General features: G+C 31.2%; 5 protein-coding genes across 18 annotated transcripts; 1 reads left to right on the forward strand and 4 right to left on the reverse strand.

The window, feature by feature from the left end:
- Positions 1–4,264: 4,264 nt before the first annotated feature.
- LOC132714394 (uncharacterized) lies at positions 4,265–7,923 on the reverse strand. The gene is made up of 3 exons (XM_060697272.1): positions 7,784–7,923; positions 5,657–5,742; positions 4,265–5,166 (listed from the first exon to the last, which is right to left on the reverse strand). The coding sequence occupies exons 1-3, from the start codon at positions 7,898–7,900 to the stop codon at positions 4,995–4,997; spliced, it is 375 nt and encodes a 124-aa protein (XP_060553255.1). The 5' UTR covers positions 7,901–7,923; the 3' UTR covers positions 4,265–4,994.
- A 267-nt stretch (positions 7,924–8,190) lies between these two features.
- Positions 8,191–39,797, forward strand: LOC132714393 (outer dynein arm-docking complex subunit 4-like). Of its 13 annotated transcripts, XM_060697258.1 has the most exons (18): positions 8,191–8,331; positions 15,307–15,453; positions 15,984–16,137; positions 16,599–16,663; positions 18,591–18,605; positions 22,758–22,796; positions 24,263–24,428; positions 24,598–24,825; positions 25,324–25,531; positions 26,030–26,116; positions 26,743–26,939; positions 27,436–27,594; positions 28,511–28,543; positions 30,469–30,573; positions 33,663–33,713; positions 36,147–36,257; positions 38,823–38,933; positions 39,738–39,797. In XM_060697258.1, the coding sequence occupies exons 1-18, from the start codon at positions 8,203–8,205 to the stop codon at positions 39,755–39,757; spliced, it is 2,025 nt and encodes a 674-aa protein (XP_060553241.1). In that variant the 5' UTR covers positions 8,191–8,202; the 3' UTR covers positions 39,758–39,797. The 13 variants fall into 13 exon arrangements, with proteins under 13 accessions (XP_060553241.1, XP_060553242.1, XP_060553246.1 ...); XM_060697259.1 differs by lacking the exons at positions 18,591–18,605; positions 22,758–22,796 and adding an exon at positions 17,675–17,710; XM_060697263.1 differs by lacking the exon at positions 36,147–36,257.
- Positions 39,798–42,013: 2,216 nt separating this feature from the next.
- Positions 42,014–44,193, reverse strand: LOC132714395 (uncharacterized). Its single transcript, XM_060697273.1, has 2 exons — positions 44,095–44,193; positions 42,014–42,750 (listed from the first exon to the last, which is right to left on the reverse strand). Exon 2 carries the CDS (start codon positions 42,721–42,723, stop codon positions 42,076–42,078), a length of 648 nt encoding a protein of 215 aa, XP_060553256.1. The 5' UTR covers positions 42,724–42,750; positions 44,095–44,193; the 3' UTR covers positions 42,014–42,075.
- An 11,912-nt stretch (positions 44,194–56,105) lies between these two features.
- On the reverse strand, positions 56,106–64,593 carry LOC132714396 (uncharacterized). Of its 2 annotated transcripts, none has more exons than XM_060697276.1 (7): positions 64,436–64,593; positions 63,546–63,707; positions 62,860–62,951; positions 61,854–61,959; positions 59,617–59,763; positions 58,543–58,635; positions 56,106–57,400 (listed from the first exon to the last, which is right to left on the reverse strand). In XM_060697276.1, the coding sequence occupies exons 2-7, from the start codon at positions 63,661–63,663 to the stop codon at positions 57,144–57,146; spliced, it is 813 nt and encodes a 270-aa protein (XP_060553259.1). In that variant the 5' UTR covers positions 63,664–63,707; positions 64,436–64,593; the 3' UTR covers positions 56,106–57,143. The 2 variants fall into 2 exon arrangements, with proteins under 2 accessions (XP_060553259.1, XP_060553257.1); XM_060697274.1 differs by having other exon boundaries at positions 58,543–58,653.
- Positions 64,594–68,191: 3,598 nt separating this feature from the next.
- Positions 68,192–71,469, reverse strand: LOC132714400 (uncharacterized). Its single transcript, XM_060697281.1, has 3 exons — positions 71,322–71,469; positions 69,219–70,166; positions 68,192–68,689 (listed from the first exon to the last, which is right to left on the reverse strand). Exons 1-3 carry the CDS (start codon positions 71,395–71,397, stop codon positions 68,403–68,405), a joined length of 1,311 nt encoding a protein of 436 aa, XP_060553264.1. The 5' UTR covers positions 71,398–71,469; the 3' UTR covers positions 68,192–68,402.
- Between the last annotated feature and the right edge of the window lie 620 nt (positions 71,470–72,089).

Here is a 72,089-nt window from a genome sequence, read left to right on the forward strand (position 1 = left end):
AAAAAAGAAGAAAAAAAATACAGATATAAAAATATGTTAATGAACACTGTAAAATATATAGTTTTTGTCTAAATTTTACTAAACTCTTACCAGGGCTTTCATTCAGTGTACATTTTTGTTTTAATTTTGTAAATTAGTTTGTTTTACATTCATTTTAGATGTTTTCCTCTCCCACCATTGAATGCAATAAAAATTAGACCCCAAATAACTAGAAAAAATAGGATCTCTCTAAGTAGACATGGTCTCGGAATAAAAGATAAATATTTTTCTCATAAGACATCTTAATTTTTGTCTTCTTTTTTTTTATATGCCCCATGCATTAAATAGATAGAGTTGTATATTATATTTGTCCTATATGTCCTTATTGTTTGTCCAACTGTCTTTCACTCTGCAGATATTTTCTATGAATAGATTAGTATATACAGAATTAATTTTAGTTTTGTTTTGTGTAGGAAGCTATAAGCTTATAGACACACTCTCGAATCCATTCCTGGAACCAACCAGTACTGTGCAATGAGAGTAAATTTTTTTGCTAAAAGAAACAACGGCTTGACTTTTGACAAAGGCTAGATCTTGAGATTACTAGTGCAAATGTTAATTACAAAATGGGAAAATGCCACAAAACAACAATTTTTTGTAAGGCCACATTTTAACATGGAAAAACTTGATTTTGGGTAATTCAAAGGGTTTTCATCATTTTTGGTTAACACCACTCTGTGGATAGATTAGGGGCATAATATTTTTGTCCTATATGTGTGTATAAGTTAAAAACAATTAATTCACCAATATGAAATAAATTTTTGAGGATCAACTGATATTTACAGATTTCACTCATCAACATTTTTACAGATATGGGAAAGGGGCATTTTTTTTCTGTTATATAAACCCCTCTTATGTTTCTTTTTCTCTTCTGTATGTAAAGTTATTTTTATGCTAGATGTGCTGTGTTATTATTGTTGTTTGTTTCATTTGTGTAGAAAAAAAGTGTATATAATTTTTACATGTGTATAAATTGTTTAATTCATATTTATAAAATTCCATTTAAAATGGAAACTCACAGGCTGAACCAGTGCTGCATATGTTATTTTTTTGTGCAAAATTAAAAAGAAATATGATATATTTATTATTATAAGCTGGAAGAATTGGTTTAAAACCCAACCATTTAACAAGCATTTAAATAATATGAAATTTGATAAAAAAAATCTAGGAAATTTCATTGGATAGATTTTGGATAAAAAATCCCAAGATTAGATATAAGGTTTTTTGTTTTTTAAACTTTCAAACTCATTCAAGTATCATAGTAACCTAAAAAAATTATTTTTTTTGTGATTTTGAAAACATATTTTTTAAGGAAGAAAGATAATTTTTTATGCTATGCATTACAGAATGCCTTTAAAACCCGTTTCATAGACATCTGACCAGCTAAGCTCATTATCTCCAGATATGTATTAGTTGTGTACTAGTGTTATCAGGTTAATAAGTCCTTAGTGCTGTTCTTATATTGTAATATTTGTACAGTTTCTTTGATTTGCAAAGAACGCCTTTGATATAGGAATACTTATATTAAATGTTCATATTTTCACTAGGGTGTTAAGATATTCCCAGTACTTCTCACGCAGGTACCATACCCATGACAGTATCATGGTAATCTGAACATGTGCTTATTTGCATACCTTCAAAAATTAATGCCTTTATTTAATTACCGAATTTGATATTCTTTTAAGGAAAGATGCACCAGTAAAATTAGTCAGTGAACATTCAAATATTAAGTACCACATTCCCTACGTAATTGTACTGTAGATGGTACTAATTGCAGATATATTGATTTAGGACAGTGTTGCATAAAATCCTTAAATTTATTTTTTTAAAAACAAGAACAAACAAGAGAAATGAGAGAAAAAAAATTTCACTGCTATTTTTGTGTTGTTCAGAATTTATGTCAATATTTATTATACTGCCATTTATTTGCCAAAATCTACCATATATGTCTCGTTTGTATTTATCTGGAACCTTATAAATTAATACTGCACCATTGTCTTGTTGACTTTTCATTGAATAATTGTGACATTTATACATGGCTGCTGTCAATTTATAAAGTAAATTCATGTTTTTCTTCCAAAAAAGGAAGTTTGCTGTACAGTAAATTCTTTATAAAGAGTCTTGCCAGCTTATATGACTATATAAACGTTTATTTCAATATAACCAAAGTCACTACAACCATTTATATAGGACAATATAACCTGTCAGAAATACCTATAAGTAATTTTATAAATTTATACTGCATGTATGTAACCTAGGTTTACGTTGAAAAAGTGTGATGTCAATGGTTTTTCTAAAAACTCTTTATAAATATTGATAATAAATAACCAGGACTACATGTGGATATATAACCTGGATATCACAGAAAAAAAATGTTTTCAGTCATAAATTGTCTCCAGTATGTGTTTCTTTTGTTTATTTTTTTAACTCTGTAATTATTATAAATAAATTTTTACAATTTTATAAACATTTTTTATTCACAAGCACATAATATATAATCAATTTTAGTGAGATATAACTGAATATTTCACTTGGTCAAATATGATATTTAAACTACACATTTTTATACTTGAAATGTTAACACATATTCTTTTTTTGATAAATTCAAGAAATTTCTTTACTGTATGAAATACCCTTGTTTTTCTTCTTATCTTTTTCGAAAGGGTATTTTTATAGGTTAAAAAGAGTTTTCTGAATGAATGATAACAGAATGGGAAATTATTTCTATTACTGCTTATTTGGTGTGTAAAATGAATATTGGCAAATTTTAATTGGTATGTCGTTAAAGTCATATGATGCATGAAAGGTGGTACCAAGCATAGAAGTACACTGTGGCGAATAGTGGTACCATGTTTAAAAAGTGACACCAAGTTTATCAAAGTGGTACCATATATGAAAGGTCTTTTTTAGTGGTGTCCGGTTTCAAATGTGGAAACATGTGGTATCAGGTTTTAATTGTGAAACCATAAGGTATCAGGTTTAAACATGAATCTGCACAAGAAAAAGTGATTAAAAGTATAAAAGTTGTACCATATATAAAAAACTTAAGTAGTACACAAGTGAAATACTGTATTAAAAATTCATGAAAAATCATACCAAGAGCAAAATTTGAATAAATTTACATGCATAGTGTCTCAGAAGATTTAACAGATCTGCTCAGTCAGGCATAATGTTATTTCATGCTCAATGTCAGATAATCTATTTTACACGCGCAACTTCTGTATTTAAATATATGATAGCATTTTCATTACACTTAATTCATTATTCATAATTATATTATATTGCACTATTTAAGAAAAGGCTGGAAATGATGTGAAATTATATTAAATACATTTAAAAGAATTAATTGTTTTGCTTGATTAAATTTTTTTTAAACTTTTGATATGCCAACTTTTCAAAAAATTTCCAAAATAAAGCAAAAAAGGTGCTTGTATTGGTTGTTTTTTGTTCTATATTGTAGGCCTCATCATTTTTTTGTGTGTTCATATTTTGTTTGTATTTGTAAATTGTTTTGGCCTGGAATAGACTAGTTTGTTTGCTTAGACTGCAAGACTTGTGTAAACTGCAATTCTTTTTAATGCAGAAACGCTAGCCTTGCAACAAAGTAGACATAAAGTGCAAAACATGTTATGTTATAATAGTAGCTTTTTTGTTATTTTTTGCGCAGAAATGTTACGTCAGTTTTAACCTAGACCAGTTATATGGTTGTTGGTGGCAGACAGTTTGTTGGTAGTGTATTTTTTTCTCTACAGAAAACCATCTTGTTATGCAAAAAGGACCTTGTACACTGCTTTTTAGGTATATTTTGTACTTTATAACATTTGTATAACCAAGAATTATGGTTGTCAAGAAATAGAATATTTTGTATTCTAAGAATTGTTGTTGTTTTTATACTCCCCCCCCCCCCCATCATAAAATTTAATGCTCATTCTCATAATAGTGAACATTTACATGAAAATCTCACAATTCATGATGACAAAATGATCACTAATTACATTTTTATATCTGACCTCAGACCTCTGCATGTGACCTTGACCTTGGTCAAAATGACCTATTACACTAATCCTCAAAATGTTGTAATATAAAATCCCTCTATGTATGTACGAGTTTGAGCTGTGAACTTATAAAATAGAATTCAAATTCAATATTGTACTCAACCATGTATAGTAATTATAACCTCATATCATATGATAATGTAATAAAGTTAAGAAAGAACATATCAAATTATTTTCAAATATTTATTTTGAAGTAAATCATTTAATAACAAATGCTGAAATTTAGATATAATAGAAATAAATTAATAAATGGCATGATACAATGAATCATAACCAAAACTATGATGAAAACTGAAAACTCATACGATAATACTGATGATCTTATCATGTATGATCAAACATATGAAAATCTTTATTTTACAAGCAAAAAAACCCACTTCTGTCACTCTTACTTTCCAACTTTGTTCAACTGTGATGAAGAATAATATAGTTTTTACATTCATTTAACAACTACATGTATTTTAATGAAAACCTGTGAATACAGTTTCCTTTTCATTTTTCCATTCTGTGCAACTTTAGTGGCAATAAAAATTTTAGTTTTGGGCAGATCATATCTGCAAAAAAAATTATAATAACATGTACTGGTTTTTACAAGCAAGGTCAACAGAACTATTCTTGCCTATTGACATAAAGTAAAACACATTATAATGAGTGAATTCAATTTAAACAAATTTAAACTCTGTATGATGAAAAATGATAATCTTATGATGGAGTGAAGGAAAATTCACTCTGTTTTGTCAATGCATTTTGTGTTTCTTTTCAATAAATTTAAAGACTGCAAAGAATTTCCTCCACAGTATTTTGTCAATAAATTAACTCTATGAGTACTGAATGTCAGCTCTAAACAATATCACAGTAATCATCAGTGCCGAATTTTTCCAACTTTTCCTGAAGTCTACATCATCTGGCAGCATTTGGGTTCTGATACTGGGCAAGTTTAATCAGTTGCTGTTCGTGTGGCTCTAGAACCTCAGAGGCATGCTCTTCTTGCCATGAATTCACCATATCTATACCAAACTCCGAGTGTAAGGCATCCAGTTTCTTGTTGGACTTGATCACTTCCGCATTCATTCTGTAATATAAATGTATATGTGTTACTTTATGAACATTATAATAATGTGCAATGTAAATAAATTTCCCAAGTTTTAACGTTTTGTTAACTTTGCCGATTGGTTTAACATCACACCAACACAGTAAAGGTCATATGGCGATATTCCTAGCTTTACCCTCAGTGCATTATTTCAGATACAAACTGGCACTGAGTAGAACCATAAGCTAGCTAGAAAAACGTGGGTGGTTCTACTCGGGTGCCTGTTTGTTCTTGTGATATCCAGCTACACTGTAGCTTACTGAACGTTGGTAAGGAATTAACCCTAAACCAGTAGGTGGCAACTAATTCTGCCCCTTGCTACCAGTGCAGACCAAGATCTGTGTTTGCTTTTCAGTACATACTTTGAAATTTACCCTAAAATGATGAATGGTTGACTGTCATTAAAAGATTGACAAGTCCAGTCAAAATGTAAAGTGAGAGTGGTACAGGTGAAAAATATAATATTTCCTACCTTCTACTCTCCTTTAAAGCTCGGGCAAAAAAATCCTGAGTCCTTTCCTCACTCAATTCTTCAGATGATTGCATTTTACCCTCATCCTGAAATTGGGTAAATGAATTAAGTTCAATCAGGTTTAATAACATTAGAATGTGAAAAAAAAATGATATATGTATACCTCTGATTTTTTTTCATAAACACTTTAATTTTGTTAAACTAGAAATGTGTCCATAGGACAGGTACATGTACATTGTATGCCCTCACATTCCACTGTTTTGTCAGTCTACTGACATACAGCAGAACAGTATGAAAGAGGGACAAAGGAAATTCTACATTACTCCCCCTAGGTTGAGGCATAAAAATGACATCTAATTATTCCAATTTTGACGTCTTGATTTTTCACAATATTAAGATTTTCTAATCTAAATTTTATATCCTTTTTATTTTATATCCTAATTTACCATGTGCAAAGGTTCACATGCTGACCAACAATCCTGTAAAGTTTGTTGATTCTAGCTCAAGCACTTTAAGAGACATTGTACACATGACACAACAGCTTTTATAAAGTCCAGGGCAATTTCTCTACAAATTCTGAACAAATATACAAGCAAACCCCCAGGTGCACAACTACACAAACGTTTCTGTAAAGTTTCATCACTCTGGTCAGTTTTTTTTAATATGCATGCCTGAAGTTGAAAATTGCAAATTTTTCTTGATCAAGGGCAATAACTCTAAAGATAATGAATAAATCTATAGCAAACTCCTAGGTGCACAACTTCTTATGCTGATCAACATTTCTGTAAAGTTCTATGACTCCAGGTCAAATACTTTTTGGGGCTATGCCGGACACAAGTTGAAAATTACGAATGTTTACTTAGTCAAGGGCAATAACACTACAAATACTGAATAATTTCACAAGTTATCCCCCAGGTGCACAACTACACATGCTGACCAACATTTCTGTAGTTTTTCCAGTAATCGGGTTTCACAATAACTTTTTTTCCAAAATATTTATCCCGAAAATTGATTTTTAGTGAGTTTTTTTTTTATCTCAAACTGGTGGATTCAATTTTGTTATCACATAAAACAAGGAATGACCATATTTCTAAACAAAGAATAGTGTGTAGAAGTGTTGAGTGAATTATTCAACCAAAAGTGTGTAAATGATTAGTAGCGAGCTCGACGAGCTGGCCCGAAGGGCCTGCTCGCAAAGCGAGCTTTACGGTAACGCGAGTACCTGCTAAGTCATGGTTTTGAAAACTTTCGTCCAAAGTACCGAATTGGACACATCGCAACCTTTCGAATTTAAAGATAACAATAAAAACTGAGAAATTCTGACTGATACGGATGTGTAGACTGGTCACCCGCGCACGTTTATGGGAACCATAATTGGACAGGGAACCAGAATAACGGAAGCTGTGTATAAAAAATGAAAATCGAAGGCGCCATTTTGTTTGAAATCTGATAAATAAAAACAATTTTTTGTCGAATTTTGTTGTGAAAACTATCTAGAATGAAAGAAAATGGTCTAACTAAGAAAATGAATCCGAACACCAATATCTTTTATTCAGTCGTTAACGCTGTACAGACGTTTAAAGTATTGTTTACGTGACGTCACAATGTAGCGCCAAACAGCACGTGCAAAACAAACAAATCAAGTGCGCTATTTTAATGTCGCAAACGCTTTAAGTTTTACATTTATTTCACTTAAAATAATCTTTATTTCGCTTGAAAAATTATAGAGTGAAATAAAACAAACAAAGTTTTATCAACGTTTTCAAAACTCGTTATTCATTTCACGACAGGGACGGGGTCATATTTACATTTAACACAGTACGTGTGACGTCACACGCACTCCGTCCCGTCACTGCATTTGAGATTGTTTCATACTATTTCACGTAAAAAGTACACCGAGCTCGCTTTGAGGCTTTGCCTTTTTCATATTAAAAAATTGTGTAGCCAACGTTGATTTTAATACATATAGTGTTTAAGAGTTATGTATTATATATTCTGACAAAAACATTCATATTATACAATTGTTACGATAATTTTTAGTAGATCTACGAATAGAACAAATACAGAACTATTCTGTCAGTAAAAGCCAACTCCTTGAAAGTCATTTTAATTCTACATCATTTAAACCTTTTGTCTTTGGTAGTGACCAGTTACGAAATCTTCTAAGGTATTTGGTGTCTCAGTTTCGGGAACATCACCTCTATTTTCCCCATCGGCTGATTCGTTGGTATTTTTGTCGGCCATTTGTAAACAAATTTGAAACGAGGCAAATGAGAACGGCCGTACATTCGCATCTTAAAATTTTACAGGTCTTACTAGATTTTTAAAGTTTCAAATTTCATTTAACTATAAATGAAGGCGAATTTGTTAAAAACTAATTTATTTGTCGAACTGTTGTGTAAAATTTAAAACCTATTATAGAAAAAAGATGTTGCCCGGCTAGCAACGCGCACCTGTCAAAACAGTTTCGACACCTAGCGGTAGTTTAACTTAGAAACGAAACTGTAATTGCCAATTAACTAGGAAGAAAACATCCACTGTAAACAATGCCGCACAGAGGAGACGATGGGTCAGAAAATCAAGAAGGGCAAGTTTCCTTCGAAATTCATCGTGATGAAGCAGCTTATTTTATGCAATCCCAACTATACGAAAGAGCGATAGAAAGTTTCACAAAGGTAAAATTGTGGGAGGGGTATGGTTTCAAATTTCCCCTAAGACAAGAGTGAATCTGTGCTGCATTTTGAATTCTGATCTAAAAATGATCGAATACACAGAGTTGCATGCTACGTTTCTGTTTGTTGACTGTGATCTTAAATTTGCATTCATGTAATCCTTGTGACTTTAAGCCAAATAAAACTTTTAAATCATATAATCAGGATAATCCTTATAAGCTTAATTAGAATTAGTGTAAGGATAATACACTAGTCTGTCAGTTACTATAATAAAAACAATTATTAAAGAGTCATAATCTTTTTTGTGGTACTAACTGAAATTCAAACTATTGGTAATTAATTGCTACTGTTTTAAAATAGTTGTGATTATATATATATGTGCTAATTGTTCCTGAATGTATAAATAAAAATGGGTACCACTAAAATACGCAACGGAGATTTTTTGGCGCAACGGACGCAACGGGCGCAACGGAGATATTTTTTTAGAAAAACCAGCACAACGCCTTTTTTTAAAGTCAATGTGCTATTTAAGCATCTAAAAAGATTGTTTATAACTAATTAGTAAGTAAGTTTTAAAATATTTCATAAATTGTATATGTTTAATTGCACTGAAGGGTCATACGCCTGGCGATTGGAAATTTCATGGCGCAACGGAGATATTTTTCAGAAAAACCGACACAACCCCTTTTTTTAAGTCAATATGCTGTATTTGTGCATCTAAAATGATTGTTTAGCACTATAAAGTAAGTATGATTTCAAATGTTTCATAAATTGTATACACTGAAGGATTATAATATGCCTGGCGAAATGGAAATTTCATGGCGCAACGGAGATAATTTGGGAAAATCGGCGCAACGTTTGTACTATTGCACTATTATATGAAATTAATTAACACCAATGTTATTTGAATAAATTAATTTAAAAAAAAATTAAAAACCTTAATCGTATATCAAATAATCAAAGAGCTGCAATGTTGATGTTGTACATAAAGGATTGTGTGTTGGCGAAATGGACATTTTGTCTGCGCAACGGAGATTTTTTTTTTGGCGCAACGGAATTTAAAAAGAAAACAATGTTTGTCCGAGTTAAGTAGTAATATGAAGAAGTAAATCATTGAAGATATTAACTGAATTACTGAAGTGGTGTTATAAATGTCTGTTTTATTCATTTAAAAATAGAATGAAATACGTTTTTATCGTTATGGCTGACACTGGAAGACAAGTATAGATTTTACTATCTGTTTCATTTTTTCCCCGTTCAATTCGTTATTTTTACGAAAAGTACTGTAATAGCTTTTCTATACATAATTTTTAATTGAATGTGCATTAGTTAACTAAATAAAGGAATATATATGCTGATATTACATTATCAATGTTCAGTATTTTTTTATTATAAACATTCATTGTATTTTTTTATATACCTTTCATAAACTCCGTTGCGCCGATGGATTATTGCGAAACGGAGATTTTATTTTCAAAACTGTGTACTGTTTTTTATGTCTAAAACATAAAATAATCATATAAGTTGGTATTGTTGATATTTTATACATATTTTTTACATATACTGTATAAGTTTGATTTTATTAGGTAGAATACTGAATATATCAGATTCTAAATGGACGGCGAAATGGACATACTTTCGGCGCAATGGAAAATGAAGATTTGCATAACGGGTAGTTCTTATGTAAACATAACTTAAGAATTTGAGAAAATAAGTAACAGTCTTTAAAAAAGGATTTACTTTCCTTTATTTTAGAAAATGTTGAAAATAGGATATTGTAAAAGATATTTAAATTACGGCGAAATGAACACATTTCGGCACAACGGGGATTATCATAACAGTTTTATCATATTATAATATTTTATTAATTTATTATCTTTCATTAATCATTGTGTACCTTTTCAATAATTGTTTGTTGCGTATAAATTGTATATTTCATCAAAAGCAATCAAAATATTTCATAATTGTTATATTGACAAACGGTAATCAATAACGCGAGAATTGTAAGCAATTAGCAACGTATCGTGCACGAGTATGGCACGGTGTTTAATAATTTTAACACTTGTAAAAGAAAACTTGACCGTTATCAGTGGCGGATTCAGGCTCCAAAATGTTTTATTACGTCTCACATTTCATATACACAATTTTTCTCATAGTTTGAGTGAAATATGGCATAATAAGCTTCAAAAGCAATATTTTCGACAATAATAAGTTATAAAAAATATGTAATACCTTAAAGACAATACATGTTCCTCTTAATCACATAATCTAAATGGTGTGAAAACGCTTGTCCAATAAACATCAACCACGTGTCATTGTTAATTTAATTATCGGTACTTAACACCCGTGATAAACATTCTGCCAATCATCAAAATGCTGTTGTTTCGCTAAATAAACAGTAGCTGCATATGATTAACAGGGTTTTCTGATTGGGAAGAAATTGTTATAAGTAACGTTCAAGTTAATTATCTTATGTTTTAAAATGGAAAGTCTAAGCAAATTCTACGGGCATGTCGTTTTACTATTTTAATAATTACGTCAAACAATAAATATGTTGTATAGTTACTATTTTTAATTTTAAAAATGCATAAAATATTACAATCATTCGAATATCAGCCATGACGGAAAAAATTATATTTCTTTGTGCATCAATAAAGCCATTAATGAACGTTTTGTTGAAATTTGGTAATTTATTGTTAAGATTACATTAGAAAGTCAACAGCGTATGCTTTACGTACTTTTCGTATTCTTCAAGTAAAATTCTGAAAATTATGTATAGAAAAGCTAGTACGGTACTTTTCGTAAAAATAACGAATTGAACGGGAAAAAATGAAACAGATTGTAAAATCCATACATGTCTTTCAGTGTCAGCCATAACGATAAAACCGTATTTAATTCCATTTCTAAATTAATAAAACAGACATTTATAACACCACTTCAGTAATTCATTTAATATCTTTAATGATTTACTTCTTCATATAACTACTTAATTCGGACTAACATTGATTCCGTTGAGCAAAAATAAAAATCTCCGTTGCGCAGACAAAATGTCCATTTCGGCGGCACACAATCCTTCACAACATCAACATTGCAGCTCTTTGATTATTTGATATACGATTAAGGTTTTTAAATCTTTTTTTTTTTAATTTATTTATTCAAATAACATTGGTGTTAATTAATTTCATATAATAGTACAATAGTACTAGTAAGAAATATCACACTGTCCTTTCATCTTTGTTAGACAAACATGCACCTGAGAAAACAAAAACAATTGTTCTCAGACCCCAATGCCCGTGGTTCAATCAAGAAATACATGATGAGAAACACATTAAACGTAAACTTGAAAGAAAATGGCAGGAATCAAAATTAACTGTAGATCATGAAATATACAGAAGTCAGTGCTTAGTTGTAAATGATGTAATTGAAAGATCTCGTGAAACATATTACAAAGACAAAATAAAATCGTGTGGTAATGATCAAAAACAAATTTTCAAAGTAACAAATCATCTCCTCGGAAACAAACCTGAAGTTAAGCTCCCATCACACACTTCTGCTAAAGAACTAGCTCAAGATTTTAGTGATTTCTTTGAAAACAAAATTGAAAAAATCAGATCTGACATAGCATCTAAAAATGAATGTAATATAACAAATGAATCTAATTCAACTCAAATACAAAAGCCTAAAGAAACATTCAGTGAATTTGAAGTTATTACAGAAGAGCAAGTTCTTAAGCTCATATCAAAGTCATCTACTAAATCATGTGAACTAGATCCGATACCGACTTGGCTCCTAAAAGAATGCAAACTTGAAGTATCACCATATCTAACGCACATGTTCAACTTATCATTTTACACCGCCGACGTACCTCCACGCAATAAGACTTCGATAATCAGACCACTATTAAAGAAAGACAATTTGGATCAAGAAATTATGAAAAACTTTAGACCAGTTGCTAATGAAACATATGACTCAAAACTTCTAGAATCTGCGGCTGACTGTCAGTTTGATATGTTTCTCAACTATAACAATCTACATGAACCAAATCAATCTGCATACAGGAAATTTCATTCCACAGAAACTGCACTTATCAAAGTGCAAAATGACATTCTCCAATCTCTTGACAAAGGCGAAGTTACAATATTAGTAATGCTCGATTTATCTGCTGCCTTTGACACGATTGACCACAACACTCTTCTTAATCGACTCGAATGTGACTTTGGTTTTACTGGAAAAGTGCTCGCTTGGTGTAGATCTTATCTCAGTGGTCGCTATCAGACTGTTTGTATTGATGGAGAACTATCTGACCCTGTGCATATGACATACAGTGTCCCTCAGGGCTCTGTATTAGGACCAAAATTTTACATACTTTTCACAAAACCTGTCGGCGAAATTTGTCGAAAACATGGTCTGCAATGTCACTTCTATGCTGACGATTCTCAAATATACATCTCTTTCAAACCGTTGGACAACACCAAAACTGAACTTGTACTTGATTCTGTCTCAAACTGCTTAAAAGAAATAACATTCTGGATGAACAGCAACATTCTCAAACTGAATTCAGACAAAACAGAACTTATAGTCTTTTCGTCGGGTAGCAATACAGACTCAGTGAAAAATATAACTGTCAATGTGGACCAAGCTGAAATCAAACAGTCATCAAGTGTAAGGAATTTGGGTGCATTCCTTGATTCAAGGGTTAATATGGAACATCATGTTAGCTCCGTGTGCAGATCTTCGTATGCCCAAATAAGTAAGATAGGACGTATTCGAAAATATATCAACGAAGAAGCTACAAAAACACTCGTTAACTCTCTCGTGACATCAAGACTGGATTATTGCAATGCTCTTCTATATGGTATACCTCTACAAACCATGAAAAAACTTCAACTTGTTCAAAATACTTCAGCCCGTGTGATTAAACGTACATCTAGGAAAGATCATATTACACCAGTGATGAAAGATCTTCATTGGCTGCCAATCGAATATAGAGTGAATTACAAGATCTTATTACATACTTTCAAGTCACTGAAACAACAATCTCCATCATATATGCAGGAAATTATTCAAGTTTATTCCACTTCCCGAAATCTGCGCTCTTCAAATGCACCTGTACGATTAGTGCAACCAAAAAATAAACTGAAATTTGGTGAAAGGAGTTTTTCGGCATCAGCTCCTAAGCTATGGAATTCACTACCAAGTCATCTAAAAAACTGTAACACAGTAGAAAGTTTCAAAAAACATCTTAAAACACACTACTTCAATTTAGCTTATGGAAAATAATCAGTGACTGTTATGAATGAATTTTATAAACAGTGAATACGAAGTATCTGTTATTTGAATATTAGTTTTATTAAAAGTTTTTTTTATTTTTAAACAAACAATTTTTAAATCAATTTAGTATTTCTATTGTTTTATAACGATGATTTAGCAAGATCTTATCTATTATTATAAATCCATTGCTAGCATTTTTAAGCACAGAATATTTTTTTTTTTTTTAAATCAAAAAAAAAAAAAAAAAAAAAACTAACATTGATTTATCATAATAATTTACATGTGTTATATAATATATGGCTCGTGAATGCAGAGGGGTCAGATTTCAAGAATATTTAGTGTTAAGGTGTGGGGCGTGGCCCTTTCCTCCTGTGGTGATAGTAGTGATGTCATCCTGGGGGTCTGCATGCGCTGTGGGGAGGTATCTGACTCCCTCGGTACTGGACCTTGGTGTAGCAGTACTCATGCTATCCAGGTTCGTTAGGTTCAATATTCTTTTAGTCTGATGTCGCTGTATTCATTCTTTTATCAATCGTTCATATATTTTCTGTTGTAAAGTATGACAACAAAACAATGAAAATCATCAATATGCATTTAAAGTAGCTTTTAATATTTATTTATGAGTTTATGTTAAAAAGGCACATTATTTCTTACACATTTATATATTGAAGACAATTTTAATGTATGACAATAATATTGTAAAGTGAGTTTTAAGGATCTTTAAGTTATATTGTATTAATATGTAAAAATAATTCCATAATTTATACTTTTAATTAGTTAATGCAAAATATTTTTAATGTTCATAATCCTGTTCATTTATATTGTTTTAGACATATATGATTGATGTAAAGCGCCTTTGAACATTTTAATGAAAAGGGCGCTATATAAATGTGGTATTTATTATTATATTATAGTACAAACGTTGTGCCGATTTTCCCAAATTATCTCCGTTGCGCCATGAAATTTCCATTTCGCCAGGCATATTATAATCCTTCAGTGTATACAATTTATGAAACATTTGAAATCATACTTACTTTATAGTGCTAAACAATCATTTTAGATGCACAAATACAGCATATTGACTTAAAAAAGGCATTGTGTCGGTTTTTCTGAAAAAAATATCTCCGTTGCGCCATGAAATTTCCATTTCGCCAGGCATATGCCCCTTCAGTGCAATTAAACATATACAATTTATGAAATATTTTAAAACTTACTTATTAAATAGTTATAAACAATCATTTTAGATGCTTAAATATAGCACATTGACTTTTAAAAAAGGCGTTGTGCCGGTTTTTCTAAAAATAATATCTCCGTTGCGCCCGTTGCGTCCGTTGCGCCAAAAAATCTCCGTTGCGTATTTTAGTGGTACCGAATAAAAATAACATAAATAGTTATGTTTTAAATACTGACAGGCCTCAGCTGCAAATGATATTCAATAACAATACATGCTATGTTTTTATCTAAATAATTCACCCTCCTATGAATGATTAAGTTATGATCAACAATTTATTACATTTTTATGTGTTTGCATTTCAATGAACTATATTGCTTTTATAATATTTAATACTGTTAATGTTCAAAGAAAGATAAATTCTGAGAAAAATTTGGACTCAAGCATGTTTTAGTAGCATAAGTTATATCCAAGTTCAGAGAAATTGATTTCAGCATGATATCCTAATGTAAACTATTGATATATATATATTTCAGGCACTGGAACTAAAGCCAGATGATAAGCAATGTTTGGTAATTAGATCAAAGTGTTACCTACAGCTTGGAAATGCTGAGGCGTCCCTGGCTGATGCTGAGAAAGCTCTAGAGAAAGACAAAGATGAGCAACAAGAAGTTCCTGTTAAAGTAAATGTTATCTTTGCTTAATTTTATCTCTTTTAAGGCACACATTTATTGCTTTTTAGTCGAAAATATCAGTGGTATTAATACACATTATATAATTATTGACGTCAGTAATATTATATACTGTGTGACTATATAGATTGATGTTCACATAGGACTGGGGTGTTGTGATGTTAAAATATTTTTTTCTAAATGTATGATATCTAAAAAAAAAAGTATTCCAACTTTAGACCAAACAGAAAAAAATATATTATACCATCTAAATTAACAAGCTTTAAAATCATATAATTTATAAAACAAATGAATGATATAACTATCCTATCACCACTGTCATTTTTTCGCTCTTTTTTACCTCAGAAAATAGGGTGTTTGAATAGTTGCAACTTAACACTTTAAACATGTTTTCTGTGATACAAAAAAGAAACTTATTGAAATTATTAAAATATTAGAATACATATTAAGAAATTGCAAAACATATATTTTTTAAACAACTTTAAACTTTGCATCTTTTTATCTTCAATATTTTCCCTTAGGGACTGTTCCAAAAAGCTGAAGCATTATACCAGAAAGGTGATTTTGAGACGGCCCTCATCTTCTATCATAGAGGAAACAAATTGAGACCAGAGTTACAAGAGTTCAGATTAGGAATACAGAAATGTCAGGAGGCCATTAACAACAGTATTGGACGTATGTTGTTTATTTACTTAGTATTTATTCACTTTGAATAATTCTCCTTCCCCTTTATTGCTTGAAATCAATCTGCATTAGACAGATAAGTATCATCTTATGCATTTTAGTCAATTTTAACTGTCAAATTAAAATTAAATTTTACTGCATATATCATCAGCTTAAAAAGATATTGCTATAATCACCACTTATTATAGTCCAGTAATCTTAGGGTATGTTAATGTTTTTGCATTAAGTTATTATAAATGGCTAATCATTTTCATAAAGGAGAGGGAATTTTACAGATGAAGAGAAACTGAAATAATAAAAATATAGATATTGCCAAAAATGTCTGTTCCCTGGAGTATAAAACTTTCTTTTTGTATCAAAATTTTGTATATAGCATGATTATCTGGACAATAAGCTAATACTTTGTAACATCTTTTTACATGGTATATTTATTTATTTATTTATTTATTCAGAACCAGAATCAGTGAAATTGGAGGCAAACAAAGGTGACATGTCATATTTCTACAAACAGGAGGAGGTAACTCTATATGATTTATTACTCTTATCTTTGATTGCTTTTGGTCAAAACATGTTCCTGTGCCTTTAATGAAAATTATTCCCATTATACAAAAAAGATTGCACTATTCCTATACATACAGTATTTATATCAATATTGTCTTGCTTGAATTCTAAATTCTTTAAAGTTTGAACAATTGTATGTATAAAAATAAATGACAAAGGCACTCTAACTTGTTTCCCAGAAGCTACTCGTTTTTTTCTTTGCTTTTGGTATATAATCATACGTTATACATGTATATACAGTATATTTTGTGTGGCCAGTTAGAAGTTTTATTGTATATTTGATTTCTAAATTTAATACCTTTTATTGCTGTTGGTTTTTTTTTGGTGTTACACAGATTTTCATTGTTATTTATATTTACAGTTTTGAAATATCTGTTTGTTTCAATAATGATAATTAAATTTAATGTTGTGAGGTACATGTAACAGTTTAAAGTATGGTGTACAGTTAGCAACATGCCTCCAGATAAATATTCTATGTGACACTGGTTTTAATTTGAAAAAGAAAAGTTTTCATATTGGTTCATATGAAAAACGGGACTTTGCATACATGCCATAAAGTCCTGGACATCTGGGAATGTCCCAGAAATAATTTGTCTATCCCGGAGGCGTCCCAGATATGATTTATGTGATAATGTCCCGGGGAAATAAAAATCTAAAATAATTTGTAATTGGCATCTGTTCACACAAGTCATGCTTCTTAGTTTTTATTTAGGAGAACTGTTGTATATACTTTAAGATATGACAGTTTAAAACAAATTACTTGTTCTTTCCAGACTTGTTTGGCTTTTAGAAAAACATCAAGTTATATCTTAAATTAATTTAATTCATTTAAGTTAGAAGTACTTCTATAGATCTGGAGGCATGAAATATTTTGTTTATTTCTTGGTTTCAATTTAAAACATTTTCTGTTTTAAGTCATGAAAATTGCTTAAGAGCAGTGCTCAGATTTGTAAATTATTTAATATAGTGGCGTCCAATTCCGACTCCAGAATTTAATATGCGGGTAAAATTACAGCCAATTGTTTTAAAGCTTTTAACATAGTCAGTTTAAATACTAAGAAGTAATGATAATTTCTGAATTCTAACAAAAGGTACCTTCTTTATATTACCATGATGTTAGTTGAAGGTTTTCAGCATACATGTTTTTATACTGTGGCAGGACAGGAACACTTTAACAGTTGAAGGAAAAAAAATGTCAAAAAAATGGAATATTAAGTTTTCAAAGCGAGAAATTCCTCCATGATGTGTAGAGAAGATTTTAACCAACCAGCTCATTGTGGTCAATAAGTTATCTGAAAGTCCCATCCCTAAAAAACAACCTGATATATTTTCCATAATGATACGTATTCTTCAGTGTGTAATAAAAATTTGTTTTCCAAAATTTGACTAAGAAATGTAAGATTTTTTCCATTACAGCATTGACCTACAAAATATATGGTAAATTAGTGACAACAAGTTTATAAATAGCAAAAAAAGAAATTTCAACAGAGCAGATAATTTATTTAAGATATTAAAGGACATAATTAAAGAGCCCATGATGCATGCTTGTGTGTGTTTTTAAAAATAGTTATAATACACTTTAAAACAAAATAAAATGTATCAAGAAAATATCACTAAACAGGCATGGCATATTTTTATTTAATTTGGTTGGATAAACATAATATATTAGTAAATTGTTTTGTAGAAAAATGGTTGTCAGACCTAACAATGAATGTTTGTCAATATAATTATAACAATATAATAATCATAATGGTATAAATAATCCTAATAGAATCATATATAAATAGCATGTAGTATTGTATGTTTTTATTTTATTACTACTATTTGAACTTTATTTTAACTTTAATTATATAAATGTTTTTATTTGACTTTGAAATTTCTAGGAGCAGAAAGCAAAGGTACTGTTGAAATAGCACCTGATCACACTGTTTTTGTTCCTATGATTATTCTTTCACTGTCATATGTTCACTGTCATTATCCTATGTTTACTATATCTTATCATCATTATCATCATCATATCTTTTCATCTATTCACTGTTTATCATCATATCTTCACTTTGGTCATGATATTTCATCATGTGTTTACTATCATCGTCATATTTTCTCTGTTAACATCCTATATTATCATATATCTTAACAGTTTGTTTATCCTGATATCTCAGCATATTTTCACTGATTGTCATCATTATTATATGTTAATATTATCTTCATTGTTTGTCATTATCATATCTTAACATATCTTCATTGTTGGCATCATATCTTCCTTGTTTGTCATTATAGTTTCTTAAAATATTTTCATTGTTGGCATCATCATATTGTCATATCATATCTTTGTATCATATCATTATGTCATATATTCATCTACATTGGTATTATATCATTACATTTCTTATTCTTTAAATCATTCTGTCTGATACATAAATCTTTTAACTTTCATGGCATTACTTATACAATCAATCATCTCAAGTAATTTATCAATTGTTTTCGGGCTCGTTACTCTAGTACAGTCATTACATTTGGAAACTGAAATTGTTCTTAAGACATTATCAAATAGTTTTGTTCAACTTTTTCCATCTTAAAAATGCAAATTTTTTCTGTATTTATAGTCACTGCAATGCATTTTTAGTTTCCAAATGTAATTTTCTACAATTTAGATTTCTATTTTTATGTTTCTTTAAAATACCCCTTTACAAATTCTGCAAATATTAAGTAACAAAACTGGCAGCATTTAGATTTGGATTTTATTACAAAATGAAAACATAATTGTTAATTGTATGAAAAAGCATACAATGACATTTCATACTTCAAATGGCTCAAAAAGGCAAAACTATGTGCAAAAGACTCTCATATGAACATTGCATGATATTTGCTTGTAGGGGTAAAATATATAAAGAAAACTAACAAAATCTATCTTACAGATCTCTTGGTGAAAATTTGTTTAGAATATGGTCTCCTAGGTTACCTTTTACAAAGTGCCAGTATCCATTGTCCTTTAAATTAATATTCTAGTGGGGATTATACAAGAAAAACAAAACCCTGTCACACCCACTTTGTCTTCTTCATCTGTTTCTAGTCCATGTAGTCTAAAACCGGATTTCCCTTAAAAACTCACTACTAGAGACTTTAAGTCACAGACTAGCTGTGAGTTTGGTAGATGGTGTTTTTGGTAATAATAATAAATTGAAATTGCAGCTTGGTGGGTGCTGTTATGGAAGATGTATAGTTAATATATATATACATTGTCAACTAATTGTACAAATACCCTTGTCCACTATGTACAAATATCCTGGATTATAATTACATCCCTTACTAAAGTGACATTATGCACAATTATTTTACTTTCAAGTTGTCAGCCAAAATACTTTTTATTATTTCGAAAGATTGACTAACTATTATAATGTCATTGACCAATATTTAATACATGTAGGATAAAATATTGAAACTGCCTAAAATATAAAAATAATACTCCACTTTTTTTATAAATGAAATGTTAATGATAATTATAAGATATTTATTAGAACACAGGGGTTATCGATTATCCATGTCATGTTTATTATAAAATTGAAAGCAAATATTACAAAATGTAAAGTTAATTTACCTAAACAGTTGACGTTTAATTATAGATAGGCATAATGTCACTTTAAGGTAAACAAAATCCCTGCTGCGCTTCACTGATATCCTATGTTTTTCAAATAGAAAACCAAATTTTGTTTATGATATTCCTTGTGAAGCGTTTATACATGAACCATAATTGTCAAATCTGATCCAAGAATATAATTATCATGTTGTATTTTACTTCCAAACATAATCATCTGGCTATTAAATTATGCCAAATGTTATTTATAAATTGTCTATCTCTAAGTCTTATAATTATTATTGATATAAAAACAGAGATGATCAAGATGCAGTTATAAAAGATGTTATTGGTATGATATTTCCCTCGTTTGAAGTTGTTGTTCTTTTTTTTCCTTCTTTTTTTAATGCCAGTTCACTAAATAACATGTTATACAGGTGTTTTATGGTTAAAATGTTATTTTTGTTTGTTTAATAGTTACCCAGTTGTAAAGGGACAGCGGGAAGTTTTATTTACATATTCACTTTTATAGCTAATAAAAATTTCACACAATGTTATTATAGAGATTCCATTGCAGCAAAAATGCTTGTAAATGCCAACATTTTCTCTTTATAAATTCCATAAAGATGTTTTAGTTTAATGTTATATATATTTTTGCTTGATTGTGGCTTTAATGCTGTAAGCATATATTTAAATCAATCTCAGAATCGTGGATTAACTAGTTCTGCTGCTCGGGGGACCATTAATGATTTCAGAGGATTAATTTTGCTCACTTTGTTTTTTCAAGAATATTGATTTCTGCAACATGTTGTTCTATTAGTGGTCAAAAGTTTATGTGTTTAAATGCTTTTAACACAAATCAGGCAAAGAGTCTTACAATAATATTTATTTTTAATTTAATTTTAAGTACATGTATTCTTTTTATCTTTTTCAATTTTTTTAATGTTTCAATTGCACAGTTGATATTCTGTAAACAGCTGAAATATTATGTTTTTATGCATTTGATCCTCAGTAGAGATCCTTTAATTGATGTCAAATTCTGATAGGGAGGTTAAAAATGAATTGTGTAAATTATTAATTATTACAATAGAATATGAAGCAGGAACATATAACCCAAAGATAAGACTTAAAACAAAAGTGCCATGATGGCCCTATAACGCTCACCTGAAGTATCCTCATTGCTAAATGATTTTGGCTTTTCAGTAAGTTAAAAAAAAAAATGGTATACATCAGTTAGGCATAAATTTTATTAAAAGATAATCACAGCATTTTGCTAACCAAGCAAAATCAGATTAATGATATCTAATTTAGTTATTGAACTATACCAGCACTATTATAAATAAAATATTGTTTTTATTTATATTTTTTTAGCTCAACTATTCAAAGAATAGGGAAAGCTATTATAGTCTATTATACTTACATCGGCGTCAGATCTGGCATTGCCATTGCTGTCACACTTCAGTTTAATTTTTTCCTGCAAGTTGGTATCTCAAAAACTACTGAAAGGAATTGGTTGAATCTTCAGACACTTGTTCTTTGTGATTAGCTAAAATGATTGCCACAGGTTTCACAACTATTGAGTTACCTTTTTACAGAGTTATGCCCCTTTTCTTATTGAAAAGCACTGAGAATACTAGTAGTCAAGCTGAATAGTCTTATGGGCAGCTCTTGTTTTACTTGATATTGCGTGCCTGTAACCATATACGGGTTTTGTGTTTCTTTCTCATAAATATGCAAATTCAAGTAAAAAAAAATTGGATTTTTGTAGCTTTCAAATACTAAGGATACCAAAGCAAGGTCTTATCAACCTCCAGAGGTATTTGGGAATTTAAATGTTGTTTAAATTTAATTTTGTAATTTCACAATGTTTGATTTAAATTTATTGAAATTTCACTTTCTTTTATGTATCCTTGATAAGAAGTTATGATTAAGTCATAAATTTTATCTAGAGTTTTTGTGAATATATTGTTATTGAATTATTAGATTTCATAATTTTTCGATTTTCTCATTAATTTGAAAGTGTTTTACCAGAGTTACTGCCCTTGATGTTTTCAGTACTACTAGTGTGATGAAAATTGCACCTGTAATTAGGTGAATGCATTAAGTTTTGTATCTATTTTTTTCAATATGTCTTAAAATTGTTGTTGAAGTATTATTTGAATATTACTAAGATTCGAATTCATATACATTTATAATATTATACATTTTAATGTAATTTGAACTGGTAATGATTTTTCTTTCACATCTTCACATAATTTTATAATTTAATTATGAATTTTGATATTCATAACTAAAAATAATTGTAAACTGTACACTAAAATACTTAGATAATACAGATTTAAAATGAAAAATTGTCTTTCAAGTTATTTGATACTTTAATTTTTTCTAGTCACAATTTATTGCAAGGGGAGATAAATTTACTGCAGACAAGCCTGGAAATACTACTTTACATTCATGAATATTTTCATAATTTCAGGATTTAGAAAAGTTACAAAAGAAACAGGCAGACAAAGAGGTGCAAAAATTGCACAAATCTGCACAAAATTACCCAAATGCACCTTTTTTAACAGCGATGCTTCTCATAATGATTGTTAATAATGGTAAAATTGCCAAAAAGCACAAAATAATAATAATGGTAAAATTGCTAAAAAGCACAAAATAATTTTAGCTTTGAAATGAACACCATTAAAGTGTATGGCTTTCTATCAGCACTGTGTATTTGCAATTTTTTAATGGACATTTTTAAGTTGCAAGCAATTTTCTTAGATGTGTTTGAAATTTGTAAAGAATAAATGATATGCTTAGTGTAAAAGGGTGATAACTCCTAGATAAGAGTTATCTTTTTACAACAAGCCCTATGGGTCTTTTAGGGCTTAGTGTAAAAGGGAGATAACACCTTCTTCATTTGATATGAGTTATCATTTTACAGCAAGATCTTGTTTGTTTTTAAACAAACAAACAGCAAGCTCTCAATTTGTCTATGTGGGAATGCTTTATGTTGCACATTTCTGTACATATACATGTGTATATTTGTTTTATAATGACTATCAAAGATTAAGAAATATTTTTTTTACCATTGATTGGCTATATGTTTGATTGATTCATGTCAAATTTTCTCAATTCCTATTTACAGACCATGTTATAAGCTCAGATTAAAAGAGTGAAAATTGGTATCAGTAGACTGTCATGAGTTCTTTATTGTTATTGTCATGTAGTTATAATCTTTATTATTTTTTAGACAAAAATGCATTGCTACTTTGCCATTACTTTCAATGGGAACTGCCATATATTATTGCTGGTTATATGACCAAATATGAATCATGGTTATATAACCATTTGTCAGAAAAGTGTGGTCCATTTTGCACAATTTCTTTTTTTCAGGCGTTATAGACAATGTCCAACAAATAATCATAGTAAATAATTTTAATGCTTAATAACGAAAGTATAATATTAATTAAACACATTAATGATAAACACAGCAGCTAACATTTTAGTTATTTAAAGAATTGAAATTATTTAAATAGAAAATAATGACCTAATTTCAATATTTATGACTTATAACAAAGGAAAAATATATTTTTACACAAAATAATTTGTTTTATTTGATAATAGGAATTTTGTTTTCAATTAAGTAAGAAATGTTGGAAAAGGTATAGATAAAAAGGAAAAGAATTGATGAAAATTAAAAAATTACATCATGAAATAAAAGTTTTGAACTATGTAGCTTCATTAAACAAGATATTTATTGCAATTAGTACCTATAATTTATTGATTTAATTGCCCAAAAAATATAAATTGTATTGATTTAATTGGCAAAAGAACCCATGATTTATTTATTTTATCAGCCAAAAAACTTTAAAAATATATAAATTTAATTGCCCAAAATTGCCATCAATTAATTCAGTTTTATAGGTTTAAAAATCTCCATTAATTTATCAATAGTTATTTGCATATAAAACATGTTTTCATTCATTTGTTTAGGCTAAAAAGCAGCAAAAAACTTCATATTCCAAACCTATAGCCAAGAAAGAAGAGAGAAAGGAAAGAGATGCCCCTAAAGGTAGTGCTGATGCTAAAACTGTCAAACAGTTGCTAGGGGAACTCTATGGAGACAAAGAATATCTAGAAAAACTCCTCAAAGACCAAAGTAAGTGGTAATTTTGTTATATAAAAAATAATAACAGTCTTTACTTTGAGTCTTATCACCCTTTTATACCTTTGAGCAAATTCAGGAAGATATGTATAAAATTCAGTATCGGACACAGAAAAATATTATTTTAGCCAATATCGTACAAATCTGTATGTATTTTATAAAGGTCTGACAGGAAACAGCAAGAGAAATGACATGAGTCGAGAGATTAAGGACAAAGTCTGCGACGGCCTCGAATATCTTTATAAACGTGCAGACTTCTGGCGTCAACAGAAACCCATGTACGCTCGTAAACGTGACAAGGATAAGCAGCGTGAAGAATGGAACAAATCTCGTCGCAGCGGCCGTGGAAATATGGATAAGGTACTCAGGAATTTGGAAGACATTGATGAAGGTGAGTGAATTTAGTTTCTATTTTTCTGTGTTAATGCTTGGCAAGATATTTGATATTTCTTTTCTCATCCTAAGCTTTTATAGGAACTGAAAGGGTAACAATATTTTTCTCTTTCTCTGACATTGAAATTAAAAATTTTGAATATCAAGCCTTGCTCTGATGTATTATAAATGTTTTAATTATGTAACGCTTGGTAGTTTTGCAAAAAAAAGAATTGAAAATAATGGTTTTAAATTAAAAATAATAACTTTCTTGAACCTTTTTGTTTCTTAATTACACACATTGCATTCATTTTGCAATGTAGTAACTGTAACATAAACTATAATGAAAAATTCAGAATTTTATGCATAACAACAGGTCAAAAACCATATAATATAAATCATGACCTTAATACAGTAACAGTTTAACTCCTATTACATTTAATATGAGATAACCCGTTAGGCCTTTACTGCACTAAAGTGACATGATTTTGTACGAATTTTGTCGCCTCTTTTTTAGCCCAATCTGAAGGACGTTATCAGGAAAGTTTAGAAAAAGCCAAGAGCACTCTGAAGATCGTAGAGAATGCCTCAGACGATGATATCCAGAATAAACCGGAACTTTTAGCTAGTCTGTACAGTAGCATTGGAAATGCTTGTCTCGAGTTAGGCAAGTTAAACCAGTCTATGGATTACCACAACAAAGATTTAGATATTGCCAGGGAATAGTAAGTACAACTTTTTCAGGAGTTCTTTTAAAAATGTTGTTTGGATTAAAAAAGGTTTCCCTTATGCTCATTTTTGGTCATTGTTTAAATTAATACAAATTAATCCAAGTCAAATAAAAATCCAGTCTTTTGTTTATAATTTTTGATTTATAGTAGATAAAAATATTTTAAAAAATATCTTTGCATTGCCAATTGCATATTTTAACCATTCCTTAGTGTACATGTATACTGCATTGACTTACCAGAGCAATCATGTTTGTTACCCTCAATCCTGGAAGATGAATATTGAAAACTTTTTACTTGTGCTATATTTGTATAGTGAACTATGGTCTGTAACCTTGAAATTGAAACTGTCTATTTCAGTCACTTTTGGTTTCATAAGGTTAATGTTTAATGGAATATTCTTATTAAAGGAAATGATTTTATTTATTAAATAAGAATAATAATGATTATTGATCATGTCAATATTTTAATGTACTGGTAATAATGATATTTCAGTAACTTAGAAGATGCCAAATCAAGAGCCTTGGATAATTTAGGAAGAGTTCATGCCAGAAGAGGGGAATATGACAAAGCTATTGAAGTGTGAGTTATCTCTGACTTATTTCGTAACAACATGTATTAAATGGACTTGTCTGGCTTTGAGTTTGGACAGATACAGGGTTATTTTGTATGGAAATAATAAAAATATATCAGTATGGAAATAATAAAATTGAATAGAAAGATGTATATAATATTAGTGTCATGGTCAGACTTCATGGATGTCCATACTAACAGGAAAATAAATATAAAGATATTACATACTTTATTGTGCTAAGCAAAGGAGATATTACATACTTTATTGTGCTAAGCAAAGGACATGTTTATGAATTTTAAAATGGCTGCATGATTGTTGTATAATTTAACCAGTCTTTCCAAATGACAAAGTGGGGCCTCATCTCCATTATTTATCAGGAATGGAGAGATATTCGGCCTTTCTCTCTATTTAATTGATTCTGTTCATATAAATATGTTAGAATGGAAAAATATATAAATTTTTTGTGCATTGTTGTACAGTATTGCATGATTTTTGTACAAATATTTTTTTTTAGTTAATATTATTAATTATATTATATCACTGCAACAATACACCCAAATTATTATCTTTTTTCTTAAATATAATGTTTGCTCAATAAACATGATTGTATAGATTTCTAAAAATTGTCTTTCAGATGGAAAGAGAAGATTCCTGCTAGTAAATCACCTTTAGAAAGTACCTGGCTATATCATGAAATAGGTCGGTGTTATTTAGAACTAGGAAAATACTCTGATGCACGAGATTACGGGGAGAAATCATTAATGGCGGCACGTGAGGCAGACGACGCAGGCTGGCAGTTACATGCAAGTGTTCTTATTGCTCAAAGTGAAGGTATGTTGTTGTTTTGTTTTTTTTGGTATTTGTTTTAACATTTGATTGTATAATGTTTAAAGGCACAGAAATATAAATTTTTTCTTCTTTTAAGAAAGGGGCAAACGTGAGTTTTGTAAAGTTTAAAGACTACTTTTAGATGATGTTTGATATTAAACCAGAGCTGAATGTGAATTATTTGTCCAAAAAAAAAAAAAAGAACTAAAATGTAAACAAATTAGGATTTTGGTTTCCATACAAAATATTAGACCACTATAACTTTACTCTCAAGGTAACAGAAAAAGTAATAGAAGCAAAAGATGGCTCAGGTAAATGGAAAATAAGTCAGTCTTTTGAAATAATAAAAGAGCACCAAAACTAAGAAGGCTTTTGGTAAAACAAAGCATTTCTTGGGCTTAATGGGCCTTTTATACTGTTTTTGAACAGATAGTGCAGCCTCAATCAAGATTGGAGTTAACTAAATACTGATGAAAAACTGTCCTGATTTAATTTTCAGTAAAACTTGGGGACTACCAGTCAGCTGCTGATTCTTTCGAGAAATCATTAGAATTGGCACGGCAACAGAAAGACGAGGCTGCTGAACAAGCTATAACAAAAGCCCTAGATGAGGTGAATGATAAAATTGTTCGAGGAGTAAAAGAAGAGGAAGGTGAGGGTGAGTACAGAAAAAAATTCTTTTAAGTCTTGTTCACAGTCGGATGAAAAAAAAATATTGTTCCAATTTTTATTTTGGACCTTAAATATTTATTTTGTAGATACTCATTTCTTGGATTTGTATTTATGCAACATTTTCAGGGCTCTATGTGACATTTTGTATTATTATTGAGAAATCACAAGATAATGTAACTCTGTGACATCAAATCCCTTTAAAGAGGCCCATAATTGTCACACTTTGATAGCCTTTAATACTGCTGTCTGTATATTGGTATAAGGATATGAATAATTAGCAGAGAGATGCATTGTAATGTCATGCATATTAAATATAAGAGCTGCATTGTTATGTTATGAATATTAATTAACAGAGAAAGCAATTTTGTAATGTTATGAATATTAATTAGCAGAGAGTTACATTGTAATGTTATGAATATCAATTAATAGAGAGCTACATTGTAATGTTATTAATATTAATTAACAGAGAGCTACATTGAAATGTTATGAATATTAATTAAGAGATAGCTACATTGAAATGTTATGAATATTAATTAAGAGATAGTTACATTGTAATGTTATGAATATTAATTGAGAGATAGATACATTGAAATGTTATGAATATTAGTCAACAGAGAGCTACATTGAAATATTATGAATATTAATTTATAGAAAGCAATTTCGTAATGCTATGAATATTAATTAACAGAGAGCTACATTATGTAATGTTTATATGAATATTTATTAAGAGAGAGCAACATTGAAATGTTATGAATATTAATCTAATTTTGCAATTAGAGTTACATTATAATGTTATGAAAATTAACAGAGAACTACATTGTAATGTTATGAATATCCATTAAATGTTGTGAATATTAATTAACAGAGAGCTACATTTTAATGTTATGAATATTAATTAACAGAGAGATATGATGATGATTTTGAGACAGAGAAAGGTAAAATACTGAAACATTATCCTACTTTATGTCCATTACTGTTCTGTTTCCTAATTGTACCAGTTTTAATCTTTCTTTTAAATTTTGGTATTTTGGTTTATATCATTAATTTTAATACCATCATTTTCTGCATTTGCTAAAACATGACATGAATAAGTAATATATGTGTCAAATGTAATAAATATAATGAATATTTTTATTGAAGAAATCGTTAAGCAAACAAAAATTATAATAAATATGAAATTTTTTATAATGGGTTATTATTAGAAAATTATTTAGCCAGTAGCTATACTGTCTCAGGGACTTTGGATTCTTTCATGTGAGGAAGCTTTCAAGCTAGGCTTACACAATGTTGGTGGTTCTACTCATTTTGCCTGTTTGTGCCTGAAATAATGCATGGAGGGATACCTGAGGTCTTCATACAAGACATTTACAGTGTTGATCTTACAAAAATTTCAAGAAACCAAAAAAAAACAAAAAAAAGTATAGAAAGAAGAATTACCAAAATTAAATTTATCCATTATATAGTCAGTACATAAAAGTTACAAAAATTGTCATGATTTAGCACTTGCATAACAAAGTTTGCATGTTTTGATTAATATAGTATATAAAAATGATATATATTAAGTTAAGAACTTAAAAGAAATTGGACTGACAACCAGTCTGTTAATGCCTTCTTTTCATTGGTTAATTCTAAATTCATTATAGACTGGTTTAAATATGTTTAGGAGTATAAGGATACATCTGGGATATGTTCTGTGCTGTAAAGTTTTACCAGTTTTTTGCAGCATGAGTTATATTATGCATGAAAAACAATTACTTTACATACACATATAAAAAGGAATGTGATGTTGTTTTACTGGCATAGTCATATGTACTAGCACATTTTTTATTCATATATTTTTATGGATGTTTACCTTTACTTTTCTTTTATTCTAAGACTTGGGGATCATTTTCTGACATTTGGCAATGTTTATAAAATAATTGTTTATGAATGAATATTGTTTATCATTTTCACGATGTATGATGTACGTAAGGGTGACTGTTGCTAAACTGTAATTTATATGTAATATGCAAGAAAAAAACCCAAACAGTGGTTGCTAATAGATGGCAATAATTTTTTAATTTTGGCTTTTGTGTTTCTTTGCTCACTTCTGAGACATAATGTACATGTACCATCGTTAACAGTTACCCTTGATCAACAGTTACCTTTGAGCTGGATTCTCTAGTCTGTGTACAGGCAGGAAGTGTTTTGATAAAATGATGTTATTGAATAAACTTTGCCACTTGTCTGAAGTTTTACTAATTGTTACCATAGAGTAGTCTTTACTAAAATGAATTTAAATAAATCTTTGTTATAACATCTTTTACATCAATCTTTTCCTTTATATGTCAACTAACAATTTTGAATATTTGGTTTGATTTTGATGTCTACTAACTTGAAAATTAGTAAATCTTAAATTTGAAGCAGTTTACTTAGATTTTCCAACTATCAGAATAATATGTAGGAATATTTTATTCATCTTGAAGTTGCTGTCTGTGATTTGCGACAGCCAACTCATGCCTTTGCAGGCAATGTTATTCCTTATTTTCTATCAAAGGTATTCTTTTCATGTGATTTTATGATTCTTGGTGAAAATATAAGGCCTTTTTATCAGCAGTGAATAATATTGATAGTGATGAATGATTCGTATCAATCATATCTCACTGAAGAAGAAAAAAAAATGCTGTATAGTTGAAGAACATGAGTCTAATAAACATGTTGTTTATTGTTATTAGAGTTTTTATCTTTCAGCTTTATTATTTATATACGATATTTTAATATGTTTTGGTGATTTTAAAACAGTTAGTTAAGAGTTATGCATTTTTTTATGTAAGTAAGTTAAGAGTTATGCATATTTTATGTAAGTAAGTTTTCCCCACAGCAAAAACACCAGTACAACAACAACCGAAGGAACCGACTCCACCTCCTAAAGAACCCACACCGGAACCAAGGATTAAATCAGTCTCCATTAAAGAAGAGCCAGAAGGTTTTTCTATTCTCTAATTTCATAGATTCTGGCTTGTGTTGATATTAATTATATTTGCTTGTGTTAATTAACTTTAAATCTAAGTTAATTGCAGGTTTTGTGTGATTTGTACAGTTTTTGATAACAGGTCACAAGAATTTGTTTTGTAATGTGTATTTATATTGGTTTTTATAACAAATGTTAATTGTAAAGGTCAATATTTTGCACTTCCTTAAGATTAATATGCAGCTTGATTTAATTTTTTGTTTTAACAGACAGAGCATTGTAATTTTCTAATGTGTTTTTTCTTGAAAATTTGTTGTTTTTTGTTGTTGTTTATTTGTCTATAACATTGTTTTACATTAAGTTTGGTCTATTTTATCTGAGGCAGTATTTGGGGGGGGGGGGGGGGGGGGGGGAAGATTCATAATATCTAATATCTATACTGAACATTCATTTATCCCTCATGAACAGACTTGTTCAAACTGAGTTAATTAACTTTTTTTACAAATTTAAAAGATTGATTGAGAAATTATTTTACATATATACGCATTTAACCTATGTTTCATAATAATTATTGATTGTTTAATTGAGTAATGGTTTATTTATACAAGCATGATTTTTTTTCACATGATGGGATGATTTTTTTTATCAAAATTTATTATTATATGCTTTACATTGTATTTATTTAAATGCATTAATTTTGCAAGTGTTCAATTGCAGCATTGATTTACCTCATTTTCATTTTTAGAACAGCACTTTTCATTATACAATAAATATATTTTTTCTCTTTTTGACACTTTTTTAAGACATATATTGTTAGAACTTTATATTAAAGTGACATTATGTTCATTTTTTCGCTGTCAAGTTCAGAGTTGAATTATAAATGAACTATAAATTATAAAAAGATGTCCATCCCACTCTTTTAAAAAATTAGCATTACCATTACATTCCGAATGATATTTATAGAAATGTCCAGACAGTCATGTGGATTATTGATAACTTTCGCCAAGTAAAATATGAAATTGAACAGAATTGAGACAAAATTTAAAGTTATTTTGAAATTTATCAATGCACTCGCCATAATTAATCTTGTATGGAAATAATGTCACTTTTAGACATAAATGGACAACATTCAGAATACATTGGAAAAATCATTCACATTTAGATTGTAACCAATATTTTTTTGGCAATAATTTTATTTAAAGTTTTGTGATTTTTTAAAATTCATTTGTTAAATTTCAAAGCAAAATACTTTACTTTTTTGCGCTAATTGTTTTACTATTTTCTGAATTTTATTTTTAATAAATATTTTTATTCATTATAATGATTTAGTGCTAAATGTGTGTTTTGAAAAATGCATTACAATTCGTAACATAAAATTAGGAAACGTTTTGCATGTAATAATCGTTTTTTTTCCCATGTGTGGAATTTTACTTATTCAGAATACTGTAAAATCATTATTATTCGTGGGACACTAATTTTCGTGGTTTTCCTGGATTAGAGGTCTGAATCTGCAAATTCAAGTTCCGGCAAATTTTCAGTTCATCTGCTGTAAGATTATTTTGCATCACATTATTTACATTTTACCTTTTGGAAAAATACTGTCCACAAATTTAAGAACCCACAGAAATGTTCTTCGTAACAAAACCACAAAATTTCATGCCCACGAAATTAAATGATTTCACAGTTACTGACTTATGGAAACTTATAAGCACTCCAATCGCAAACTTCATGAAAAACAATTGCTAAAAATGTTTCTTGATCAAGGTGTCATCTGCTTGAAGTTGGAATGCTTATAAGTTTTGTTTAGTGTTTATACATGTAGATTGCATTTTGTTTGTTTTTCATAATGTGTTCTTAACATTACTCCATCTTACAAAACTTCTATATTGCATATTTATTTCATTATTGGATTTCATTTTCACTGTCAAAATCTTTTTGAAAAGTGTAGCTATAGTTGCCAGATTTCAGCACAACTGATTTGGTTAAAGGACCATCAAAACATTAAACAAAACAAACGTAAACAGTTGAATTAGATTAATCAGTTTTCAAGACATTCAAAGGCTACTCCCTCTTGGAGCAAAAGAAAAAAATAATAATGACAAATAATTCCATCTGACTCAAAATATTGTTTGTCTGTTGTGTTTTTGCCTGTTGTTCAATGACCATTTCTCATTATGCCTTTTTTATATGTCCAAGATAGTAAGCTACAGAATGATGTTTGTTACAATTTTTTTTCATTTTTGAAACTGTTCATCAAAACAGGAATGAAAATTGACTTTCTCATGAGGATAAATTTGTAGGGAGGAGTGTTTTTAGTAAAATATGTAAATAACAAGAAACTGCAAAATGAAATTTGTAAAACTTTGTGTAGAGTGAACTAAATTGATAACCATTTTAAATTTTTACAACATAATGTGCACAAAACTATATTATTTACTTTTTACATAATTGTGTGTGTGAACTAAATTGATAACCATTTTAAATTTTTACAACATAATGTGCACAAAACTGTATTATTTACTTTTTACATAATTGTGTGTAACTCATTTTTTAACAATTATATAAGTGAATAATAATTATATAGATATAATTTGATTTGTAGTTTAAGATGAAAATAATGTAAAGTGTAACATTTAAATTTCATCAACATCCTAAATTAGTCAGTAATTTACATAATTATTAACCCTCAACCTCCTGAATTTGTGAAATGGATTTGCCCATCTCTAAATTTGGAACAGTCCATTTAAAGGCTAAGGGATTTCAATATGGAAATACAAAAAAATACCTACATATAGTATAGAGCTTAGTAAGATTGTAGCATGTGCAGGCTGGTCTGGCTCTTATAATACTGGTGGCAAAGACTAATCATTTTTTGTTCCAGTAGATTGAGGGTTACAATCATATACAAACCTTTCATAATGATTTCTTTACTATAATTGTATAATAGATACATTTTCATTTTATTCGGCTATCATACATTAATCTGTCTTTCCTTCTTTCATTTATTTTTATATCTTTGGTGTAGAAATCTTTCTTTTGTATCAAAAAGTGATAATGTAAGTAGCTATTTATATAAATGATGTAATATTTATCTTAATGTTCAGAAGAACCTCAACCTCAAGAGAGAGAGGAAGAACCAGAAGAACCAAAAAAAGGTAGACAACTGTGTATATTAAAATAATCTCCCTTTGTGTGCTTTTAATTTTTTGTGAAAAGATGGTACATGTGCTCTTTGACACTATCTGTCTTTTCAGGCCTTTATGTTGGTGAGTTAATGAACAGGTGGATAGCTTCAAAATACTTGCCTTAATTCGCCGATTGGCTGTCTAAAAACATACATTTAATTATAGGGAAACACTGTTGAACAAAGTTAAACTAAAATCATATTGTTCCCCTATTGTTCTTTTTTGATATTTTGCTTGTTTTGACTTATATAATTCATAAATGTTTGCTTTTTGAGCAAAATGTTTTCACTTTTGATTGAAAGTTCTTGTTAAATTTCAAGATTTTTAAAGTAAATTTATGAGGGTCTCTTTTTTTGTTTTCATCCATTGTAATTTCTTTATGCCCAAGAAACTTTGAATCATCTTTGTACATCAGACCTTTGTTCATACTTTTTTTAAGGTTATTTTTTTCATGTTTGACATCTTTGTTCAATTAGTTTAAGATTTCATTAGATGATTGTACAAGTTTCGAGTTAATTACCAAAACTAAGATTGTTTAAATTTAAGATGTTTGTACAAATCAGAGATTTTTTATTCCATGCTTTGCACAAGTTTTAGAGTAGCTTACCTCATAATTATGTAAGACCTTTGTGAAGAAATTGGAGATCTATATGCATATTTTGATCAATATACTTTCATGAATTTGTGTGCTTACTTCTCCTCCTGGTGCCATGGCAACACTTGGTTAAGGATTTTATCTTTATATTTCATTAAGCACTGAAAAATATTCACTTGAAACTTTAAGCATGTGTCTTTGGTATCACAATTGTTGGTAATCTTGTAAGAACCACAATTGATTGTGGATTTTGTTTGAATGATTTGCAAGCTTTGGTTTGCAAACAAACGTTTGGTAAGGGCTTTGCAGACTCTTTATTCACTAGTACTGATAAAGTGGTAATTTTGAATTCAAAGCATATGGTTAAGGTCACTGACTGATATTTCTGAGTGGAAGCACTTATGGTAGATTTTTTTGTTGTCAAATTTTGGTGTATTTCATTAAGTTTGTTATCTTTATTTCCTTCTTGTCAAGTGTATAAACAAATTCAAATCTATTTACATGTAATAAAAGGTATTTGTCTTCAAGATTTTCTTTTAGCTTTTGATTAAAATCTGTTATTTCTTTAATTTTATGGGATCTTTGTGAAGTATCAGATCTGGCTTTCATATTTTGTTTGGACTTGAGACCTTTGCATTATAGTTTTGCATAATATATTGATTCTTTTTGAAATTCCTTGGTTGAATTTTAGATCTTTGTATTAAAAAGTCCTTTGTGTTCAATTCATTGAAATGGAAAACATTAATTTGCATCATCAGTTTATTGTTTGTAATATATCTTTTATACCATCATGTTGCTTTCCGTGGAACCTTAATTTATGTTCTATAATGCAATATTTATATTTATAATACACTATTAATGTTCTATAATACAATATGCTTTGTTTGATATATTATAGACAAACAATTGTATGTTAGTTGCATGCTTTTTCTCCATGTATATAACCAGATTACCTTTGTGAGGGATGTTTGTACACAATTTTATTGCATTTGAAGGCAGTATAAGTGTATTTTGTGTTCTAAATTTAGAAAATAAAGCAGCATGCTGTCAGATTTATGCTAATTTTCATGAAAATTTTGAAAATATATTTGAAACTAAAATATTGTGAACAAAGAAAGTATTTAATGCATTGCAAACAACACTTACAATCCATGTAAATAACATAAAGGAGGTCAATATATGCAAAAATAGCCCTTACTGCATTAGTCATGCAGAAGAACAGTGACATAGAAATATCATGATAAGTACGCAAAACCAGTTATTAATTGCACGTAAATTCTTACTTGAATCTTGAATCTTTTCTTAAAATCTTAGTACATGTTTACAAAGTTTGATTATCTTCAATAAATGGAAGAGTAATTTTTTTGCATGTTGTAGCAAATTTTGTACATTATCACTGATGTAAAGAATGCATAATTGATATACATACATTGCATGACAGTGTGGGGGGTGTTAAACATGTCAGACTGTAATCTGAGATTGCTGGGCGCTAAGGTTCAACTTCACTCAGGGGCAAGCCATTTTCTAAGAGCAAGAAACTTTACACTCATTACTTGAGTACTGGTTGGTTCCAGGAAAAAATTTGAGATTAGATTCAATATAAGCTTATAGCTTTCAACACAATCAAACTAAAATGAATTGGTATAACTTAGGTATTACTTAGATACATGTAATTACATGCATTAACATAAAATTAACTTGCTTTTAATGTTAGGTATGCATAAAGTCAAGTTGTGTAAACACAAAATTTCATGTTACTTTTTCAATTATCAATTGTAATAAATTATTTATAACTCAAACCATTATAGATGTAGAACCTTCTAGTTCGCCTGAACCTCAAAACGAGGTTGTCCTACAGGCTGAACAACCGAAAGAACCAGAACAACAACAACAACAGGAAGAGGAAATACCGAAACCAGGTTCATCCAAATATAGCCTTGAACTTTGACATTGTATTACTCTGACCTTGACCTTGTTTTTCTTGCATTTTATTACACATATGAATGTAACCATAACATATATACTTGTGTATATTTATTCATAACTTTACTTTTGAGTTTTTTTGTGATTTAAAAAGATTGTTTATATTTGACTTTTATGCATGCTGCATTTAAATCATCGATCATCAAACCGAGTCAGAAAAATGCCTTTATTTCTCACCATATGTAACCAATGAATTTCCAGTGTTTGCAACATGTAATCTTCCATTCTATATCAAGTGGATCCAATCTTATCAGTTTAGCCTTGTTTTCATTTTTGAAGACCAAAGAATTCCATATCACAAAAGATAAAAGAGTTAGTTCGCGTACAATATTGTTTTCAATTTAGCCTCGTTTTCATTTTCAGAGTCCAAAAAAGTCTTATCCATATTGTACAGGAAGTAACTCTGCCTACCCTAAAATGTTAATTATTCTTTTAGGACTTCTTTCTGTTACATGTATGAGAGGCTTTTTAAAATTCTTTCAGAGATTTAAAATAAAATTGACTTTTAAAACAAACATTGTCTTAACCATCAAAATGAATGCATGCTTTGTATCCTTTTGATATTTTTTGTCTTTATACTAGGACATGTATTGGATTTTTCCTGTTTCTATCATTAAACTGTTTTATATTTACTGTGCATGGATTGTAGTTGTTTTACTATTGCTTGAATGTTTTATATTCAACTTTTCTTGAAAATAGTGTTTATCATTTCATTTAGTAGAACATTTTTCTTGACATTGACTTGAATATGAGATCACATTGACTTGATATTGGAATGACATGAACTTAATTTGCATGTGATATTAATTTGACATTGACTTGAATTTGAGATCACATTGACTTGATATTGGACTGATATGGACTTAATTTGCATGTGATATTAATTTGACATTGACTTGAATTTGAGATCACATTGACTTGATATAGGACTGATATGGACTTAATTTGCATGTGATATTAATTTGGCATTGACTTGAATTTTAGATCACATTGACTTGATATTGGAATGATATGGACTTAATTTGCATGTGATAGTAAATTGACATTGACATGAATTTGAGATGACATTGACATGATATATTGAATTAATATGTATGTACATTAAAATGATGTTAACTTTAAGCTTGCCATCTACCTTTTGCTGACTTCATGAACTTAGATGTGCAATTGGCATGACTTTGAGATGACACTGGCATGTCACTGACTTAAGTTAGATGTGACAATTGCATGACTTTAAATGGCATTGATTTTGACCTGGCATTGGCATGTTATTGACTAAAGTTAGAATGATGTGACAATGGCATGACTCTAAATGACTTTGACCTGACATTGGCCTGTTATTGACTTAAGTTAGATGTGTAATTGGCATGTCACTGACTTAAGTTAGATGTGACAATTGCATGACTTTAAATGGCATTGACTTTGACCTGACATTGACCTGTTATTTACTATAGATGATATTGACATGACATTTACTTCATTGACCTGATATTGATTTTGATGTAACATTGACTTGACTATGAGATTCCTATGAAATCATTGATTTGATTTTTTGACAACATTCACCTGACATTCATATATATCATTTCAGATCTTAAATAAAGAAACCCAAATGTTTAGCATATATATTCATTACACATATATCATTTTATATTGTTTGAAAAGAATGACCGGATTAGAATCAATATTTTAAATTCATGATTTTCTTAATTGTTAAATATTGAAACGTTTTAGTAGATAGTGATTATTAATTTCTACAGAAGAGTAATTTAAAACATTATTATACATTGTTATCATGTCATAAATGTACTAAACATTGATTTTGTAAAAGGATACTAATGTACATTCATAAAATCTGCAACAAAATATATGTTATACTTTTTTTATACTTTTAACATTGATATGTTCTTATAATAACTTTTGGAAACATGCATTTATTATTTTTCAGCACAGTTTGAGACCATCTTTATAAAAATGTTGGTTTGCCATTACTCAGCTGTAACCTTAATTGTGACTTTTTGATATTTTGTGGCAGTCTTGATTCTTTCTATGTCACATTACGTTTAAATTCTGGCTAGCCAGCAAAGTCTTACAAGGCTTTATAATTCAGTTAAATTTTAGGGAAAAAAATTTTTGAATCTCTTACAATAAAATTTTAGATTTAACAAGAGCAAAGAAAACCAAAATTGGCAGGGAAAAAGAACATATTACTTCAATATTAAATTGTTTTTAACTCATTTATCTCAAAGAAAATATAATATAAACACTGAGTATATAAATAGTAATTGCAAACTTATATTATGAAAATAAGGATGGTCAAGGATAAGATATATCTGTTTAAAAAACACTTATTATTAAATTTGCAAAACCTATGTTGTACAATTACATGTAGTACTAAGTTCTTAGTAGAATATTTACAGCTCATAAGGATTTATAGTCTTTTATAATAAAGAATAGACATGTGATATATTAACAGCGTTATTTATTTGGTCTGATTACAGAACAAACAGGTGTAGATGAAGGTGAAAGTCCCAGAAAAACATCTCCTGAACCAACAACAGACACAGACAGAGAACAAACAACAACAGACAAAGAACAAACAGATGATGAAGGTAGGTAGTTATTTTATGTAGTAAAAAATGGGTATAAATAATTATATAGAGATATGGTTATAAAATTGCTTTTCTTATACATTGTTGTTTTAATTAGCTCGACTTTTCAAAGAATCGTGAGGGCTATTGTACTCAACCTTACATTGGGGTCACACTGAAGTTTTTGTGTGCAAGTTGATATCTGGAATGGGTTGAAACTTCACACACTTATTGTAGAGCATAAAAAAAGAGGTCACTGTCCCAGGAACATAGCTCTCACACAGATTTTGACATGGAGTTAAAGCTTTATTTAACTAAGAAAATTACATTATCCAAGCTTTTGTTTTACTATCAAACACTTGGAATAGCCAAGGGGACTTCTGACAGCTCTTGCTGTCAGTCCAGTTTTGTTAATCATTTGGTTAAGGGCATGTGCTACTTTTAGGGTTGATTTGTTATGTAAGGCATCAGGTAGCTCTAAAATGTATTGTGTCACGTAATGGGCAAGTGGGGGATGGAGGAGTGGGTAGCCACTACTGGTCAGGTATCAGGGCCTAAAATGATTCAGTTTGCAAGCAGACTTCAAATTACTTGCCCTTTATGGCTGTCAGGTTTTGACACCTTTGTGTTTCAAAATCATCTTTCCTGCTTTGGTGCCAGATGAACTAAATTGCGAGTGTGCGCCATGAAACCATACCAACAAAACAGACAATTGATATTTTCCTTCACCAAATGATGATGTAAACTATCAGTTTCATTAACAGTGTCAAGTATTTTGTAAGAATATTCAGAGATTTTTTATATTAATGTATTTTATATTTTCAGCACAAAAACAAGCTTCTTAGAAGTGAAGAAAGAAAGAAAAACACATCATGAAAAAAACAATTCTTAAAAGTTAAGAGGGAAAAACCCACATTATGAAAAAACAACTAAAATGATGAACGTTTACAAAGTAAAGCATGCAGGAGTGAAGGAAAAACCACAAACCTATAAACAACAAAAATGATGAGCAACCAAAATGACAAACGTTTACAAAGTTATTAATGTATAAATAAAGAAGACTTTTACTGGACTGCAATTTAATCCTACTGCCACTGACAGTAAATACAGACATTTTATTAATTGATGTTATTTAAGCTATTGGTTAAATCTGTCAAATTAGTGTTAACAGTAATTTTTATCAATTTACATATAGACATGTATATAGATATGTTTATGATATGAAATTTACTTTACGCAATTAGAAAAATGTTAGTTTTATACTACGCAAATTAATTAATTTTCTAATTTTAGTAAGAAAATTTTCTTCACACTATTAATGTTATGTTCAAATGCCATTTATCAGTTTAATTATTATTCATTTATGCATAAAAATCTTATGAATAATTCATTAACATTGTGATAAATTTTTGAAATAAAAAGTGCATGAATGAAAAACAAAACAAATATGCATGAAATAAATATATTAATTTTAATAACAGTTAAAGCAGCTTGCTTGCAGATTGATGCTAAATTTCGGGAAAATTTTGTAAATGTATTTAAAAGTAAAATATTGTGAAAGAACAAAGAAAATAATTTACACATTTCAAAGGGCACTCACAATCGATGTTTATTACCAAAAAGAGGTCAAAATATTAAAAATAGCCCTTATTGTGTTAGTTACATAGATAAATATTGCAAAAACACATATAATTTTACTTGAATCTTGAATCTTTTTACTTTTATTTAAATCTTAAGTTTCTGAATTTCTTGAAATATTTTCGCTCATCTAGCATGCAGCTATGTTTTATAACAATTGATTTAATTTAGTCTATGCATATTTTGATATTTGTTCAGTAATTATAGCCATAAAATTTTTTAGTGAATGCGTTTTAGTAATGGATTATTTATTTCAATTTCAATTTTAAACTTTGTTTTCTTATTCAGAAACTATTTTAGTATTAGTACATAGACATTTTACATCTATGTTGTGATAAGTTTAAGTTATTTTATTGAACAGAAAGATTTTGATATTGATGCTTATAATTCAAAGATATAAAATAGATTCCAAAAAATTACAAGTTATTCTTGTTTTTGTTAACGGTTGTTTGAGAATATACTATTATTCTTTCCAAGGAATCTCAAACGTTTTACATTTCCTTTAGGCTAGGACATAATATGTAATGTTCCCAGCTGTGAGAAATGGCTGAGACCTAACATGTTTTAAGTTGGAACAGAATAGAACAGAATATTTCTTTTTCTGGACTTGAGCAAAGCTCCTAGTCTACGAAAATAATTATTACATAATCAAAACGCAAATTAAGCAGGTCTTACATGTACAATAATGTAGAGAGAAACAAAATATAGACAATAAGAGTGGTAAGGTTTGTTTCTTTGTTTTACGCCGATTTTACACAAGTGTGGTCATATATTTTGGGTCGATCCATCTGAACGGCTTTCCTGGATAACTAACCAGTAAAGTAATTATCCAATTTCTCTGCAATTGACGGACTATTAATCCCGTAGGATTTCTGAATCGGCGGCAAAAGTTGAGAGAGAACTGACCATATCGTCATCGCCCGTGGATCGGACCAGCGACCCTTAGTTTATAAATCCAACGCGCTCCATATATATCGTATTTTAAGGCGTTAAAAGCTCCACACCCCACGTGTCTGTGGATTCAACACGTACTGGTTAGTTCCAGGCTGGATCGGAAAGGGTCAGTTACGCTTAAAACTTCATGCTCAGTCGCGATAAAATAAAAGTATTTGAAGTAAAATATTTAAATAAACAATGATTAACGATGATTTATCGGTAAAAAAGGGCTGAGCTTTATTAATTTCTTTTTTACAAATAAAATTAAGTTGTTTCCTTTAAGTAAAATGTAGTGACTGTTTCAACAAGCTATATGATTTCTTGTTAACAATATAACTATAATATCAATCTATAATAAATGTTTCTTTGGAAATTTTGTATTACTTAATAGTGGATTATTCCAAGTTAGCAAACCCCCGAGTACCCTTTTTACAAAGTTCATACCTACTTTGAACGATGTATTGATAAATTTCATGTTGCATTTTATAGCACGGCAGTTAGGATCATTATTTCAGAAAACAACAACGTTTTGAAATATCTTACTTTATTACTATTTTTAATTATTTCTGAGACTATAAATACAATATTTTCAACGAATTTTGCATATATTTTGTACTAATTTCGTGTAAACACCTTCCATCATCTCGGCATATTCTGCACCACACGGCTTTAATTGTTTGTCAACTCGGCATCGGACAGATGATCGGAATTCGTCACAATATTGTTGTTTATGAAGACCATTTTGTACTGCCATAGAGACATATGCCATAATACCATACATTCCTCCGTATGGACAGCTGTGGGTTTCAGACTGACTTTTTGTACACATAAAATTGTCTGTTACTAAGGTATTATTAGAACAAAATATACCCATAGCCGTTGAAAAATTGTCAAGGTCAATATAGTGTTTAAGAAGGTCGTCAATCGGGCTAAAGCTGCGATTTACTAACAATTTCACACATGCTGTATAAGTATCAATCTTGTCACAGAAGCGTCCATAGCTTTCAGCGTGAACTATTTTAGCTCGCGTAGCATTAACAATGTTTGGAAGTGATTGGTCGGAAGGAGGAAATAACATTGATAAAGCGTCTTGGTGTAAGTAGTTCCCACATAAGAAAATAGCAGAGTCGAAAATGTCCTTAGGTTTTTCGGTTGTCGTCGAAGGAGTCGTGTTGCTAGCTGGTGCCGCCAAAGCTGTCACAGAAAGTACGACCGTTCCAATGAATGTTCTCAGCATGTTGGCTATGTTCCGTCTTTACTGCACCTTTAAAGTAATAATGTTTAAAGGTTAATTAAAATGTACATTAAAGCAGCACGCCCTAACAGTTAGTAAATGCATTTTTTGTTGTTGATGTTCTTATGAGTAAAAAATAGTTAATTGTGCAAATAATGTTGTATAACATATCCTAACTCATTTATTATTATCATACATAATTTGTATTTCATATTCAGACGTGCCAATTTAATGGCTAGAGAAAACAAACGACATTTTTACTTTGTCAACTTTATAATAAGATGAACATCACTCTTGAAATGAAGAGGTCGATTTGAGTATGGTTCACAATCGTGGCGCGCGGATGAACATAAAAATGGTTCAATGATTAATTTGGATACGCCTCCATGTTCATGATAATGTTCATGAAAATTTTGAATACTGTATTTTAAAGTATAATATATTGTGAAGTGACGAAAAGGAAGCAATAATGACACTCATAACCCATGTAAATTCCCAAAATGGGGTCAAAATATGCAAAAATGGTCGTTACTGCAATAGAAACGCAGTAGAAATAAAGTTACAAATACTGAGAAAAAAATCAATTAATCGCACATAACATGTAAATTATTACTTGAATATTGTATCGTTTTACTTTTACTAAAATCTTAGTACATTTTTCTTTTCTTTATTTATTTGCTAATTTGGAGGCATGCATCTTTAAAATGGTAGTAATGACATATGGATGACTAACGAAGTTTTATCATTTAGGTCGAAGCGACATTAAGATACGAGTAGATAATTGTACCGCTTTCTGATTCTAATAGATCTTAATTAACCTAATTAGATGAGCTTGATTTGTACAATAACAAATCAGCAATTTACATATGTGTACATTTTGTAAATGTGCAATTAACCTAATACGATTTGTTAGACAAATAGGCAAATAAAAAAGACGTTTAGGACAATAAAATAAATGTTTATATCATTAACATTTAAAGCAGCATGCCTATAGCTTCATACTAATTTTTAAGAAAGAAAATGTATCAATGTACCAAAAAGTAAAATATTGTCATGTGAACAAAGAAAGTAATTTAGACACTGCAAACGGCACTTTCAATCCATTCCAATTACCAAATAAAGGTACAAATATGCAAAAATAGCACTTCTTACGTTAGTCATACAGTATAAAAAGGGTAAATCAGTTTTCATTGCATATAACATGTAAATCATTACTTGAGTTGTGAATAAATTTACTTATTTAAAAATCTTGTATTTTTTTCTCAAAGTTGTTTTTCGAAAATAAAAAGAATAAAAAAAGACTTATCTTGAGCCATGTGTATCAATTTACAAAAGAGGATATGACAACTGAATTAAATCTTATTGTCTACTCACCTTATGATTAAATAAACTTGCGCCTTGTTCTGTTCTGTTGTAAAACAATAATAATCTACAAGCCAACATCGGTGTATATATACTTAGTTAAACCGGATACAATTCGTTATCAAAGTTGTTTTGAAAGATAAAATACTTATTGCGAAATTGATAAACCGCATATGATAATAATGTGCAATCATTCTACGAAGTCCGATACACTTCCTTACCTTTATAAAGGTAAATAGGTACAGCATTGTTTGTTTGCTGAAATAAAATGAAACGGGGATGTTAGAAATATTTTTCCTGGTGTTCTCTTAAAAGTTGTGTACTTTCCATTTAATTAACTTTTTTAACTTGAATATTTAAATATCAACTTATGTTTTGTTTATTTTACTAATCTTTAGTTTTTATCCATGTAGCAGTGCGTTTATGACTTAAAAGTACATTTGAGCCGCGTCATGACAAAACCAACATAATGTGTTTGCGACCAGCATGGATCCAGACCAGCCTGCGCATGCGCGCAGTCTGATCAGGATCCATGCTGTTCGCAGTCATTTTCTCTACTTGTTATACGGTTTGTAAGCGAACAGCATGGATCCTGATCAGACTGCGCGGATGCCCAGGCTGGTCTGGATCCATGCTGGTCACAAACCCACTATGTTGGTTTTGTCGTGATACAGCTCATATAATTATTCTGACAATAACTAAGTAAATTATTGAAATTAAAAGGACTTTACAGCAGTTTTTTGACACACGACGGGACTGGGATTTTTTTTCGAGATTAATGTTTTATTTGATGTTAATCTATATCGACAAGTTGTGTGCAAGAATTTCAGCACATTTTTTCTCTTCGTGGCTTTTAAGAATACGTATTCTTATTGTGGGAAATTACTCAAAATTGATTAAAATCGGACTGAGAAAAGCAAATAAAAAAATAAATAAATAAATAAAAAATAAATAAATAAAACGTTTTTTCAATTTATTTCTTAGTATACAGCGCAACCTCCAGTTAGCAGACGGACACTTTAAAATTGGCCTTTGTAGGGAGGTGGCTGATGCTAACTAGGTTTGTGTCACGGATGAAACTTTTATTGCTGTTAATGTAATTTAAAAATGTATGATTGTAGAGTAGAGAAATAACAAAGACAGGACCACTGTAAAACGAACGCTACGTACTTAAAACAAAAACAAAAACAAAAGGAAAAACAAGGTGGAATGATCAAGTACATTGTAATGGCTTAGAAAGCAATATAAGGCTCATGATAACAAGAAGCCCACATAAAATGGTCGCTATTTTGGACCGGCGAATTATTCTGTAAGTGTTTAAAGTCTAAAAGACCCCATATTCTTACAGTCTCCCGTTCAAACACCATTTGTCTGATTCCGTTGCAGAATCGTTTTTTGCACAACTTTGGAGAGTCTTCTTTGCACAAAATGAGGACCAAAGCCCTAACCCAAGCGATATGTCCGTGAGATTTCCGCGTGGCATGGTCATTTTTGGGACCGGCGATGTGTTCTTTGTCTATATAAAGTCCATAAAATACACCAACCGTTAAGACACTATTTGTCTGAATCAGGTGCAAATTCGTATTTGTACATCTTTGGAGGGTCCTCTTTGCACAACATGAGCACCAAAGCCCTAATCAAAACAATATTTCCGGGAGATTTCCGAGTGGCATGACCATTTTTTGGACCGGCGATCTGTTTTATCCTCTTTATAAAGTGCATACATTTTCGTAAAAATACCCCAACATATTCTAAAGCCAACCGTTCACGCACCATTTATCTGATTCCGTTGCAAATTCGTTTTTGTACAACTTTGGAGGGTCTTCTTTTCACAAAATGAGCACCGAAGCTCTAACCCAAAAACATTGTCCGTCAGATTTTCGCATGTCATAGCCGTTTTTTGGTCCAGAGTTTTGTTCTTTCTCTTTATAAAGTGCATACATTTTCGTTAAAAACACGTTCTCAAATTTAATGAAAAGTGAAAGCAAAAATGTTTTATTCAATCTAGCTATATTCTGTAAGAAAATAATCTTTGTGCTTAATAATACATATTGATATATTTTTTTCATTTTGATCTCATTCTCCGATTCTAAATTGTTAAGTATAAATATGTTATATTTTTATTCTATTTTTTATTCTATTTTGTTCTCTTTTTTATGTACATAATTATGTTCATAACATTGCCATTTCAATTATGTATCACTTTACTTTGTTTTGTAAACAGTTGTTATTTTGTTGTTTTCTCACATGCCCAGTTGGACCTTGAGATATCAATAAAAACTTGAAACTTGAAACTTGTTAAAAACACGATATTCTAGATCAAACCGTTTAAACACCATTAGTCTGATTCCGTTTCAAATTCGTTTTTGTACAACTATGGAACGTCTTCTTTGCACAAAATAAATACCAAAGTCCTAACCGAAGCAATATGTCCGGGATATTTCCGCATGGTTTGGTCGTTTTGGAACCGACAATTTGCTATTTTCAAACTAATCAACTAAAAATTTGCAAAGTTACATCACGAAGACAAAAATTTTCCTGAAATTGTGTTTTACAATATTCTGATCGATCACAACTTGATAAGAATGTTATTCAGAGGTGTCAGACAGAACACGCTTTAGATCATATTCTTACAGGAAATGGCGTCATGCACAGCTAGCCATTGTAAAACGAACGCTATATATACGTACTTAAAAAAGGAACAAAAAAAAAAAAAAAAAAAATCAAACAAGGTGGAATGATCAAGTACATTGTAATGGCTTAGAAAGCAATATAAGGCTCATGATAACAAGAGGCCCACATAAAATGGTCGCTATTTTGGACCGGCGAATTATTCTGTAAGTATTTAAAGTCTATGAAATTTCGTAAAAAGACCCCATATTCATAGAATCTCCCGTTTAAACACCATTCGTCTTAATCTGTTGCAGATTTGTTTTTGTACAACTTTGTAGGGTCTTCTTTGCACAAAATGGGGACCAAAGCCCTAACCCAAGCGATATGTCCGTGAGATTTCCGCGTGGCATGGTCATTTTTGGGACCGGCGATTTGTTCTTTGGCAATATAAAGTCCATAAAAACACCATATTCTAGAGCCAACCGTTAAGACACCATTTGTCTGAATCAGGTGCAAATTCGTTTTTGTACAACTTTGGAGGGTCTTCTTTTCACAAAATGAGCACCGAAGCCCTAACCCAAAAACATTGTCCGTGAGCTTTCCGCATTGCATAGCCTTTTTTGGTCCAGAGATTTGTTCTTTTTCAATATAAAGTACATAAATTTTCCTAAAAAACACGATATTCTAGATCAAACCGTTTAAACGCCATTAGTCTGATTCCGTTTCAAATTCATTTTTGTACAACTATGGAGCGTCTTCTTTGCACAAAAATAATACCAAAGTCCTAACCGAATCAATATGTCCGGGATATTTCCGAATGGCTTGGTCGTTTTGGAACTGACAATTTGCTAATTTCGAACTAATGAACTAAAAATTTGCAAAGTCACATCACGGAGACAAAAATTTTCCTGAAATTGTGTTTTACAATATTTTGGTCGATCAAAACTTGATAAGAATGTTATTCAGAGGTGTTAGACAGAACCCCCTTAGATCACATTCTTACAGGAATTGGCGTCATGCACAGCTAGCCATTGTAAAAAAACAACAAAGTGGAATGATTAAGTACATTGTGATCGCTTAGAAGACTCATTATAGCAGTAGCCCGTCATAAAATGGTCGCTATTTTGGACCGGGAATTATTCCGTAATTATCTAAAGTATATGGAATTTCGTTAAAAGACCCCATATTCATACAGTCTCCCGTTTAAACACCATTTGTCTGATTCCGTTGCATAACATTGTCGCTTTTTGCAACCAGCGATAGGTTGTCTAAGTAAATGAAGTCTAAGGAATTTCGTTAAAAATCCATATTCTAATGCTAACCGTTTAAACAGAATTTGTCTGATAAAGTTGACGATTTGTTTTTGTTCTTCTTTGGAGGGTCTTCCTTGCACAAAATAAGCACCAAACTCCTAACCCTAACAATAAGTCCGTGAGATTTCAGCATGGCATGGTCATTTTTTGGACAGGCGTTTTTTTCTTTCTCTATATCAAGTGCATGAATTTTCGTAAAAGAGCACCATATCCTAAAGCCAACTGTTCAACAACCATAAGTGTGATTCTGTTGCAAATTCCTGCAAGAACCTGCTCTTTAGCGCGTTCTTGTCACAGACCACTATATAGCATTCTTAGGCAGATGTGATCGATCAAAATAATGTAAAACACAATTTCAGGAAGGTTTTGTCTCCATATTATCGCTTTGCAAATTTTCAGTTGATATACGTTTATATCGAAAACAGCAAATCGCCAGTCTCAAATGGCCCTGCCACGCGGAAATCTCCTGGACATATTATTTGAGTTAGGGCTTTAATTCTCATATTGTGCAAAGAAGACCCTCCAAAGTTGTACAAAAACGAATTTTAAACGAAATCTGGCAAATGCTGTTTTAACGGCTGGCTCTGGAATAAGGTGTTTTTTATACAATTTATATAGACAAAGAACAAATCGCATTTCACAAAAATGGCTATGCCACGCGGAAATCTCCAGGACATATTGTTCGGGTTAGGACTTTGGTGCTCATTTTGTACAAAGAGGACCCTCCAAAGATGTACAAAGCGAATTTTAAACGGAATCAGACAAATGGTGTTTTAACTACTGGCTCTAGAATATTGTGTGTTTTTTATACAATCTATATAGACGAAAAACAAATCGCGTTTCACAAAAATGGCTATGCCACGCGGAAATCTCCAGGACATATTGTTTGGGTTAGGACTTTGGTGCTCATTTGTATAAAGAGGACCCTCCAAAGATGTACAAAATCGAATTTGCAACAGAATCAGATTAATGGTTGTTGAACAGTTGGCTTTAGGATGTGGTGCTCTTTTACGAAAATGTATGCACTTAATATAGAATAAGAACAAAACGCCAGTCCAAAAAATGACCATGCCATGCGGAAATCTCACTGACTTATTGTTTGGGTTAGGGCTTTAGTGCTCATTTCGTACAAAGAGGACCCTCCAAAGATGTACAAAATCGAATTTGCAAGAGAATCACACTAATGGTGTTTGAACGGTAGGCGTAAGGATATGGTGCTTTTTACGAAAATGCATGCACTTTATATAGATAAAGAACAGAACGTCAGTCCAAAAAATGACAATGCCGTGCGGAAATTTCCTGTGCATATTTTTTAAGTTAGAAGTTTGGTGCTTATTTTGTGCAAAGAAGACCCTTCAAAGATGTACAAAAACGAATCGTCAACTTAATCAGACAAATTCTGTTTAAACGGTTGGCATTAGAATATGGATTTTTAACGAAATTTCTTAGACTTTATTTACTTAGACAACTAATCGCCGGTGCAAAAAAGCGACAATGTTATGCGGGCCTCTTGCTATCATTGTTTTCGTGCATAGCCTTATATTGCTGTGAAGAAGACGCTCTAAACCATCACAATCTACTTGATCATTCCACTTTCTTTTTGTCTTTTTTTTTAAGTACGTAGCGTTCATTTCACAATGGCTAACTGTACATGACTTCAATTCCTGCAAGAACCTGCTCTTACGCGCGTTCTTGTCACAGACCAGTATATAACATTCTTAGGCAGATGTGATCGATCAAAATAATGTAAAACACAATTTCAGGAAGGTTTTGTCTCCATGTTATCGCTTTGCAAATTTTCGGTTGATATTCGTTTATATCGAAAACAGCAAAAAGCTAGTCTCAAATGGCGCTGCCACGCGGAAATCTCCTGGACATATTATTTGAGTTAGGGCTTTAATTCTTATATTGTGCAAAGAAGACCCTCCAAAGTTGTACGAAAACGAATTTGCAACAGAATCAGACAAATGGTGTTTTAACGGCTGACTCTAGAGTATGGTGTTTTTTATACACTTTAAAGAGACAAAGAACAAATCGCGATTTACAAAAATGCCCATGCCACGCGAAAATCTCCTGGACATATAGTTTGGGTTAGGAAGTTCGTGCTCAGTTTGTACAAAGAGGACCCTCCAAAGATGTACAAAATCGAATTTGAAACAGAATCACACTAATGGTGTTTGAACGGTAGGCTTTAGGATATGGTGTTTTTTTATACAATTTATATAGACAAAGAACAAATCGCGTTTCACAAAGATTGCTATGCCACGAGGAAATCACCTGGACATATTATTTGAGTTAGGGCTATAATTCTTATATTGTGCATAGAAGATCCTGCAAAGTTGTGCAAAAACGAATTTTAAACGGAATCAGACAAATGGTGTTATGACGGCTGGCTCTAGAATATGGTGTTTTTTATACAATTTATATAGACAAAGAACAAATCGCGTTTCACAAAAATGGCTATGCCACGCGGAAATCTCCAGGACATATTATTTGAGTTAGGGCTTTAATTCTCATATTGTGCAAAGAAGACCCTCCAAAGTTGTACAAAAACGAATTTTAAACGGAATCAGACAAATGGTGTTTTAACGGCTGGCTCTAGAATATGGTGTTTTTTTTATACAATTTATATAGACAAAGAACAAATCGCGTTTCACAAAGATTGCTATGCCACGAGGAAATCACCTGGACATATTATTTGAGTTAGGGCTATAATTCTCATATTGTGCATAGAAGATCCTGCAAAGTTGTGCAGAAACGAATTTTAAACGGAATCAGACAAATGGTGTTATGACGGCTGGCTCTAGAATATGGTGTTTTTTTATACAATTTATATAGACAAAGAACAAATCGCGTTTCACAAAAATGGCTATGCCACGCGGAAATCTCCTGGACATATTATTTGAGTTAGGGCTTTAATTCTCATATTGTGCAAAGAAGACCCTCCAAAGTTGTACAAAAACGAATTTTAAACGGAATCAGACAAATGATGTTTTAACAGTTGGCTTTAGAATATGGTGTATTTTTGGAAAAAATATGCACTTTATATAGAGAAAGAACAAAACGCTGGTCCAAAAAATGACCATGCCGTGCGGAAATTTCCTGGGCATATTGTTTGGGTCAGGAGTTTGGTGCTTATTTTGTGCAAAGAAGACCCTCCAAAGATGTACAAAAACGAATCGTCAACTTAATCAGACAAATTCTGTTTAAACGGTTGGCATTAGAATATGGATTTTTAACGAAATTTCTTAGACTTTATTTACTTAGACAACTAATCGCCGGTGCAAAAAAGCGACAATGTTATGCTGGCCTCTTGCTATCATTGTTGTCGTGCATAGCCTTATATTGCTGTGAAGAAGACGCTCTAAACCATCACAATCTACTTGAACCTTCCACTTTTTTTTCTTTTTTTTTTTTGAAGTACGTAGCGTTCAATTCACATGGCTAACTGTACATGACTTCAATTCCTGCAAGAACCTGCTCTTAAGCGCGTTCTTGTCACAGACCACTATATAACATTCTTAGGCAGATGTGATCGATCAAAATAATGTAAAACACAATTACAGGAAGGTTTTGTCTACATGTTATCGCTTTGCAAATTTTCGGTTGATATACGTATATATCGAAAACAGCAAATCGCCAGTCTCAAATGGCGCTGCCACGCGGAAATCTCCTGGACATATTATTTGAGTTAGGGCTTTAATTCTCATATTGTGCAAAGAAGACCCTCCAAAGTTGTACAAAAACGAATTTTAAACGGAATCAGACAAATGATGTTTTAACAGTTGGCTTTAGAATATGGTGTATTTTTGGAAAAAATATGCACTTTATATAGAGAAAGAACAAAACGCTGGTCCAAAAAATGACCATGCCGTGCGGAAATTTCCTGGGCATATTTTTTGGGTTAGGAGTTTGGTGCTTTTTTGTGGAAAGAAGACCCTCCAAAGATGTACAAAAACGAATCGTCGACTTAATCAGACAAATTGTGTTTAAACGGATGGCATTAGAATATGGATTTTTTTAAACAAAATTTCTTAGACTTTATTTGCTTAGACAACTAATCGCCGGTGCATAATAGCGTCAATGTTGCTGTAAAGAAGCCGCTCTAAACCATCACAATCTAATTGATCATTCCACTTTGTTGTTAAGTTTGTAGCGTTCATTTCACAATGGTTAACTGTACATGACTTCAATTCCTGCAAAAACCTGCTCTTAAGCGCATTCTTGTCACAGACAACTGTATAACATTCTTAGAAAGATGTGATCGATCAAAATAACGTAAAACACAACTTCAGGAAGATTTTGTCTCCATGTTATCGCTTTGCAAATTTTCAGTTGATATACGTTTATATCGAAAACAGCAAATCGCCAGTCTCAAATGGCGCTGCCACGCGGAAATCTCCTGGACATATTATTTGAGTTAGGGCTTTAATTCTCATATTGTGCAAAGAAGACCCTCCAAAGTTGTACAAAAACGAATTTTAAACGGAATCAGACAAATTGTGTTTTAACGGCTGGCTCTAGAATATGGTGTTTTATTATACAATTTATATAGACAAAGAACAAATCGCATTTCACAAAAATGGCTATGCCACGCGAAAATCTCCTGGACATATAGTTTGAGGTAGGAAGTTGGTGCTCAGTTTGTACAAAGAGGACCCTCTACAGATGTACAAAATCGAATTTGAAACAGAATCACACTAATGGTGTTTGAACGGTAGGCTTTAGGATATGGTGTTTTTTTATACAATTTATATAGACAAAGAACAAATCGCGTTTCACAAAAATTGCTATGCCACGAGGAAATCACCTGGACATATTATTTGAGTTAGGGCTTTAATTCTCATATTGTGGATAGAAGACCCTCCAAAGTTGTACCAAAACGAATTTTAAACGGAATCAGACAAATGGTGTTTTAACGGCTGGCTCTAGAATATTGTGTTTTTTATACAATTTATAAAGACAAAGAACAAATCGTGTTTCACAAAAATGGCTATGCCACGCGGAAATCTCCAGGACATATTGTTTGGGTTAGGACTTTGGTGCTCATTTTGTACAAAGAGGACCCTCCAAAGTTGTACAAAAAGCGAATTTGCAACAGAATCCTACGAATGGTTGTTGAACAGATGGCTTTAGGATATGGTGCTCTTTTACGAAAATTCATGCACTTAATATAGAGAAAGAACAAAGCGCCATTCCAAAAAATGACCATGCCATGCGGAAATCTCACGGACATATTGTTTGGGTTAGGGCTTTAGTGCTCACTTTGTGCATAAATTGTACAAAAACGAATCCTCATCGGAATCAGACAAATGGTGTTTTAACGGTAGGCGTTAGAATATGGTATATTTGAAGAAAAAATATGCACTTTATATAGAGAAAGAACAAAACGCTGGTCCAAAAAATGACAATGCCGTGCGGAAATTTCCCGGGCATATTTTTTTTGGTTAGGAGTTTGGTGCTTTTTTGTGCAAAGAAGTCCCTCGAAAGATGTACAAAAACAAATTGTCAACTTAATCAGACAAATTCTGTTTAAACGGTTGGCATTAGAATATGGATTTTTAACGAAATTTCTTAGACTTTATTTACTTAGACAACTAATCGCCGGTGCAAAAAAGCGACAATGTTATGCGGGCCTCTTGCTATCATTGTTTTCTTGCATAGCCTTATATTTCTGTAAAGAAGACGCTCTAAACCATCACAATCTACTTGATCATTCCACTTTCTTTTTGAAGTACGTAGCGTTCATTTCACAATAGCTAGCTGTACATAACTTCAATTCCTGCTTTAAATTTTCATATTGTGCAAAGAAGACCCTCCAAATTTGTACAAAAACGAATTTGCAACGGAATCAGACACATAATGTTTTAACGGCTGGGTCTAGAATATGGTGTTTTTTATACAATTTATAAAGACAAAGAAAAAATCGCGGTTCACAAAAATGGCTATGACACGCGGAAATCTCCAGGATATATTGTTTGGGTTAGGGCTTTAGTGCTTATTTTGTACAAAAAGGATCCTCCAAAGATGTACAAAATCGAATTTGCAACAGAATCACACTAATGGTGTTTGAACGGTTTGCTTTAGGATATGGTTCTTTTTTTTACGGAAAAAATTGAAGCACTTTATATAGAGAAAAATCAAAATGCCAAAATGCCAGTCCAAAACTTGACCATGCCATGCGGAAGTCTCATGTATATATTGTTTGGGTTAGGGCTTTGGTGCTCATTTGATGCAAAGAAGACGCTCCAAAGTCGTACAAAAGGAATTCTCATCGGAATCAGACAAATGGTGTTTTAACGGTTGGCTTTAGAATATGGAGTATTTCAAGAAAAAATATGCACTTTATATCAAGAAAGAACAAAACGCCGGTCCAAAAAATGACCATGCCGTGCGGAGATTTCCCGGGCATATTGTTTAAGTTAGGGCTTTGGTGCTCATTTTGTACAAAAAAGACCCTCCCCAGAGATGTACAAAAACGAATCATCAACTTAATTAGAGATATTGTGTTTAAACGGTTGGCATTAAAATATAGACCTTTTAACGAAATTTCTTAGCCTTTATTTAATTCGACAACTAATCGGCGGTGCAAAAAGCGACAATTTTATGCGGGCTTCTTGCTATCAATTTTTTCTTGCATAGCCTTATAAAGTTGTAAGGGAGACGCTCTAAACCATCAGAATTTACAATCTTGAAGGTTTTGTCTTCATGTGATCGCTTTGCACATTTTCAGTTGAATTAGACGGAATTATACTAACGGTGTTTGAACCGTGGGCTTTAAGATATGGTGCATTTTTACGAAAATTCTTGCACTTTATATAGACAAAGAACGCCGTTCACAAAAATGGCCATGCCATGCGGAAATCTTATGAACATATTGTTAAGTTTTAGGCTTTTGTGTGTTGTACAAAAACGAATTTGCAATGGAATCAGTCTATTGGTGTTAGAACTGTGAGTTTTATGATATGGTTCTTTTTTACGAAAATTCGTGTATTTTATATAATGAAAGAACAAAACACCGGTCCCAAAATGACAATCTCAAGGGCATATTGTTTAGGTTGTTTAAGTTAAGGCTTTTGTCCCAATTTTGTGCAAATAAGACCATCCAAAGTTGTACAAGAACGAATCGTCTTTGGAATCAGACATATGTTGTTGTAACGGTTGGCTTTAGAATATGGTGTATTTTATCAAATAAATACGCACTTATATTGAGAAAGAACAAAACACCGGTTCAAAAATGACCATGTCGTGCGTAAATACCCCAGGCATATTGTTTAGGTTAGGGCTTTGGCCTTCGTTATGTGAAAAAAGACCCTCCAAAGATGTACAAAAACGAATCGTCAACAGAATACGACAAATTGTGTTTTTAAAAACTGTTGGCTCTTTAATATGGATTTTTCTAACTAAATTTCCTTGAAGTTATTTACATAGACAACTAATCGCTGGTCCTAAAAACGAGAATTTTATGCGAGCCACTTGATATCATTTTCCTTACGAGAGCTAGATTTTTTTAACAATGCCACGCGGAAATCTTCAGGACATTTTGTTTGGGTTTGGGCTTTGGTGCTCAATTTATACAAAGAAGACACTTCAAAGTTGAGGTTAGGTTAGGGCTTTAGTCCTCGCTTTGTGTGTGCAAAGAAGACCCTTTTATTATTAAACATATTGTTTAGTTCAGGCCTTTCGCGCTCATTTTGTGCAAGGAAGATCCTTCAAAGATGTACAAAAACGAATTTGCAACGGTATCAGACTATTGGTCTTAAGGATATGTTTTTTTTACGAAAATTCATGTACTTTGTATAGAAAAAGGTCATAACGTCTGTCGAAAATTGACAATGCCTTGCCATTTTATCATATTTTCATAAGGTTGTAAGACCAATGTTTCGTGATCATTCGGCATATTATATACATCTCAGTTTCAGAGGGGTTTTGTCTTCATGATATTGCTCTCAATCTAAGGATATAGAGAAGATAGCAAATCGACGATCGACAAAAGGACCATGCCACGCAGACATTTTACTTGGACCTTATTCTGCAGTAAAGAAAATCCTTAAAGCGTATTAGATTCATTAATGTTCAAAGCAAACACAAAACATATACAAGTACAGCATTTAATCAGCTCGTTCCTTAAATAAAACAATAAACATGTTACAAGTTTTTGTTACGTTGTTCATGTCCTTCACAGTATGACTTACATACATTGGTTTATTTGTAGAAAACACTGGGAAAATCCGATAAGGTAAAAATAGGACAGCCAGGCAAAAAGTTTGCTGACCGTTCGAGAGGTATTTTATCATTTCCTAGAAAAACAAATGGCTGTTGACTGGAGTTGAGGGGTAACCGTTGGTAGGAGCTAAATTAAATAGTAAAACCTATCGAGGGGAATTGTAACTGGCTGTTGTAAGGAAGTAAATGTTGGCGAGATGACACCTTTAGGAGAAGTTAACGTATATTTCTAAATTTTTATATTTTGAATACTTTTATGTTTTAATGTTCCGATTGCTCTGTGTAAGTAGTTCATTTTTTAGGGTTTGGACCCCGGTGGACCTTTTACTTTGTAAAATAACTGATAACAATAAATGTTTACAATATAGTCTGTTCACTTAAAAAAAAAGTTTCAAAAGTCAGATCAAATTATTTGTTTTTTATATATGCGTTATATTTTCCGTAATTAAAGGCCCATCATGCCTAAGAAATGATTTCATTTTCTTTTCGTGAAAGTTACTAAATAACTAAATATCCTCGTCACCCTCAGCTTCTGTTACGTTTTGGCGATTAGTACAGGTATAGTGATTAAGTACTTCGTATGGAAATGCTAGTACTAATTTGTTTACATTTTACAACTTTTATGACAAATTTTACATTTTCTGCTTCTTTCTTCACTTGTTAACCATCTATTGTACTTTACAACCGTTATTTAAACGTTATACAATTCATGTTTATCTTTTCTTAAGTAGAAAAAATATTCGTTTCTGATGCATAATGTGCCTTTAATCTAAAATTGTGCTATATTTTGTTAAACACAATTTAAACTCAGCAACAAAAATGGTATATATGTAACACACTTCTTGAATACTGCATTAAAATGATTTAAAAAGTAATAACAATCAAAATAGAACTATAGAAATTGTTTGTTTATGACTTATTCATTCGTTTCTGGTTTGGATTATTCAATCTCTTTTGGAATGGGTTATTCCATCTTTTCTGGAATGGGTTATTCCATCTTTTCTGGAATGGATTATTCCATCTTTTCTGGAATGGGTTACTCCATCTTTTCTGGAATGGGTTACTCCATCTTTTCAGGAATGGGTGATTCCATCTGCCTCTTTTAGTCAAACTAAAAGATGACACGGGATCAGTCAACTTTTCTGCTCTTTCTGCGCGGCTTTTACCTGTCAATAAAAAGATTTACCACATTTTATGAAAATACAAAACATGCAGATTATTCCCATAATTCAGCTGTATTATATGAGCCGCGCCATGACAAAACCAAAATAATGCATTTGCGACCAGCATGTATCCAAACCAGCCTGCGCATCCGCGCAGTCTGACCAGGATCCATGCTGTTCGCTATCAGTTTCTCTACTTGCAATAGGGTTTGTAAGCGAACAGCATGGATCCGGATTAGACTGCGCGGATGCGCAGGCTGGTCTGATTCAATGCTTGTCGCAAACGCATTATGTTGGTTTTGTCATGGCGCGTCTCAAATATATCTATAAAGATTTAAGACGGCATATTACAAGTAATATGTTCGCAAAAGAAATATTTCAACGGTAAAGACGTCCAATTTCTTTAATTACATTCTTAAATTTGTCGTAAAACAAAAATTCAATGTGAAGATATTAATATCTTTATTATGATTATTTCATTATTACAGTGTAAAAAGCCATTTTCTATACATTTGTATAAAACAAAAAACATACTACTGTGAACATGTTTATATCTTATTTCTGACAAAATTGACCAATAGCTTACTTTGTCATTTTCTCAACAAGGTTGCTTTTTACAGTAGAAAATATAGGCAATAACCAGTTAAAAATTTCATTTTAACAGGTACATATATTATATTTAAGCAAGAATGAATGGATTTATTTTCCTTTGCAAAATGATGATCTATACAAAATGCAAAGTCTTCTTATTATCCTATTCTGATATTAAAATGACATTATGCCCATCCATGGGTATATATAGAGTGAACAGGTGAAAGTCAAAATAAGTTAACATTTTCTCATAATTCCTGTCGATTTTATAATTTACTTCACATGAACGATAAATAACTTACTATACTAGGCCCTTTGAAATATGTGTTATTATCCGTCGGAATGTATCAGTAACTTTCATTTATAAAGAGAGTAGGGGCAGTCTCTTTTATATATTAAGGTAGATTTATTTTTTACCCTAAACATTTTCAAATACATGTGTTGGTCAATCACCATTATAACGACCAGTTTATTGAAATATATGGTTAAAAAAAGTCAGTTTGACAAGGAAAAAATGAGCAGAATGTCACTTTAAAAATGCTTCTAATTCTTACGTGACGAATCACCCCAATTGAGCTTTGCCAAGCTGTTCAAGTCCCGTTCGTTGGTAACACTATATGCTAAGGACGGCTCGTCATCGTTTGGCACTGAGTCCAATTTGTCAACTAGGTATAAAATCAGTTACACATTAATTGACAGAAGATAGATGAGCTTTACCAAATGAACGCGCTCACATTAGTGGGGCGGGAAATTGAAAAATAGTGCAAATGGTGATACAAGCATGAAACTTTCAGGAAATCATCTTTAGACCACGTAGATTTCAAAAAAGAAGTGGCCCCAAAAATATCTCTGCTCATTCAAGATGGGCGCCCTTTTCAAAATGGCCGTCTTATAAATTTGACGTACATATTAGCTCATTCATTCAAATTTTTTGTAAAGACCTGAAACTTACACTACCATCTTGGATGAGCAGAGATATTTTTGGGCCCTCTTCACTGTTGGAATCTCTATGGTCTAAAGATGATTTCCTGAAAGTTTCATGCTTGTATCACAATTTGACTGTAGAGACCTTATTTCCCGCTCCATGTCTGGATACATATTAACAACCGTGATGATAGGTTAAAACTTTGTCGGCATTATATCATTTAAGGTCTTTTAATTGCCAACGATTGCTTTAAACAATAGTTTATACTAGTCTCATTTTATATGAGTCTTAATTGATATATTTGCACTGAATGAATAAAAATCATATTTCTATAGCAATATACATGTATGTAAATGTATGTATATTATTTTTTTGTTTCATGTAAAATACAATCATATATGTGATATCTATCATTATAACCGACGATCTTATTCTGTGTTTAAAATTATTTTTGGCCAATAGGATTGCACCATTTCAAATAAATTGTAGTAAAATCGGCTTTAAGTACCAGATCCTTTTGCGCAGGCAAGGCGCTGTCAATGATATGAGACCTGCGTATTTATCACACAAGTCTGAAACATGTTGATATTTTAATGCCGAAGAAAATTCTTTTCCTACCTCGCCACTTTTGACCAATTTAATTTTGTAAACACTGACCTATACATAAAGGCAAACATGAACAAGTATTTATAATGTACCATACCACATGCTGGTGGATTTTCAATCATATCCATTATATCGTCAGCTAGTTCCTTGTTTTTTGCCATGTCCTCAAAATCTACATAGTTGCAGAACCGCACTTCCAGAAACTGTTTAGTAGTTCCTTCATCCTCAAATTTACCCACATGACCTTAAAGTTTAAGAAACATATCAAAGTAATGAAAACGACCTTATAAATATTCAAGACTAGAATAAAATTTATAAATAATTAATTTGTTACTGAGTAAAAAAACCGGTCAAAGTAAAATGTCAGCACTATTGAGTGCCTGCCCTTAGCGATATAAATGTAAGTTTGGTTCACGGAAGCCAGTGGAATAATTCTTCTAGTTATGACCGAAACTAAATTTTTCCTCCACCAGTCACCATATAACGTGTGAAGATTTGGTGCGACGTGGTGGACAACTTTTAACAGCTTATTAAGCACTAAGCAATCATAATTGAGATATTTAAATGCTTGTGATGTCTTAACACTTTTGAACACGGGACGTGTAATACATTAATGATACTTCAGTTTCCTTAAAAATATAGTTTAAATGTTATTCATTACGATGTATGAACTTCATAGATATCTTGAAATTCTGCAAGATATCACGTTTCTTTATTGGTTATATGACCCGATATAAACGGTTATATTGCAAGCATCCGTTTATACAAGTCATATAATCTGTCAAACATTTACACCGAATTCATATAACACAGCAAAACTCATTTGAGAAAAATTGAATATTACTTCATAAACTGACAGCAGGTTATATAAATGTCACGTTTATCCAATGAAAAGCGACTTTACAAACATGCAATATTATCATTATTTTCTCACTTATGATTGCATTTTAATCCAGAAAAAATTGACATATATACATAATTTTTATAGACATATTTTTAGAGCCACGCCTCTTTATATTACTATAACCATATCTTTGACATATTGATTACCGTAGCTTAAATAAGCTTAATCATTGGCTCTCATACAACTTTATATTCTACATTTACTACGTAAAGTAAAAATACCCCTCCCCCAAAAAAACAACAAAAAACAAAAACAAAACACAAACACACACACACACACACACACACACACACACGCACGCACGCACGCACGCACGCACGCAAGCGCGCACGCACCCCCCCCCCCAAAAAAAAAAAAAAAAAAAAAAAAAGAAATAAAAAAAAAAAAACACAACAACAAAAAAAACAATGAAAATTGCCTATAGCTTATACTTTTATTAAAATGATTATTATTATTATGCTCTAGACTTATTATCACTAATTACAGGATTGTTAATATCTATAATCTACATAGCATTTATGTCAATTTGCGTTGATTTATGTCGTTGATAAATTTCATAAGTGACTGATAAATTTCATAAGTGACTGCTTTAAAAATACATTTCATTATTTACAAAAAAAATCTTGCAACAAGAGTTTTGATTTGTTTCGTTGGTCACAACTATTAATGAAAAAAATTAGAAATACTACAAAACAACATTTTTTCTTCAAAATTATATGTTAGACCATGTTTTAACATGGAAAAACGCGATTTTTGGGTAATTTCAGGTATTTTCATCATATCCTCTTAACCCATTACCTGATTTACAACGCCTTTTTCACATCCCTTTTTGTTGTCATAAATGGTGTAAAAAATGCCTTATTTCGGCCCCCAACACTTGTTTTTGTTAGAGAAAAGTTGTTTAAAAAATGTGGGAAGTGCCCCTCCTGTTTGGGGGCAGCCCCCCTCATCGCCAAGAAAAGTTTGGACTTGTGAGAGGCTAAAAATGACCCAAGGTCATAAGGTAGCGTATAACCAACGCTGAAAAGCCTTTGACTCTATCTAAATCCATTGAAAAGTTGCAGCACTTTGAAATCAATTTTGATGGAAAAAATCAATGCAAATAGTGATTTTTGGCAATTTTGAGATGTCCCCTCGTTGCCATGGTAACGGGAAATTTAAGACTGAGCATGTTGTTACAAAGGCAATGGTCAAGTCAACATTTGTGCCAAGGTTGATTCGTATTGAAGTAGTTTTTATAGTTTTATAGCAATTTGAACTTGTAACTTGAGAATTTTCAATGAAAACAGCCATTTTCACAAAATGCTCATGCAGTAATGGGTAAAGAGATAAAAAAACATGATATACATAACTCTTTATTATAATCATAAAATAAGTCAATTAACTAATTTTATCTTTATACTAAGATCATTGAAAAGATATTACTGTACCTGAAAATAAGTATGTATGACCGGTCTTCAATCGAACTTCGCACCCAGCAGGTCCTCCCGATTTTGTTTGTATGACCTTTTCTGCCCCTTCATATTGCTCACTGGTCTAAAATCCATAAATTTTGCAGTGCTTTAAATATTATAATTCTTATCTTCACAAAACAATAAAAATTGTTCGTATGTATCATTTTCGTTCGTTCATTTATTATTATATACTTTATTTATTTCAGTTTTTGCTTTTGTTCTTTTTTCAGTCTCTAGCATTGCCAGGTTGGTCGTTAATAGCATAATTATTTAACTACAAAACTATATTCTTTCATTTTTTTTAATTGGAAAGTATAACTTATAAAACAACATTATGCATGAATGTATCTGGTAAATATGCATAAAATTTGTAGTTTTCCCATAAACACATGCACAGATTGAATCCTATACTGTTTCTTTTCTTAAAAACGGCAGATTTTCCTACTTTTCTTTAAATAATTTCAGATTTACGCACTTATGTTTGTATTTTACATTTTTTTTTATCAATTTTCAATGTTCTTAATATTAAAGTATGTAAGTGAACCACCTATTTTCATGTCATAATAAATTGGCAATGGAAATTGAGTTATCGTTATTTTATGACATGCCGTATTAGTTTTAATTAAAGCATTATGTTACATTATTTCGCATAAATGTGTACACCATTGTTATACTTATATATACAAATTATACGTTTATAAAATAAATAATTAATTACAGAAATTTAATGTTAAAAATCGATTGGCATAAAATATCAAGACTTAAACCGTAAACCTTCTGGGACCAAACGTGATAAACCATTGTCACAAGCTAAGAGCTAGGCCAGCCTGCACATCCCTATAGTCTGACCAAGCTCAACTCTGTTCGTAGCATAAATTTGATAAAAATTGATTTTTGTTTTAAATAACTTTTTTCCAGACACAAAACTTGGCAACGCCATTAGATAAATTCGGTGGGTGAAAGGCTAAAAAGAAAGAGTTACCTTTAAGACGTTTGAAACGTTTAATCCATACCGAGAAACCGATCTCATATGTGACGTCATCTGTTGCTCATCGACAACCTTTGCAACTATTACTGGAAGAGTAAATGATTAAGATGGGTATGTCTGTTCTCTTGTCCAATCAGATAGCAGTAAATAGTCAAGAAATACATTGAAATATTGCCTTGATTTAAAAAAGATGCAATTACAAAAGACGTGATGCATCTATAAAGTAAGTATACAATTTAATAATACAATATAATCCATTGTTTTTAGCAGTAAATGGTAAACAATACATTGAAATATTTCCTTGATTTAACAAAGATGCAATACCTAAAAAGACGCGATGCATACATTTAATAAAGTAAAAAACTCTAATGATACAACTTGTTTCTAGTTCGATTCAAATAACAGGAACTTGGCAAAGACGTTTGAGAAACTATACCATAAAAATTGAAAACCACATTTCTTACAAGAAACGTATAACACATTTTAATCTAACTTCTTTATTTTGCAATTCATGGTCGTGAGCTTAAAAAAAATCTTTTCAAAACACACATAATAGTTTTTAACAAGTGACTTATACTAAATTTGTTATTATTTCTTTTTATATACCTTTAATGACCACAGAGCTTTACAGTTTCTTAGGATATTTAAATGTATATCCGCAGTATATAAGAGTTTCATACCATAATCAGATTTGCAAGCGTCTGCTTTGAGGTTTGGTTTGCAGGAACAGGGAAATACTGTAGGTAGGACAGCCAGCAATAGGATACCAGTCGGTAAAATATATGATTTATTCGCCATCTTGCTTCCTTATTAATTTGTTGCGATAGTTATAACTTCAAAATCTAAAATAGTTAAAGAAAGTCTAAGGAGAAAAATCAGTGGCCCAAAGATTGCCAGTATCTAGACGCGGGGATTTATTAGTATGTTATTATTTTATAAGTACAACAAGTCAACAGCATACTTTAAACAAGTTGCCAAATTTATAATCGATATGAAGATTATGTAATTCGTTTAAAAAAGAATCCTAACCTTACGTGCCTAAGCTTTTGTACTGAGGCGACACTATTCGATTAAGCTACAATGCGTGAAACCGAGTTAAGCAAAATTGATCTTAAAGTTTTGTCTTTTATAGCATACTTTAATCTATAAACAACAAAAATTTTCTTTCACGTTCAGTGAACTTTTACCGATATCGCTTATTACGGTATACCGCTTATAACGATAAACCGCTTATAACGATGATGTTGCCGCAGTCCCGCTTTTGTTATTTCAAATCGTTTGTCTCTCGGATCTAATGATATTCGGATATAACGATATAACTTCTGTCCTCTGAATATCGTTATAAGCGGAGTTAACTCTACTTACTGATTTTAAAACTTCTTAAAAAAACAACACATAAAAACGTAGTAAAACAAGTATAAAAAACAATAACATTTAAAAAATACTAACCAATTATCATAAAAGATTCAAACACGAGTTAATAGAAAATAACAGCAACCAGTTCAAATTAAATACACGACTTCATATCAAGAAAATATTATAAAAAATAAAATAGAGATAAAATTCTCACCGATTCTCACACCTCAATGCTTCCAAATATTTCGATTAGTTGTTTTTTTGTGTGCAATAATATTTAAAGTCCAGCAGAACTGTCACAGTTATATACGGACAGCGTTAGAAATGTTGATTCAAAATCATCAGAATCCAGCAGACTAGTGGCATTACAGTCATTATTCATGTGAGAGAGAAAAAAACTGTCATAATTTATCATAATTGTACGATTATTATAAGAATTATATAATTATATGGTATTTATTTCATTTAATACATGCTATTTATAAAATACCAAATATGCTTATCGAAATGCTAATCAGCTGAAGTCATGATAAATTATCTCTGAAATAATATATGGCCTCCTATTCCAGGATAACTTGGACGCGTGTAATGTTAGTCACTCCCTAAGCACTCAATAATATTTGGAATAGAAATGTTATATTTACAATTATTTTGTCACCATAAATGGTTTAATTTAGTAACAATAATTATGCTATTACAACATTCATACTGACATTTTGTATCACAATGCTTTTTTAACACATACATACATGTATATACATAGATAATATATATTTCTAATACTTTAAAATCATTTTATTTTCAGAGGGCATTTTTTTGCGCTAGGAAAAAAAGGTTTATTTAAATCCGCGCTTATGTAAGTTAAAGTTGTTTGAAATACATGCACAGATAAAGTTGTTCACGAAATCGTGAATTCGAGAAGTTGAAATAGTGAATTCACGAAGTTGAAACAGTGAAATCGTGAACTTGATTTCTTGAAGCAGAATTTGTGAATTCCGGATGTTCCGGATTGTAACTTAACGAAGATAAATCGGGAATTCTTTAAGTTGAAATGTCCTCACCGGTCTTTCGTAAGAAACATACCATAACGTCATTACCGAGTTTCAAGATATTGTTATAATACCTGTGGATGAAACTGGCGGGGAATTTTAGCACTGGTTGGGTTTGACCCATATAAGTAACTGTCAAACCGTTACTTGGCAAATGACATCATCTCCGTCTATCGTCAAGGAGAAATAACTCTCTTAATAACAAAATATAAACAATCACAGATGGTGTCCCTGTTACACACATGCTTTGATTTTAAATAAATTGATATCTACATGTATACAATGAAAAGGTTAAAGATAAAAAATGCTAATAGATCTACTATGTATCTTGGGGTTTAGATGATATGGAATACGTGGTATCCAGACTTTTGCCCCATTGGCTGATATTTGCCCCCTCATATCTTAATCAACCGTGGGTATTCGACGATGATTAAATGTTGTTAAGTGCAATACCAAACATTCTGTGAACGAGTACAGAGTGGTCAAAACAATGTTGAACGAGGCGCTAGCTTGGTCTGATAAACGTTTTATTTTATCGCCACATCAGCGTTGTTTGAGCCTTGTGGAGGCTGTAAAAAGTCGCCCCGTACATTCAATTAGAGATGTTATTCTGATCTTTTTTGATCGTTCAGCACGACATTATTGTTGTGCTTGTGGTAATTTAGTTCTTTCCATTCGGCTGTTTTCTTGTCGGTTGGTTCCAGTTTTCCTCATTGAATACTGTTGAATCACACTTAGGGTATGTGGCCCGCTTTTAAAATGTGTCTTTTGACGTATTATCTTTGATATGCAAGTTTCATAACATCTGATCCCCTTTCAAAATCAATTTTATTTAGTTCCGCCCACAATCTGACTAAAGTTCAGATCTACTTATTTCTTTTATGTAGATATGATGATGACAGTATATGTTTCGCCTTCTTTATAATTCGGATTTCCTGAGAAAGCTATTGTAACCATGCAATCAAACCGGTTTAAACATAGGCATTAGAAGAAGTATCAAAATACCGTTATACGTGGAATAAAACAAATTGTTGATTTTGTTAGAAAAAAAAATGTTGGAAGTAATTTTTAACAAATTACTTGAAAAAATAGAGTCAACTTTTAAAGGACAAGATTGTTTTGCCAGTTTAACTGTCGGCTATATTGACAAAGCCATGTTTGTTCTCGAAATCGTGAATATTACCTTATCTGTATTGGTTTTGCAAGGGTTAAAATTAGAAACCACATCGCTTTGGAAATTATGAAAGCTCGCCGATGACTGATTGTGTGAATAGTCATCATAATAATTTCGTATATGGTCACGCTCAGATCTAGAGCATGATTTAGAGCTGATTTTAATCATATTGGTTCCGCCAATTGTTTTCTCGTTAAGGGCAAACGCATTTTTTACTTAGGGACCATATGCCGCTTTTCATGGAATGGCACTGACATGTAACATTGAGGGTTCCGTGATAACCGCCATATGAACACATCTGCGGATGTTTCAAAATTCCAAATTTTACCAGTTCATTTTAAATGTTGAATACTGCTTAAGCCGGTGCTAGGGGGCGTGGACGGTAACTTGCACATTCCATTATCGTCCATGAACAGGCTCAATCAAACCGAGTCTGAAACATTTTCAATTTTTTCGCTTTGTACATTCTTTAGGGATTCTTTATTTCTCTCTATTTTATCGCCACATCAGCGTTGTTTGTGTCGTGTGGAGGCCCGTAAATACAATCAGGGATGTTATATTTTCGATCCTTAAAGATCGTTCAGCACGACATTATTGATGTGCTTGTGGTATTTTAGTTATTTCCATTCGGCTGTTTTTTTCCGGGTTGTTTAAGCATTCCTCACTTGAATACTGTTGAATCAGCCTTAGGATATGTGACCTGCTTTTTAAATTTGTCTTTTGACGTCTTATCTGTAATATGCATGCTTTATAACCTCTGATCCCCTTTCAAATTCCATTTTATTTAGTCCTGCCCTTGTTTTCTTGTTATAGACAAACGCATTTTTTACTTGGGGACCATATTTCGCTTTTCATGGAATGGCACTTACATATCACATTGAAGGTTCCATGATAACCGCCATATGAACACATCTGCGGATGTTTCAAAATTCCAAATTTTACCAGTTCATGTTGAATGTTCAATACTGCTCAAGCCGGTGCTAGGGGGCATGGAAGGTAACATGCACATACCATGAACAGGATCCAATAAAGAATGCTATTGGAACAGCACGTGGTGCAAACGCTGAAAATTCATTGTTTGTATTTTATAGCATGTGAACTAAAATATTTTTCTTCATCATCTTCTTTTTAAAATACGGCTAATGGTTCATCATCATCATCATCATCATCATTATCATCATCATCATCATCATCACCACCACTATCATCTACCTACAGGTCTATGTAACTGTATGTCAACTTTCATACTCAATATTTTCTCAAGATGCAAAAGTTGTCAATGCGAAGATCATCGAAAATAAAACTGTTTAATGCCTAACAGTGAAACGAAATTGAAAATCAAACGAAGTTCATGAATCCAGTGCGATTTAACATTTTATTAAAATATACAGAGCAACTCTATGTCTGTGACGTAATAGTTTGACTTTGAATCAATCAATTAATGACTCTTTTTCTAAAAAAAACCTCAAAGCTTTGAGCAGTAGGAAACATTGGTATCCGGGTCGTCAATAACTTTGAATTATCGCTCTTATATGGATTAAGGCGTCGGTTAGCACAGATAACAACACACATTGTAAGTGTGCAAAACCTGGATGTGCGATTTTGTGATAAATGGGGTTAAAACTGAAAACTATTATTTTCATTTTCCACAGATTTCGATGACTTTGGAACGATTTTATCAATATGAACATAACTGCATTACTGCTATGTTATACGTGCCGTGTTTATAAATGAAACAAGAACAATATTTATTGATTTTTTTGTTTATTCCTCTAATTAAAAAACATATTCAAAAATGCATTTTGTTAAAATGAAAGACAGTGTCGATGTAACAAAAATCTAATCATTATAATAACAAAAACGTTCAGGTAGATTATGTACACGAATAAGTTAAAGAACTGCTATAAAATACCATAATAATAACAATAAAAGATGAAATGATAAAGAATATGTCAGTATTAGTTGGAACCAGTATTTTGAACTATCCTCGGTTTCCAATATACATCAATATTATCCCATCTGTCGTTATATCTTGGATTTAAAGGTTGATTATCTATAAAAGAATATGGCACAAAACCGCGCCTTGTCAACATTTTTACCATCCACTGGATATTTTGCTCTGGACATGCAACACCAGGTTGACTCTTAAGGTTTTGCATGCCCCTCCATTCCATGGTGATCAGTAGAACCTTGAATCTGTTAAATATATGTTCTGATCTCTCAAGTACTCGACACTCATGGCCTTCTGCAAAAAATGAAAACATAAACTTAAATACTATAAATAACAGAATAAAAGATGTTGTTCAAATTCGGTAAAGATTTTTTTCCATTTGTGTATTTAAGAGCAAGAAATAATAGGTTTGGTTAACAACGAGAAGTCAGTATGCATGCTATAGATGTTCCTTAGATGTAAGAATTGGTAAGTTTTATGCCAAGAACGTTCAAGAACTGTTAAGAATAAAGTAGCATTTGTTTAGACACGGGAAAGACGTATAGACATAAAATCAACAGTCAAGATCATCACTAAATGGTTTAATTTTAGAATAAAACATAATGTATTACCTTATGTTTGAAATATGGAACTATAAAGGACTTTCCAGTTCGGAAAAATTTAAAATATTTCAGGCTCAATATGTTATACAAGATTAATGATATTTTTTATTATAATATATAATGGACACGGACGAACACAATAGTTTATGACAACAGGTGTAAAATCTAGAGGCATCAAAAATGAAATCAGTCATAACCAGTTTATAATGAATAAAACATACCAATATCCAGTTTCAAAACAATATATGGTGTAAATATTAAATCTGCCAAGTCATCCAAGAGAATACTTTTGACTGTTACAGATTCAGTCATATTTAAATGTTCGCTATCAGATACAAGTCGGAATGTCCCTTTATTTGTACGATTACTCACATCCATTTTGACTGTTCGTCTTTCATTGGAAACAGCATTATTAAGTACTGTAATATTGTTTTCAAACTTATTTGCATGGATAGAACTTGTCAGTTTTTGTATATGAAGTATTGTTGGTTCCACTGATATCACAGATTGCCCGGCAGCTGCTGCTAGTAGGCTGAAGTATCCAATATTTGCTCCAATATCAAGAAAAGTTATTGGCCTATCTTGACTTAATATGTTGTAAAGCAGACGTGTTATTGCACCTTCCCATTGGCCATATTTGAGTATATCGCCTGAAACATATATATCTTCCATTTTGCTATAAGTACAAATTATGAAACGCTTTGGCGTCGTAGTTCTCACACATGAGTTCGGATCAAACACACTTGGTTTCGAAATGTCATATATATTAACAGTGCGGGAAAATTGTTGTTTCTGATCATCTACTGCCCCTTTTGGATCGTCTTCGTCTTCAGGTTGCATATATGGAAGTTTAGAAACATGTTTGAGAATACTGTCATTTGGCAATTTTGGTATTTCGCTCTCAGTATTATCTGATTGTACTAATATATGTTCACGAGGATACGTTGAATCTAAAGGTTTAGGTACTTGTCTCTGAAGGTTCAAAACTTGGTCTGATTGAGGCATTTGATTTTGGCCTTCCTGATAGTTTTCTGTTTTGCCTCGATTTTTAAAATCTGTAAAATTCACTTGTTGAAAATACTGGCTTAATGATGATTCTTCGGCCCTGGCGTATTCAATGAGGTTGCTTTTACTTGAGGGGAAATACACAATAAGAGATGATATCATACCTGAAGTAATAAAACGAATAATTGGATAAGAACATAAGTCATTTTGTGCAGCCTAAAATTATAAAATTTGAATAATTTCTTAAATAGATCAGCTTGGGCACTTAAATGGAAAGTTATTAAAAAAGAAACAAATTAAGAAATTTACTCGGAAATAAAGTGAAAATCGTATTTGATACTTTTCACAGCCGATTTGAGTGAAAACTGTTGCAACGCCATTTATCTTTTGGTCATTATTCACAATTAGATGTTGCACATACGTTACTAATCTTAAAAATGCAACACAATTGTTGTCCCTTTAAACTGAAGGTTTAAAAGACGAATATTTATGCATGTATTTCATGACAAGCGACAAAGGTATATGAAATAATGCAGTCGCATTCGTTATTACACCTCTCATTACGTCTAACATTTAAATATATGCTGGATGTAATTAGATTCATGTCATCATGTCATGGCCGACAGATACATCGTGTAAAGAGTCTTTGTCCTTTTTGTTATTTCAATTGACATTTTATTAATTAATGTATTTATGTATTTATATATTTTTTTCACAATAATTCTTTAAGTTTTTACTATAAGCAGTAAATTTAATTTCCCATTTTAAAAAAAGCTGTTAATAAAGTGTTAGAGATGTTGCACTTCTCATTATTTATTCGGAGCAAACTCTGCAATTTTAGCTATTTGTGTTTGTGGTCATTGCTTCTAAGGGAAACTATCATTTTTGAGAATTATCTGCATGTCATGTGTACATTTAATAGTATGTAAAGTACAAATATATACCATTGTTTACATTTAATAAGAAAACGTCTAAATCCTGAAGTTACTTAAACGCCATAACTACAAATATCCGTAAAGACCGTAACAGCCAGTGCGTGCGTGCGTGCATATACGTGTAATATTGTTTCGAAGAGCGGACTGTTGTTGTTGTAGCATGTTTAGATTCTGTGTCTTTATGATCTAAAACACACGTAATACACTTTTTTAAAAAAGACCAAAATATTTTGTTTTCACTAAAACGCCAAACAAATTATGTGAATCAGGTTCATTGTACCACGTTTCTGTAAGACGTTGTGTCAAAGTGACACTAAATCTAACAACTTTAAAATATAAGTGCTATAGGCATTAAATAAACTTAACACGATAGAACATTCTTACCTGCTAAAAGCAAAAAACATAGAACCATTCGTTTCTTTTTAGCGTAAATCACCTGTGTTGATGTTGCCAATTTCATTTTAACTTTATCTTTAACACTGCTGCCTAATTTACTTAATTATTACATAGTTTATTCCTGAACAAGTTGTGTGTGTATATAATGTATATATAACACACATCGATCAAATGGTAAATGTACACCTGAACATGCATCATGCACGTTGTTGTTGCACATGGTTGCGGTACGATTGTCAAAAACCTACTACGACATGATGTATGCTAATTAAATACTTTCATTGTAATGTTAAACAATAGCTTAAATAAGATTACGAATGCTAATTTTATGTTTCCTTGTTAATGTAGATTTCATACGTAATATATGTTTCTTGTTAGGGGGCAGTTTGTTCTGAATCAATTCATTAAATCTATAGAAATGATCAATTCGTACACTTACAAAATTGATAACACAGTTTATAGTAGCAAATGTCTCACAACTGTGGAAAATCAATATTTTTTCTAGTTGAATATTTCTTTTAATTTTTTAATATGATTACTTCAATTTTATTAGGGTTGTGCATTTGGTATATTATGCCATTCACATGAATAACTGGTTAATTATGCTGAAATGGGATCTACGTGGCCGAGTAGTTTCGGTTGCTGACTTCAAATCACCTGTCTCTCACAGTTGTAAGTTTTAATCCCGTCAAGCACTTTGGGTTCTTTCATGTGAATGAGCTATTCAGCCAGTTTACAGAAGCTCGGTTAATGCGG

The sequence above is a fragment of the Ruditapes philippinarum genome, unplaced genomic scaffold (genome assembly GCF_026571515.1).
Source record: "Ruditapes philippinarum isolate M1 unplaced genomic scaffold, ASM2657151v2 ctg2486_1_1_1_1, whole genome shotgun sequence".
NCBI lineage: Eukaryota > Metazoa > Mollusca > Bivalvia > Venerida > Veneridae > Ruditapes > Ruditapes philippinarum.

Coding starts and splice junctions, on each gene's coding strand:
- LOC132714394 (XM_060697272.1), bottom strand. CDS start 7,900: ATGGCCGACAAAAATACCAACGAATCAGCCGATGGGGAAAATAGAGGT. Junction 5,743..7,783: donor GTCACTACCAAAGACAAAAG/GTTTAAATGATG, acceptor ACCCAATTTCAG/GATGAGGGTAAAATGCAATC. Junction 5,167..5,656: donor GCTTTAAAGGAGAGTAGAAG/GTAGGAAATATT, acceptor TTTATATTACAG/AATGAATGCGGAAGTGATCA.
- LOC132714393 (XM_060697258.1), top strand. CDS start 8,203: ATGCCGCACAGAGGAGACGATGGGTCAGAAAATCAAGAAGGGCAAGTT. Junction 24,429..24,597: donor AAAACTCCTCAAAGACCAAA/GTAAGTGGTAAT, acceptor TATTTTATAAAG/GTCTGACAGGAAACAGCAAG. Junction 33,714..36,146: donor ACCAGAAGAACCAAAAAAAG/GTAGACAACTGT, acceptor AAACCATTATAG/ATGTAGAACCTTCTAGTTCG.
- LOC132714395 (XM_060697273.1), bottom strand. CDS start 42,723: ATGCTGAGAACATTCATTGGAACGGTCGTACTTTCTGTGACAGCTTTG.
- LOC132714396 (XM_060697274.1), bottom strand. CDS start 63,663: ATGGCGAATAAATCATATATTTTACCGACTGGTATCCTATTGCTGGCT. Junction 58,654..59,616: donor TGAAAATCCACCAGCATGTG/GTATGGTACATT, acceptor TTTTATACCTAG/TTGACAAATTGGACTCAGTG. Junction 57,401..58,542: donor CAATTGGGGTGATTCGTCAC/GTAAGAATTAGA, acceptor TTTTATTGACAG/GTAAAAGCCGCGCAGAAAGA.
- LOC132714400 (XM_060697281.1), bottom strand. CDS start 71,397: ATGAAATTGGCAACATCAACACAGGTGATTTACGCTAAAAAGAAACGA. Junction 70,167..71,321: donor ATGTTTTTTGCTTTTAGCAG/GTAAGAATGTTC, acceptor TTATTACTTCAG/GTATGATATCATCTCTTATT. Junction 68,690..69,218: donor TGTTTTGAAACTGGATATTG/GTATGTTTTATT, acceptor CATTTTTTGCAG/AAGGCCATGAGTGTCGAGTA.